Here is a 72,089-nt window from a genome sequence, read left to right on the forward strand (position 1 = left end):
GCGCCAGCGTCTGAGTTCGGCGTAAAGTCATCAAACCACCCAGGGAGGTGACCTGCGAGATCGCCTTAACTCTCATAGAGGGGAACAAGCAGGAGGGGATGACCATGCTCGCTCAAGGGGGGCTCTGTCCGAAGTACGTAACGGAGGGAATGTCCCAAATAACCTATCTCAAGATAGGAGGGGCAATAACCCACCAAATATGTACAATGGGTCCGGAGCTATTGAACAGCCCCGGAATGACCAAGGACATCAGGACCAAACCCTCGAGTGCTTGACTCAGATGGAGGAGCTGATGAGGAAGCTCCTATCAGAAAAAGAAAAAGACGAAAATGATTCAGGGGACGAGATGGAACTCTTTGCCCCCAGTATAGCAGCAACGGCGTACCCATCTAGTTTCCGTATGCCCCACTTGTCAAATTTCAATGGGGACGGAGACCCATCGAACCATCTAGGGATGTTCAACACCCTAATGATGGCCCACAACATTTGCCCCGAGCTGAGATGTTTAATCTTCCCTTCCACACTGACTGGGCCTGCCAGGCAGTGGTTCAAGCAAAGTAAAAGGCAGTCAATCAGTTCCTGGAAGACCTTCTCAGCTGACTTCAAAAGGGCATTCCGAGCCTCTCAGGCCGCCCGTGTTCAGGCCGACTCCCTGGCTAACGTGAGGCAGCAGCCCGGTGAGACTCTGAAGGCCTACCTGAGCAGATTCACGAACGTTGCTGCTCGGGCCAGAGACGCGGATGATAGCTCCAAGCTCATGGCCATGAGAACTGGAATCCTCGTGGGAAGAGACCTCTGGAAGGATATACAAAGGAAGGGAGTTGGCTCGGTTAACGAATTCCTTAACAGAGCCCAAGAATGGATCAACTTGGAAGAAGTCGAAGCTTCAGCTGCGGGAACCAGCCAGGTCCCCAAGCAGCCCGCTGGAGTAGGGACGGAGGTCGTGGCAGCGACCCAAAACGCCACACAGAACAACCAACCCGGTGGAGGCAAAAGAAAGGGAAATGGCGAAAACAGTCTGCACGACCAAAAGAAGAACAAATCCATAGACAAGTTTAAGCCCGTCTTCGCGAATTATACCGAGTTAACCCAGTCTAGCAAGAATATCTTCCTAGCCAACTCTACTCGAGTCCCTTGGAAGAGGCCGGAGCCATTAAAGCACCACAAGGGGAAGAGAGACACTTCTAAGTTTTGTCGTTTTCATAACGACGTCGGCCACAATACCGACGATTACAGACACCTAAAAGACGAGATCGAGACTCTCATCCGAGTCGGCCCCTTGGCTCAATACGCACGGAACAGGGTTCCAGCAAACCGACCTGCTCTAGATGTCCCGGTCAGTCAGCCCGGGTCTCGGTTAGATCAGGATATCCCTCCCCCTGTTGTAGGGGGGGGAGATATCCACCATCTCTGGAGGTCCGCAAATGGCCGACACGAGCAGAGGCGCCCAGAAGAGATACGTGAACGAACTAAAGGCTCATAACGGAGTGGAGTTTGTTCCGGAACAGCGTCAATCAAAGCAACAGCGATTGGAAAGGCAACCAATCATTTTTACGGAGGAAGATGCGGGCCATGTCCAGTTCCCTCACAATGATCTTCTGGTCGTAGCAGTCCAGCTCGCCAACCGGAGGGTGAGGAGGGTACTGATAGACAATGGGAGTTCGGTGAACCTCCTATTCCGATCCACCTTAGAGAAGATGGGTTTGACTGTCGCCGAGCTGAAGGCAACCTCCATGATGTTGTATGGTTTTTCAGGAGAAGGATCAGCAGCGATTGGGACGATCGAGTTAGTGATCACCCTAGGTGAAGGGTCTCGGACAGTCTCCAAACTCCTCGAGTTCATGGTCATTGACTGCTCCGCTGCCTACAACGCCATTTTGGGCCGACCTACGCTCATAGCCTTCGAGGCCGTCACGTCCATTCGCCACCTCGCAATGAAATTCCCTACTTCAATGGGAATCTGCACTGTCCATGGCGATCATCTCGCTGCCAGGGAATGCTACAGCATTTCCATGAAGGGAAAGTCTAAACCCGAGCAGCTGGCAATGGCCATTCAAGGTGAAGAGGAATCTCGGGAACCCTTAGCGGATCCTGAGATTGAAAAACCTCAAAACGCCGAGGGGGAAAATGTCGTCTTAAGTGAGGATATTGACCCCCGAATAGGTGAGGACAAATCCGAGCTCCAGGCAATAGAGGAGCTCGAGGAAGTGAACATTGATCCGCAGAATCTGTCACGAATGGTCAGGCTCGGGAAAAACCTCTGTAGCCAGAGGAAGGCGGAGCTGACTACGTTTCTGCAGGATAACTTGAACGTATTCACATGGTCGCACGAGGACATGGTGGGAATTAGCCCGAGTGTCATCATGCACACACTTCATCTGGATAAAAGTGTTCCTGCCAAGTCCCAGAAGCAAAGGCGTTTAGGAACCACTCGAGCTGAAGCCCTAGAGGAAGAGGTATCCTGGCTCAAGAAATGTGGCTTTATCCGTGAAGCCAAGTTTCCAATATGGGTTGCCAACCCCGTGCTGGTTCCAAAGCCTAACGGGAAATGGCGGACCTGCATCAATTTCTCTGACCTGAATAAAGCCTGCCCCAAGGATTGCTTCCCATTGCCCAGGATCGACCATTTGGTGGATGCCACGGCGGGGCACGAGCTCATGTCCTTTATGGACGCGTACTCGAGCTACAATCAGATCGCGATGAATCCGGCGGACCAGGAGCACACCAGCTTCATGACCCCAACTAACGTCTATTGTTACAAGGTCATGCCGTTCGGTCTGAAGAACGCCGGAGCTACCTACCAAAGGCTAGTAAATAGAATGTTCGCAGACCAGATCGGAAAAAACATGGAAGTGTACGTTGATGACATGCTAGTCAAGTCAAAGATTGCCGATAACCATGTTTCCGACTTGGAAGAATGTTTTAAGATACTACGGGAATATGGCATGAGGCTAAATCCACAGAAATGCACTTTTGGAGTCACGTCAAGGAAATTCCTGGGGTTCATAGTCAATACCCAAGGAATCGAGGCAAACCCTGACAAGATCAGATCCCTGCTCGAACTTCCTTCTCCCAGGTCGTGAAAAGATGTCCAAGGCCTGACAGGAAGAGTGGCGGCCCTCAACCGGTTCATTTCCAAGTCCACCGATAAGTGTTTGCCCTTCTACAACCTGCTCCGAGGTAACAAGAAGTTCGAATGGTCAGTAGAGTGCGAAAGCGCATTCCTCGACCTGAAAGCACATCTGGCTGAGCCGCCCATGCTATCCAAACCCAAGGCAGGAGAGCCTCTTTTTCTCTACCTGGCTGTCACTGAGGACGCAGCTAGTGCCGTACTGGTACGAGAGGAGGACCAAGTTCAGAAACCAGTCTACTACATCAGCAAGAGACTTCTCGGGGCTGAGTCCCGATACCCGCTGATGGAGAAATTGGCGTTCTGCCTTATCACGGCTTCGCAAAATCTCAGGCCGTACTTCCAGTCCCACTCGATTCACGTCATGACCGATCAACCTTTAAGGCAAGTTTTGCAAAACCTGAAGCATCGGGACATTTGTTAAAGTGGGCCATTGAGCTTAGTCAGTTTGAGATTCTGTACACTCCGCGAACTGCTATAAAAAGTCAGGCCCTGGCCGATTTTATGGCAGAATGCACGGGATTCCAAGAGGATCCCGCAGAGAACTCACCCCAAATCAGCTCGCCCCTGGCTTCGTGGAGGATCTTTGTAGATGGTTCATCCAGCGAGAACGGCTTCGGAGCTGGAATCATTCTGATATCCCTTGAGGGACATAGATTCCACTCGGTGCTAAGATTCGGATTCAAAGCCTCCAACAACGAGGCCGAGTACGAAGCTTTGCTGGTGGGACTGAGGATAGCCCAGGAGTTAAAGGCGAGCTCCGTCCAGTGCTTCAGTGACTCCCAGCTCGTGGTCAACCAGGTTCTGGGTGAATATCAAGCACGGGGACCCAAGATGGCCGCCTATCTGGCAAAGGTAAAAGTTGAGCTGTCCGCGTTTGAGCGAGGCTCGATCGAACAGATACCTCGGGAGCAGAACGCTAACGCAGACGCTCTCGCCAAGCTCGCCACCTCTGCAGAAACGGAGACCTTGGGGCTAGTACCAGTCGAATTCTTGGAGAAACCAAGCGTAGAAGATATCAGGATAGAGGTCGAGATGATCGATGCCAGGCCGACCTGGATGACCCCCATCCTTGAGTATCTTGCCGAAGGCAAGCTGCCTGAAGGGCGTAACAATGCACGGCGAGTCATGTACCAAGCTCCGAGGTACACGATAATCGATGGGGTGTTATACCGACGTGGGCACTCCTTACCTCTCCTCCGGTGTGTTCTTCCAGGCGAAGCAAAGACCATCATGCAGGAGGTGCACGAAGGATTTTGCGGAGACCACACTGGGGGGAAAAGCTTGGCCTTAAAGGTCCTGAGGCAAGGATATTACTGGCCAACTCTGTCCAAAGACTCGGTCTCGTACGTAAAGAAGTGCGACAGGTGCCAGCGATTCACCGCAGTTGCCCGAGCTCCTCCAGTTGAGCTGAAGATGATCTCGTCCCCATGGTCGTTTGCCGTTTGGGGGATAGACTTGGTTGGCGGCCTCCCCACTGGAAAAGGCGGGGTCCGTTACGCCGTGGTAGCCATCGACTACTTCACTAAGTGGGCTGAGGCAGAACCTTTGGCAACGATAACGTCCAAAAAGGTGCTGGATTTCGTGGTTAAAAGCATCATCTATCGATTTGGCCTGCCCAAGAAGATCGTTTCCGACAATGGCACCCAGTTCGACAGCGACCTGTTCACCGAGTTTTGCGAAAGGCACGGAATTGTGAAAAGTTTCTCCTCCGTGGCCTATCCTCAGGCAAATGGCCAGGTCGAAGCTGTCAACAAGACCCTAAAGGCGAGCCTCAAGAAGATATTAGACGAAGCAAAGGGGGTCTAGCCAGAACAGCTCCCCCAGGTCCTATGGGCGTACCGGACCTCACATCGGACTCCTACGGATCATACTCCCTTTTCCCTAACCTTTGGGAGTGAGGCAGTCCTCCCCGTGGAAATTAAGGTGCTTTCGCATAGAGTCCAATCTTACGACCAAGATCAAAACCACGAGCTCCTTTTCCATTCCCTCGATCTAGTTGATGAAAGGCGAGAGGATTCGCAACTCCAGCTCGCCCATTATCAGCAGAAAATCACTCGCTACTTCAACGCCAAGGTCAAAAAGCGCGCCTTTAGCGTTGGCAACCTGGTCCTAAGGAGAGTTTTCCTGGCCGGGAAAGATCCCAAAGATGGAGTTTTGGGACCAAACTGGGAAGGACCATACCAGGTCATCGAAATCATTGAGGGAACTTATAAGTTAGCCTAGCTTAATGGAGGGGCGGTCCCGCGCACTTGGAACGCCATCCACTTAAAGAAATATTATCAGTAATTCACTTGTAAGGCTTGGAAGGCCACTTTTTATGTATTAATGAGAATCAGTTTTTATGTATGTTTGCAAGTGTAATCTAAAGTAACCACGAAAGACCCTTTCCTAGTTACTTGGGGGGCATATGGTACCTGGATATAACCAGGTCTCCTTAATGACTTAGAAGTTGATTCATATCGATTGACCGTTGTTTTTCTTAAAAAAACACGAGATATTGATAAGGATTAACGCTAACTAAGTCCTATCCTGGTCTTAACCGGGTCATAAAACTTAGAAGTTGATTTAAATCTATTGATCGTTGTTCTTCTTAAAGAGCTCGAGATATGGATAAAAGTTAACGCGAACTAAGTTTTCAAATTAAGTTCCTGGTCCTAACCGGGTCATAAAACTTAGAAGTTGGTTTAAGTCTATGGATCGTTGTTCTCCCTAAAGAGCTCGAGATATGGAAAAAGATCAACATAAACTAAGTTTTTCAAGAAATTGTAGCCGAAGTGCGTAAAGGCAAAAAAGAGATGATCAATTAAAAGCGTTAAAGAAAATTGTCTCGAGGTGAAAGCACCTCATGCAAAGGTTACGTAAAAATTATTTAAAAAATATTGGAGGGCACAAGAAAAGAAACGCCCTAAGCTCCGCCAGGTGGGCCCTTGGAGGTCGCCGTCTCGCCTCGCTCAGCTGTGCCAGAACCATCCCCGGTCTCCGAGGGCGCCTCTTTATCAAGGCGAGCTTGGAACTTCACCAGCAGGCGCTCCCAGAGGCTCGCTGACATGAAGGAGAAGTCCGTGTCTGGATTGTAGGCCCAACAGTGGTAGAACAGATCTTCCATGGACTTTTCCGAAGTTGTCCGCTCGGCCTCTAGGTCAGCCTGGGCGGCCTGGACCTCAGTCTTCGCGGCGTCTAGGTCCGTCCTCGAGGTGGCAAGGGAGGTCTCGAGCTCTTGGACCTTCAAATGAGTTTTCTTCAGCTCGACCTGCGAGGCCGCCAGGGCATCCTTGGCCGCCTGTAGGGTAGTCTGATGCTCGTCCCTCATGTCCCCGAGCTGAGTTTTGGTTCTGATGATGCTCTGGTGTAGGGCGACAACGCTCTGCGAAGACGGAAAGACGATTGCCTTAGAAAAAAAAATAAAAACAGGGCAAAATATAACAATGTAAAAAACCACAAAAAGGTTAAGGTTAGCTTACCGTCATGGCCATGCCTAGTGAAGACTCCAGCATGCCCACCGGGCTCATTGTCTCGATGGCTCGGAGCTCCTTCTCGGTGAACTTGTATATGTGGCTGACGGCGTAGTTCGCCGACTCATACACCGTTCCCCGAAAGGCTTCGGGGATCTTCTCCAGGTCCTGGGGATTGACTGGGATGCGTACATCGGAAGGTACGATGGCCGATGTCCCAACCTCCGTTCCCGCATCCCGGGCAGCGAGTGGAGCTCACGGAGCTGGTGGAGGCATATTGCTTCCCCCTGCAGCAGGAAGGACCGCTCTCGCGACCTGTGCAGCTGGGGTTTGATCCTTCTCCTTCGCAGGAGACTTGGTGGAGGCCCCGGCGGCGTTCTTGGACGTCCGGAGCCTCTTCGCTCTTGGCCCCGCGGTGGAGTTCCCTCCGAAAACCGCACCTCGCAGGCTCTCCTCAGGCTGAGACATATCTTCTGCCAAGGCAAAAACATGGTTAGTACGAGAATTAGCGATCATGCAAAAACAAAAGCGAAGGGATAAAGAAAAATTCAAGTATGTGTACTAAGGGAATCCTACCCCCCGGGCTAGAAGAAGAATCTAAGTCGATTACTTCCCTAGCTGGCGCAAGTTCTGGGTCCGGGTCTGACTTAGGGCTAGATTCCTCTACATATTACCTAATCCCCAGAGCTGCGACACCCCTCTGGAGTGAGGGCCATGTACGAAGGTTGGTCCCATACTCCTCGAATAGGATCGACCTAAAGGCTAGGGTGTTATCTACTACTATGGTACCCCTAGGCCGGCTATCTTGATAGTCCAACACAAGCCGATCAACACAATGGAGCAGGGTGGTGTTCAGGTCCGGATCGCTTCGATGACGATGGACGAGCTGCCTAGGATTGAACCTAGCCAGCTAGGGGTCTGCTGTGGCCCTATCTAGACTCCTAAACATGTAAGGGTTACCTTGGCCAGAAGGACCCGCGGCTGCTCCGGATTGGATCCTCCCCTCGCCCGTCCCCGGGACGATCTCCAAGGTCCGCTTCTTATTCCTCATGAGGGGAACTTCGTCGCCCGCGTCCTCCTCATCCTCGTCTTCCGCGACCTCCTCCACGATGATGGGTCTGGTGTCGCGAGCTGGGGGAAGCCCCCGGGGCCTCCTGAGGTTCAAAGTCTGATTTGGGAAAATTAGCTTGCAGGCCACCATCGTCTCGTCCATTACGAGCGCGCGGTAATCTTTCTCACTGGGGGGCAAGCCCGCCAGTGTCTCATATTGGGCCCCGAGGGTCACAGATTTCTCTGTCCTCGCGAAGATGGCTGCATGATTGGTCTAAGTCAGAAAAGGATATGGGAGGAGCAAAAGCGACACTTAACTTCCGAGCTAAGGATAAAAAAAAACAAACACTTACGAGGGCGATTGAAGTAGTGGAGCTCGCAGTTTCTGAACCCCGTCGACATGAAGAACTGGTCCTTGAAGTTGTTGGGGTGGCTGGGCAACTCGATGACCGCAGCCGTATTGGGAAATCGGGTTAAGAAGTAAAACCCGTCGCCTCGCCCCCGCTGGTCCGGGCTGGCCTTGAGGCAGAAAAAGTATAAGATGTCCGCAGGAGTGGGGACCTCCCACTCATGCTTCTGAAACAAGTATTTCAACCCCTCCATCAAGCGATAGGAGTTGGGGGGCAGCTGAAATGGGGCCAACCCCACATAATTAAGGAAATCAGCAAAATACTGATCCAGCAGGAGGAAGGCCCCCGCCTTAAAATGTTCGCCGCTCCAGGCCGCGAACGACTCGTCGAGCGGCGTACAGCTCCGCTCGCCCTCTGCGGCAGGTCGAGCCACCACGGATGCTCTCCCCAGGGCGATGTTGTGGGAGAGAAATATTTTGTTGATCTTCGTCTGGTCGGTGACCTTTGAGACAATTCTCTCCGCCTCAAAGAAGGCGTCGGGGGCGACCTCGACCTCCTGCTCCACCGCCGGCCCAAAGTTGGGGATTGGGGAGTCCGGCATCACCGCCTTTCCTTTGTCCTGCTGTGAGGACGAGCAGCCGACAGTCTTCTTGGGAGCGTTCCTTTTCGGTGCCATCTGGTCGCCTAACGAACAAAAGAAAACATTTCAGAAAAGGCGACCCAAGCGTGAGGAAAAATCAAATGTTATTTGCACGATTACTCGGAATTCGTGTGTCAGGAGGGTCAGGATAGAATTTGCCTTGGGGGGAAAGTTTCAGTAGGCAAAAAATGCAAAACCGTCTGTGAAGCGTGTTCCCTAAGCTACCCGATTTTGCACCCAAAAGTTCCAAAACTCCTACCCATAAATTTTCCCCAGAAAAGCATCCTGTAAACCATACTCTTAAACGATTCCCTACAGCAAAGATACCCTAGCCTAAAAAGGGGCTTTCACCCTTCATATCGAAAAAACCCAGTAAAACCATGCATGCGGCTACAGTAAAATATTTACCTAAGCTACAGTGAAATATATTTCCAAAACACACATGGTCAGGGAACTTACAGTGTTTGACTGAGAGGTGAATGAAGGTATTGCCTGGGTGAAAGCTTCGTCGGAGTACCGGCTTCCAAAGCTTTGAAGAAATCCTGACGTCTGAGCCTCTTGAACGCTGAGTATAGCAGTCACAGAGAAGAGGGTTTTTTTCGTCTAAGATGAAGAGAGAAGAAGAAGAGATTCGGAAAATTTTCAAATGAAAGGGTGGCCCGTGCGTAGGGTGGCCACCCCTTTTTATATACGTGAAGGGTCACGTGTAGAGGGCCGTTGGATGGCCCCGATGAGGGATCCGAGGCCCTCCACTCGAAATACGAAACGACGGCTGACCAACCACGATGTTCCACGTATCAGGCGCCTGCGTAAAAGGTGGAATATGAAGAGTTCATGGGGAAGCCTAAAAGCCCCTACTGCGGTCTTACTCGACGTTGAATACCACGAGCATGGGCTTGGGGGACAGATGTACGCCCTATTTTTCCCACGGGCTGATTAGCGAGCCGACCTGCGGCCTAATCATAGTTATCTCGTGGATGTCCCGCAGACCGGAGCTTCTGTCATTACGTCGTACCTACTTAGCTTGAGGAAACTCAAGGGTTCACCAAGATTGCACAAGACTTGACCCCGGATTCTGAAGGCCTATGGTCGAGTTAAGTATCCAGCTCGCGGTACGAACTGGGTATGAAGGCTATGACCCTTTGTAAAGTCAACACATGCAAGGTAAACGTGCATATATCAGACACCACGTGTCTGATATGCCCCTGACTTCTCGGACACGCAGCAGGAACATGCGTATTCAGACACCCACGACTGGGTTGGGCCGTGCGGCCCATTATCTCCTTACCTATCGATTTGACCATACTAATGTGTCAGGTTTAGGAATTAATCATGAATGTCACAGAGTTGATGTGATGGATAAGAGGGTCACGGGATGACCTTCTTACCAACTCCCAGGTGCCTTCTCCTATAAATATGGAGACCCTGGGACTTAATAAGGGTTGGATTCTCTATTGTAAAAAAAGGCCCTGTAATCAAATATCCAGTATAGAGCAATAATACTGACTAGTGGAATAGAAGGATTTTAACCTTTGAACCACTCAAAAACGTGTCTTGTGTCACCTCTTTCCTTTTCTAAGATCTTATATCTGTTTCGGTTCACATTTAGCATTAATCCCTTTCTCTTCATTTCTTAATTACCTGTTGGCGAAGAACCGCGTCAACAGAGCTAAAATCACAAACATACCCCTAATATCCAAGCGGGGCCCACATGCATATTTAATTCAACTAAACATGCATCTCTATCACATATTCACATAAATTCACATATTAACATATTAAATCATTTATTGCCCTCCAGGCACGCTAATCAAGGCCCTAAGCCTTATTAGCAAATTTTGGGTCGTTGCAACCGAAGTGGTAGATCTGGTGGAGACTTGAGAAATCATCTAAGTTTGGCACAAAACCCTCGAGCCGCCCCGCGGACCGACCTTCAAGATCGCCTCAACTCGCAGAGGGGAGATCCGACCAGAAATGAAAGTCATGCTCGCCAAGAGGATGGTCCTTCCGAAATATGTGACAACGGGAATGTCCCACCAAACCAAGCTCAAGCTCGGAGGGACAATAACCCGCCTAACGCGTACAATGGGACGGGAGCTGTTGAATAGCCCTAGAACAACCATGGGATCAAAGACCAGACCCTCGAAAGGTTAGCGTAGATGGAGGAGCTAATGAAGAGACTCCTATAGAAAAGGGAAAAGACAAATATGACTCAGGGGACGAGCTCGAGCTTTTTGCCCCCAATATCGCAGCAATGGCGTACCTGCCGAGTTTCAAGATGCCCCATCTATCCAAATTCGATGGGGACGGAGATCCGTCGGATCACTTGAGGATGTTCAACACCGTGATGATGGCCCATAATATCAAGCCCGAGCTGTGATGCTTGATATTCCCTTCGACTCTGATCGAGCCAGCTAGGCAATGGTTTAAGCAATATAAGAAACATTCTATCAGCTCGTGGAAAAGTTTCTCTATCGATTTCAAGAGGGCATTTCGAGCCTCTCAAGAAGTTCGCATCAAGGCGGACTCCCTTGCAAACATAAAGCAGCAGCCCGGAGAACCCTTAAAAGCTTATCTGAGTAGGTTTGCCAACGTCACAGCCCGAGCTAGAGATGCAGACGAAAGTTCCAGACTCATGGCTATGAGAACTGGGATCCTTGTTGGGGGCGATCTATGGAAAGAAATCCAGAGGAAGGGTGTCAGCACCGTGGATGAATTCCTGAACAAGGCCCAGAGATGGATAAGCTTGGAAGAAGCACGAGCGTCGGTCGCAGGAACTGGCCAAGTCCCTGACCAGCCCGTTGGAGCAGAAACGGACGTCGTAACTACGACTCAAACCGTTCCCCAGAATAACCAAGGGGGAGGAAGCAAGAGAAAGGGAAATGGTGAGGGCGGCCAGAATGATCCTAAGAAAAACAAGCCCGTGGAGAAGTTCAAACCAGTCTATGCTACTTACGCCGACCTCACAGATACTAGAGAGCGTATTTTTCTAGCAAATTATTCTCGCCTTCCTTGGAAAAAGCCGGAGCCCTTAAAAAATCAAAGGGCAAAAAGGGACCCTTCAAAATTTTGTCGATTCCACAACGACATTGGTCACAACACAGACGATTGCAGGCATTTGAAGGATGAGATCGAGACGCTCATCAGGGCCAGACCCTTGGCCCAGTATGCGCGGAATCGAGTCCCTTCCAGTCAGCTCTCTAGGCAAACCACTCAACAAGCTCCAAAGGCTCCTATGAACCAACCCGGAGCCCGAGTAGATCAGGATACCCCTCCTCCCATAGTAGGGGGAGAGATAACCACCATCTCCGGAGGCTCTCATCTGGCAGGTACAAGCAGAGGTGCCCAAAAGAGATATCAATGAACTGAGGTCTCATAACGGAGTTGAGTTTATCCCGGAGCAGCATCTGCCTAAATAGCAGCGATTGGAGAGACATCCAATCAATTTTATCGAAGAAAATGCTGGTCATGTCCAGTTCCCACACAACGATCCTCTAGTCATAACTGCCCTGCTCGCCAATTGAAGAGTTAGAAGGATACTAGTTGATAATGGAAGTTCGATGAACCTGATGTTTCGATCCACGCTAGAAAAAATGGGGTTGTCTGTAACCGAGCTGAAGGCCACCTCCATGATGTTGTACGGGTTTTTTGGCGAAGGGTCGGCAGCGATAGGAACAATCGAGTTAGTAATAACCTTGGGTGAGGGACCCCAAACTGTTTCCAAGCTCCTCGAGTTTGTGGTCATCGATTGTCCCACTGCGTACAATGCAATTTTGGGTCGGCCTACGTTGATGGCATTCAAGGCCATAACTTCTATCCACCACCTCGTATTCAAATTCCCCTCTTCTACGGGGATATGTACGGTCCGAGGCGATCAGCTCGCTACCAGGGAATGCTATAGCATTTCCATGAAGGGAGAGTCACAACCCGGGCAGCGGACGATGGCCATCCAAGACGAAAGCGAGGAATCCCAGGAAGTGAGGGGTAGCCCTGGGATAGAAGAACCTCAGCAAGCTGATGGCATAGGTACCACCCTGATTGATATCGACCCAAGAATAGGCAAAGACAGATCCAAGCTCTAGGCTATCGAAGACATCGATCCTAGAGACCCTTTGAGGGTGGTTAGGCTCGGGAAAAACCTTGGCGGCAAGAGAAAGGTGGAGCTTCTGAAATTTCTGCAAGGAAATCTAGATGTTTTCGCCTAGGCCCATAAAGACATGGTAGGGATCAGCCCGAGCGTCATCATGCATACCCTTAACTTGGACAAAAGCATGCCTGCGAAGTCCCAGAAACAGAGGCGTCTGGGCACGACCCAAGCTGCGGCCCTGGAAGAGGAAGTAGCTCGACTTTTAAAATGCGGCTTTATTCGTGAAGCAAAATACCCGATCTGGGTCGCCAATCCTGTTCTGGTTCCAAAACCTAATGGAAAGTGGCGAACCTGCATCGACTTCTCTGACCTGAATAAAGCATGTCCCAATGATTGCTTCCCCTTGCCAAGAATTGACTAATTGGTGGATGCCACGGCGGGACATGAGCTCATGTCCTTCATGGATGCATACTCTGGTTATAACCAGATCACTATGAATCCCGCGGACCAGGAACATACAAGCTTCATGACTCCAACCAACGTCTATTGTTATAAAGTCATGCCCTTCGGGCTGAAGAACGCAGGAGCTACATATCAGAGATTGGTTAACATAATGTTCACTAATCAGATTGGGAAAAACATGGAAGTGTATGTTGACGACATGTTGGTCAAGTCAAAAACTGCCGATAACCATGTTCCCGATCTAAGGGAGTGTTTTGAGATCCTAAGGAAGTATGGTATGAGGTTGAATCCCCAAAAATGTACCTTCGGGGTGGCATCGGGAAAATTTCTGGGGTTCATAGTCAACACTAGAGGGATAGAGGCGAACCCTGACAAAATCAAATTGCTGCTCGAAATGCCATCACCCAGGTTGTGAAAAGACGTCCAGAGTCTAACAGGAAGAGTGGCAGCCCTTAATCAGTTTATTTCCAAGTCTACTGACAAGTGTTTGCCATTCTATAACCTGCTCAGGGGGAAGAAGAAGTTTGAATGGACCGAAGAGTGCGAGCAGGCCTTCCTCGATCTAAAAACGCATTTAGCCAAGCCGCCAGCGTTGTCAAAACCAACGGCAGGAGAGCCTCTTTTTCTTTACTTAGCTTTTACGGAAGATGCGGCTTGTGCCATGCTGGTCCGGGAAGAGGATTGATTTCAAAAATCAGTCTATTACATTAGCAAAAGACTTCTCGGAGCTGAATCGCGGTATCCTTTAATGGAAAAGATGGTTTTCTGCCTTATCACGACCTCCAAAAAGCTTAGGCCGCACTTCCAATCCCATTCAATCCACGTCATGACCGGTCAACCTTTAAGGCAGGTACTCCAGAAACCTGAGGCCTCGGGACATCTTTTGAAATGGGCTATCGAGCTCAGCCAGTTCGAAGTATTGTACGTACCACGGACAGCAATCAAAAGCCAAGCTCTAGCTGATTTCATGGCTGAATGCACTGGATTCCAAGAGGAACCTGTGGGAGAACCGGTGCAGGCCTTGTGGAGAGTCTTTGTGGATGGTTCATCTAACGAAAACAGGTCCGGAGCTGGAATCATTTTGATATCCCCAGAGGGGCATCGTTTCCACTCCGCGTTACGATTCAGATTCGAGGCATCCAACAACGAGGCTGAGTACGAAGCTCTATTGGCTGGGCTTAGAGTGGCAAAGGAGTTGAAGGCCAGGGCCGTCCAATGCTACAGTGATTCCCAGCTCGTGGTAAACCAAGTATTAGGGGAATACCAAGCGGGGGGAACCAAGATGGCAGCCTATCTGGCCAAGGTGAAGACAGAGCTGTTTGAATTTGAATACAGCCTAGTCGAGCAAATCCCTCGGGAATAGAACGCCAATGCTGATGCTCTGGCAAGGCTCGCCACCTCCAAGGAGGCCGAAACCTTGAGCCTGATACCAGTGGAATTCTTGGAAAGACCAAGCGTGGTGGATAACACAAGGGAGGTCGAGATGATCGACACTAGGCCAACCTGGATGACTCCCATAGTTGAATACCTTACAACAGGGAAGTTCCCCGACGAGCGAAATGACCCAAGGAAGATACTCTATCAAGCTCTGAGGTATACGATCATAGACGGAACATTGTACCAGCGTGGCCTTTCCCTGCCTCTTCTGCGATGTGTTCTGCCAGAGGAGGCTAAAACTATTTTGCAGGAGGCTTTTGTGGAGATCACGCTGGGGGGAAAAACCTGGCCTTAAAAATATTGAGGCAAGGATATTATTAGCCCACTCTATCAAAGGACTCAATTTCCTACGTCCGAAAGTGTGACAAATGCCAACGGTTTGCTATGATCGCCCGAGCTCCACCAGTTGAGCTGAAGATGATCTCGTCCCCATGGCCGTTTGCGATCTGGGGAATTGATTTAATTGGAGCCCTGCCCACGGGAAAAGGAGGAGTTCACTATGCAGTCGTGGCTATTGACTATTTCACAAAGTGGGCAGAAGTAGAGCCCCTGGCAATAATAACGTCAAAGAGAGTCCTCGATTTTGTGGTTAAGAATATTGTTTGCCGGTTTGAACTGCCAAGGAAGATCGTATCGGACAATGGAACCCAATTCGATAGCGACCACTTCACCAAATTTTGTGGAAGACACGGCATAATTAAGAGTTTCTCCTCAGTGGCCTACCCCCAGGCTAATGGGCAGGTCGAAGTTGTGAACAAAACACTCAAGGCAAGCCTTAAAAAGAGGCTAAACGAGGCCAAGGGAGTTTGGCCCGAGCAGCTCCCACAGGTAATGTGGGCATACCGGACCTCACACCGAACTTCGACGGGGCACACCCCTTTTTCTCTGACTTTCGGAAGTGAGGTCGTCCTTCCTGTCAAAACAAAGATAGCTACGCACAGGATCCAGACCTTCAACCAGCTGCAGAATGATAAATTGCTCAGCGCGTCTCTCGACCTGATTGATGAAAAGCGAGAAGACTCACAGCTATGGATCGCGCATTATCAACAAAAAATCACTCGTTACTTTAATACAAAGGTCAAGAAGCGTGTCTATGGATTAGGAGACCTGGTACTCTGAAGGGTGTTTTTAGCAGGCAAGGACCCCAAAGATGGTGCCTTAGGCCCGAGCTGGGAAGGGCCCTATCAAATCATCGAAATCATACAGGAAGGTACTTTCAAATTGGCCCGACTCAATGGAGAAGTGGTACCACGGACCTGGAACGCTATACATTTGAAAAAGTACTATTAGTAATCAAACTACCTGTCTATGTAAGGCTTGGATATAAAAGCTAGTTAATTTTAAAAGTATATATATATAAAAAATGCTTATGGAACATTTGTATCTTTGTACGGTTTCATTTCTATGTTAGTTCAAAGTAAACCAGAAAGTCCACTTCCTGATTACTTGGGGGGGCAGATAACTCGAGGACCAGGTTCCGAAACTTAGAAGTTGGTTAAATTGATTAATAATGTTTTTTCTAAGGAAAAAGCGGAGTATTCAATAAAACTAACACGAACTAAGTTTTTAAATTAAATATCCTGGACACGACCAGGTTCCAAAACTTAGAAGTTGGCAAAATTGATTAACAATGTTTTTTCTAAGGAAAAAGCGGAGCATTCAATAAAACTAACACGAACTAAGTTTTTAAATTAAAAACCTTGGACATGACCAGGTTCCGAAACTTAGAAGTTGGGTAAATTAATTAACAATGTTTATTCTAAGGAAAAGGCGGAATATTCAATAAAAATAACACGAACTAAGTTTTTAAATTAAATATTCTGGACACAACCAGGTTCTAAAACTTAGAAATTGGTTAAATTGATTGACAAGTGTTTTTCTAAAAAAATGCGAGGCGTCAATAAAACTAACGCGAACTAAGTTTATACCGAACACATCATAAAATATAAGAAAAAGATTGAAGAACAAGTAAAACTTGGATAACTAAAATTAATATATATAAATTGTCTCGAGGTGAATAACATCGTGCTTAGCATTTACAAATGAAAAATACAAAATAAACTAGGACTCTCCAGGACGCCTCGAATAGGTCACCTCCTTGGCTTCTTGCTCACCGGCGGTAGAGGTCTCCCTATTCTCAGAAGGCGGCTCTTGTTGAAGTCGAGCCTTAAACTTCTCGAGATATGGCTCCCACACCTCAGGGGACAGGAAAGAGAAGTTGCCATCTTGATTGAAGGCCCAGCAATGGTAAAGCATAGCCTCCATGGAGGAGCTGGAAGACACCCTCTCTGCTTTGGTGGCAGCCTCGACCTCCAGCTGTTTAGCCCTGGCCTCCACGAGTTCAGCCTTCACAGCAACCAAGGAGGCCTGCGCAGCCTACTCGCCTTCTTGGGCAGTCATCAAGGCAGCCTTGGCACTTTGCTCTTGTTGTTGGGCGGCAGCGAGGGTGGCCTGAGCGGTCTGGAGCTCGGCCATGAACTCTTCATTCTTGGCCCTGGACCGAGCTAGGCTGCGATGTAGGGCCAAAGTCGCCTGCAAAAAAGTAATGAAAGTTAAGCACGTGCTAGGAAGAAAATCAAAGAGTAAATTTAACCAAGTGTGCTTACCGTGAGGTTCATCCCCAGCGCGGACTCTATGACATTCTCGGGACTCCTCGCCTTGATCTCCCTTAAGTCCTTCAGATTGGCTTTGTAAAAATGCTCCACCGTGTAGTTTTCAGTCTCATAGACCGTTCCCCGAAAGGTGTCTGGAATTTTCTCCATATCTTGGGCATTGACCGGGATACGGAAGATGGGAGTGGGGACCGGCGGAGCTCCGGCTGGTGCCACCTGGTCCCGAACAGGGGCTAGGGATCGTGGGGGAGGAGGCAGCATCTTCTCCGTGGCTGCGGGAGTCTGACCTTTCCCCTTGGCAGGGACTTAGAAGTTGTCCCTACGGCAGGAGGAGTCTTCTTGGGAAACCGAGGCCTCTTTACAAGTGGCCCAGAGGAGGGATTCCCCTCTTGAAAGATGGAGCGTAGGTTGCTGTCCCCGGGCTGTGCCATCTCCTCGCCTTAAACAAGAAGAAAAGGACGTTATTACACATGTAAATTTATTATATCGCAGAGGAAATCTAAAGGTGTATTGAAAAAGTCCCACCCTCCGAGCTAGAGGAGGAGTCTATTGCCACAACCTCCTTCCTCGAAACTTCTATAGGGGGGAGGGAGTCTAAGTCTACTACTTCATGAATCAAAGGGGGTTCTGGGTCAGGATCTGCCTCAAGACTGGACTCCTCTATGTATTGTCTGAGTCCTGGAGCAACTATACCCTCGAGAAGGGAGGGCCACGACCTAAGGTTGGTCCATACTCCTCAAAAAAGGCTGACCTAAAAGACAAGGTGTTGTCTACTACTACGGTACCCCTAGGACGGCCCATGTCATGACGCAGTACTAACTGATCTACGCATTGGAGCAAGGTTATGTTATGGTCTGGGTCATTTTGGTGGCGGTGTACGAGCTAGCTTGGGTTAAACCTAGCTAGCCTAAGGTCTGTGGCAGCCCTATTTAGGTCCCTAAAAAGGTATGGGTTACCTTGGCCGGAGGGACCGGGTGCTGCCCCCGATTGAGCTCGGTCCAAATCGGGGTCCCGAGCAGCCTCCAGAGCTCGCCTCTTCCGCACGAGCGGCACCTCGGCCTCCTCTTCCTGCTCGTCACCACCGTCAACCGCGGCGTCTCCCTCGGGAATAGGCGCCAGCACACGGGCTACTGGATAATTTGCCTGCGTCCTCCTCAAGGCCAGAGTTTGGCCTATGGAGATTAACTTACACGTCAACATCGTGTCATCAGACACCAACTAGCGGCAGTCCTTCTCACTGGGCGGAAGCCCCGCCAGGGTATCATATTGACCCCCAAGGGTCACGGATTTGGCCGTCCTCGCGAAAATGGCTGCATGACGATGCTCCAGTCAGTATACACGCGAAAAGACATAATTTTTTTTAAAAAAAGTAATAATAATTTCGCGAGCTGAGAATAGAAAGGAAGCTTACGAGGACAGTTGAAGTAATGGTACTCGCACTTGCGAAACCCATTCGACATAAATAACTGATCTTTGAAGTCGTTGGGATGGCTGGGCAGTTCGATGACCGCAGATGAGTTCGGGAAGCGGGTCAGGTAGTAGAACCCATCGCCTCGTCCCCTTTGATTCGGGTTGGCCTTGAAGCAGAAGAAGTAGAGAATGTCTGCTGGAGTGGGGACCTCCCACTCATGCTTCAGAAATAGATATTTCAACCCCACCAACAGACGATAGGAATTCAGAGGAAGTTAAAATGGTGCCAACTTCACGTAATTGAGAAAGTCGGCAAAGTACTGATCAAGGGGAAGGAAGGCCCCGCCCCTGAGATGTTCATCGCTCCAGGCCGCAAAGTCTTCATTGAGGGGTGCGCAGCTCCTCTCCCCCTCGAAGGGAGGTCGGGCAATAAGAACGCCATTCCCAATCTCGATGTTATGGGACAACATTATCTTGTTGACCCTCCCTTGGGTCATGAACTTCGAGAATATCCTCTCCGCCTCAAAGTAAGCATCAGGTCCCACCTCGATCTCCTTCTCCATCGTGGAACCGAACTAGGGGATGAGGCACTCCACCGCGACCTCCTTCCCCCTGCTGGATTGCTGGGACGACGAGCCAGTCGCGCTTTTCTTAGACACTTTCCTTTTGAGCGCCATCTAATCGCCTAGCGAACAAGAATGATGAAATACTTAGTAGGCGACCTAAAAGTTATGAAAGGACAAACAACGCGGGAAGAACAAGGGTTTTTCATACGCGAGCTGAGGTAATCTCAGCCCGCAGTGTGATGCCACGCGCTGCCGTGAACACGCGTCTAAGTTTCTAGCAGATCCCTGATATTCAGGGATCCTTGTGTCAAGAGGGTCAAGCCGTTACTTGCCTTGGGGAGAGGTTTTGAGAGAAAAACCACCTAGGAAGCGTGACCCCTACGCTACCTAGTTTTATACTCTAAAAATCTCTTATCTTCCATATCTCGAATGGGTATTTCCTAAATTCACCCAGAAACTTACCAAGAAATTTACCCAGAAATTACCTAGTTATGAACATCACAATCCTAAACATGTTTTAGGGTCTACTCAATACGCTTAAAATCGGAACCTATGTTCCAAAAACTATTCAGAAATAACCTACTGTTTAAGACTACGAGACGTAGATTTGCATGACAAAGAAAAAAGGAAATCAAAACATACGAAAAGCAGGAAACTTACAATATATTTTCCAAACGAAGGTTGCAGGCAGCGTAGAAGTAGGAGTCTTGGAGGAATCCTTAAGACTGGACTTCTGAAGGGTTTTTGTGGCGAGAGTATGGGGATTTCTGGGATTTTAATCAGAAGAAGAAGAAGAGCTTTTGAAATTCGGAAGAGAGAAAATAAAGAATTTTTTTGAATGAAAGGTGATGAGTACTAAAAACTGCCAACCCTATTTATACGTAAGAGGCATGAGGAAACGAGGACCGTCCGATCAAATTAATGCGAGATACGAGGGTCATAACTCGAAAGACGAAACGGCGACAAAAAGGTGGCCAGGCCATTTAATACAATCCTCGAAACCCGAACAGATGCCAATCACAGCGTTCCACTTGTCCGATACTTAGGTGATGGACAGGGTCTAGATGATCGCAATAGGAGTTTAAAAGTCCCTACCGTGTAAGTCAGAAGTGACGTCGTGGATCACGAGCAGGGACTTGGGGGGCAAATGTACGCCCTGAAAATCAGCACGTACCTTGTTGAGACAGCTCGGGTACAGCGAGCTAATAAAAGGCCGTAATAGATGCACCACATGTCCACCTCTCATAAGAGAACATTCGGTGCCATCCCCCATACAAATAGCTCGAGATGTTTAGACATTTAGCAACCTATCACCTGGAACCATTTTGTGTAATATGGCATCAAAAGGCACGAGCTAACATTACGTTAAGCTCATGATACGCCAAAGGTCTGACGTAACTCAGGGCCTTTTATGAAGTTGACCACGCAATATAAATGTGCATAAAACATACATCACGTGTCTGTTTTATTCCCGAATTCCCGGATACGCAATATAAACGTGCGTGATCAGGCACCACACGCATGATTTAGGCCATGCGACCCATTACCTTTTTTTATCTATTGATTAGACCACACTTCAATGTAAAATTTAGATATTAATCATCAATGTCGTAGAGATGATGTGAAGGATCAAGAGATCATGGGATGACCTCAATACCTACCCAGAGATCATTCTCCGATAAATACCAGGATCATGGGTAGTGCAAGGGGTTGGATTCTTTCTGTAATGCAAATACTCTGTAAAAATAGAGAGAAGTTTACAACAATAATATTGACTCGTGGACTCGTGGGTTGGATTCTTTCTGTAATGCAAATACTCTGTAAAAGGAGTGATCATTTTCTTTGCAGCTAATTTCCAACATCTTGGAGCATTATTACTTTCTTAGTACGATTTATCATTAAGCAGTAATTCATCCTAGTTACTCATATAATTCACTGTTGGTGAAAAACTGCGTCAACACTCTGCTTGTAGCGCTGTAACGCTACCCTGCCTTCAGAACTGTATTTTTGCCCGGGGGCTCGGGGTTTGATTCCACCACCCCGTTTGGTGGAATTAGGGATTCCCAAGGGCTCGGGATTGGTCCTGGGGTTAGGTTACGAAATTAAAGCTTAGTGATGGTTCTAATTTATGGTTGTGACTAGGTGTACGCTAGGGCTTGGACGGGATCGTGCTTGAAGGTTGATTTCACTAATCAAAGCTATCAGAATCTAAGGTAAGAAAACTGCATCTGGTTATGTGGTTATGTTGGGACTAAGAGTTCCCTATACTTGTGTGTGATATCCTATGATGGTATTATGCCATGGGGATATGAGATAAACGGCCTAAGAGTGCCAGAATCAATATTTGCGCACAGGATGCAGCTCGGCCACTGGTAGCTGAGGTTAATAAAATAATCACTGAGCTTGGCCTAAGCGAGCCAGAGTCAGTGGGTTGAACATTGGGCTCGACCTAAGTGAGCCGAAGACAGTGACTTATTTAGAGGGTGCGGCCTAAGGGCGTCGACCCTAGATATTGTGTGTTATGTTAATTGATGTTAATCTGATGATATGACATGTTTATTACCTGGATGGTTAATTGTTGGTTTGTTGATTGATATCACTGTTTATGTGAACGATGTGATCATTGGGTGTTTGATTAATGATCTGTGAATTACCTGATTACTATTGTTGATTATGCTATGCATTATAGTTTTCTTGCTGGGCCTTGGCTCACGGGTGCTTCGTGGTACAGGTAAAGACAAAGGTTTGGTGGTTTAGCCATGAGTTGGAGAGCTCTGGGGGCGAGGTGTATATTGTCAGCTGCTCGGCCACCACGGTCAAGGGTTTGTACATGGATGGAAACCTAAAATGTATATTTTCCCATTAGAGTGGCCATGGTTATTTATAACTTTTGGAATTTTTGTAAACATGTCTTTTAAACCCTGTTTTGGGATCCCATGTACTAACACAATCATTTTATATGAAAATTATCTGTTTATGACTAAAACATTTTAATCTTTACCTAATTACGATTTTAGGACCACGTTTTCAAATGACTTGATTACCAAGTCTTGCACCTTTATAACCACACAGTATAACGGTCTTGGCTACCCAAAGCGTTACAGAATAAGATGGTAAAAATTTGTTTTTCTAGTAAAGATAGTTCAATGTACTTGTAAATAAAAGTTTATACATTATTTTTGTAAATAAAATTCAAATGACATTGACACTATGTTTGGCAGAAAGAATTTTTGGGTGAATGGAAGAAGAGCACAAATTCATGTAAGAAGGAGGGAGGGAAGGAGAGTAAAGATGGAGGGAGTCATTCTCTCCAAATTTACAAAATTCAATCCTTCTAATTTTGTAAGTAAGAAAAAATAAAACAAAATAAAGTAGATTAAATATCTTAATTATCTTTTAAAAAATTAAAAAAACATATATTTAAAAATGACAATATAATAATTAACTTTCTCTCTATTCTTCTAATTTTATTTTGAATACCAAACATAGCCGAAGTATGTAATTATTCTCATAAAAGTAGCATAAATTATAACTTTGATAAAGAAGAAATTACATGTTTTATGATTTTTTTTAACAAGTTTACAAAAATATGACTTTAAAAAAAAAAAAACTTATTTTATGGCTTCTTTTAAGAATTTTTAATTTTATAGAGTTAGTTTCCTATATTTTTGTATAAAAATTAATTTATGTCATAGTTTTACTCTTAATTAAGTTTATTTAAATTAGGAGATTATTTTAGTCATTTAAGTATTTTTCATTTGATTATTTTTATATTAGTTTTATTATACAATCTTGGCTTCGTATTTTAAAAATGAAATTTATTCTATTTTCTTATTTTTATATTGTTTAATATTTAATTTTCATAATTTAATGTTACAAATTTAAAATCACAAATACATTTTCACTTTACATTTTTTAGTTTTCATCTCTTCAACTTCTATTCTATGTGACGTCTTATTTCTCCTTCTTCTTTGTCAAATTTTTTTTGAGAAAGCTTCTTATTCAGTCATCTTCTCTTCAACTCAAAATATTTTGTTATTTATTATCATTTTTATTACTATACTTATTGTTTTTACTAAACATAAAAAAAATCAAATCAAATCAAATTTTTTGTTTTAGCTTTTTTTTTCAAGATCACGGCTATTTTTTGTTCTTGTTTGGGTTAAATAAATCACGTTTTCATATATATATATATATATATATATATATTTAGATTTAGATGTTGCTACTAGGGTAGCCGGGTACCCATTCACATTTTCATATCAGATTTTTATTTATTTATTCATTTTTTTTTGTAGATTTAAATGTTCCCATCAGGAAAACTGGTTACTCATATACGTTTTTTATATCTATTTTTTGTCTTTCTAAATTTGGATGTTCCTATCAGGGTTACTTGTTACCTATTCAAGTTTTCATATCTAATTTTTTTATTTCTAAATTTGGATGTTCCCACTAGGGTAACTGGTTACTCATTCACAATTTCATCAGTTTTTTTTTTTTTTTTTTTTTTTTTTTTTCAGATTTGAATGTTCCCAATAGGCTACCTAGTTACCCATTCACGTTTTCATATCTTTTTTTTTTCTTTCCGAATTTGGATGTTTCTATCAGGGTTACTAGCTACCCATTCAAGTTTGCATATCTATTTTTTTTAGATTTGGATGTTCCTACTAGGATAATTGGTTATCCATTCATGTTTTCATATAATTATTTTCTAGATTTGAATGTTCCCATCAGGGTAACTGGTTACCCATTTGCATTTTCATTTTTTTATTGTTTTTCTTTCCAAATTTAGATGTTCTCATCAGGGTTACGGTAAAAAGAAAATGGTGAAAAAATTGATTTGAATGTTTTTACATATAGTGAAAAAACTGTAAAAATCAATTACAATAATAAATGATAATAAATAATAAAATAGTAAAATAATTATGTAATATTAAAATATATGTGAAAAAAGAAAAAAATAAAGGAAAAAAAGAAAATGCAAGGAGAAAAGAATAAGTACAAAAAAGAAGAAGAAATGGAAGGAAAAAATGAAAAAAAAAAGGAAAGAAAATTGAAAAATATGAAGAAAAAAAACAAATGATGAAGGAAAAAAAAATAAAGAAAAAAAACACACGAAGGAATAAAAATGAAAAGAAGAAGAAGAATAGCAATGGAAAGAAAAAATAAGATGAATGAAAAAATTGGTAGAAAAAATGAAAAATAAAAGGGAAAAAAGTAAGGAAAAAAATTGGAAAAATAATAAAAATAATAAATACTATTTTGGATCCTGTATTTTGCAAAAGTTATCGTTCGGACCATGTGTTTTGTTAAATGAAAATTTGGACCATGCGTTTTGCAAAATGAAACAAATTAATACCATGAGCTTGATTTTGGTCAAACTATTTTTCAATAGGACTGAAATGCCCTCATATTTTATTAATTAGTTAATTTAATTATATATAAAAAAACAAATCAAATGAAATAAAATAAAAATTTATTAACAATATTTTTAATTATTAAATACATTTAAATGTGTTAAAATGTAAAAATAATTTTAATGAATAAAATTCAAAATTAAACATAATTTGAACTTAAACACTTAAATGTAAATCAAATAAACAAAACACATCAAAAATAAAAACTAATCTAACATAATAAAAAAATTTAGATTTCGTTTCTCCTTTCTTATTCTTCTTCTTCCTACCTCATCGTTCAACCTCATTCTTCTTCTTCTTCTTCCCTTGTATTGCAGTTAAATCGGCGGACGACAACCGCGAGCTAGCTGGTAGTGGAGGAATCGATTGGGCAACGACGGAGGGAGTCAAATTTCTGGACAATCGCAGGGCTTTAGATCTAGTGTGGGCGACTGATGGAACAACGAGGCTTCAAATCTAACGTGGGGAGATGAACGAGGCTTCAAATCTCTAGATCTGGGCTAAAGGAGGCAAGGTGGGTCATGGAAGACGCCATTGGCGAAGGGCAGAGAATTTCGTCTGCAACCTACAGTTTTTAGTGTCTTGAGTTTTTTTTTTTGCTACTCAGAAAAAATTTGATGTTTATGGGAGGAAGATGCCATTACCGGTGGTAGAGTATTTTCATGCTTACCGCGTTTTGATGTTCATCGTCCAAGTATTTGTGTCTTTGGATTTGTTTATAAATTTTTATTTGTAAATATAAAATGAAGAAGATGAGCATTACATGAATTTTGGGAATTTTTTCATAATGAATATCAAAAGTATAATATGGACTAATGGTTTATGGGTTTGAATTTTTTTATTGAAGTTGTTGCATTACTGAAGTTAAATATGAATTGGAAAGATGAACTCAAGAATATGTTAGGATGAGTTTCTAGGTTTCAAGGATGAAAATCGTGTTCTATTTTAATTATTTAGTTTGATTTTGATTGATGTTATAAGTGGATGATTAAATTAGATTTTAGTTTTAAAATTTAATTATTCTTTGATATAATTATTTTAAGGTTTTAATTAATTAAAATATATTTATTTTTATAGTTTTATATTAATTTTTTAATTTATTAAATTAACTTATTTATAAATCTAGGGATATTTTGGTCATATTAAATTTTTTTTTTATCAAAATTAGGCTCTGGGTATTAATTTGTTTAATTTTACAAAACACATAATCTAAATTGTCATTTAATAAAATATAAGATATAATCGGTAACTTTTACAAAATACATAATCTAAAATTGTATTTGTTGTCCTCATTTCCTGACGTGGGCCCGGGACGGTGGTCCAGGCCCATGGCCGGCCCAAGCCGCTTGGGCCAGGAATATCCAAGGGGGCGGCCCTAGTGCGATTCTTGTTTTGGAAAGCGTCTGGGATGGTGATCCAGGACAGTTGTTCGAGAGACGTACAGAGCTCGGATCCCCCGCTGAAGTACATGTAAAACGGTCCCGGATCTTGGTAAACGGTTCGGGCCTGTGGTAAACGAAGAAGGACAAAGGTAAATGAACCCGGATCAGGTCCTCCCTGTTTGCAGGGAAAAGCATCCGTGATCCTGAAGCCGCCCCACGACGCGTGGGGATTATCCCCACTTTTCACCTGCGGAAAAGGCCACCTCGGGATTGCACGCCGCTGTTTCAGACCTGCACTGCCAAGTACTCTGACTGGTCTTGTCCCCTGAATCTGCCTCGTAACTCGAAGTGCCCAAACCAAAAACATCATTTTGTCGGGCGAAGTATAGTTCTTAGGCCACCCTATTGGGCCTTAATTAGTCTTGAATTTATGTATGTTTTATCTTTTTCATTGGGCTTCCACCCGAGAAGCCAAGAGTATCCATATCTCTGATGGGCCCGGGTCATACCCGATCCAGACCCAGTGTTCCCATGAGCCTATAAATACAGGCAATAGAACACTGGGAAATGGATCTCTTTTCAACTGATATACAGTTACTCTGTCAAAACATAGAGAGAACTCCATTGTAAAATACTTTCCAAGCTCTAATATAACTGACTCGTGGACTAAGGCTTATTAATGCCCCAACCACGTAAAAACCCTGTGTTAATCTTCTATTCTCCATATCGTTATTCTTAGCTAATATCCATTAGTGTAGTTTCCGAAAATATCAGTAAACAGTATTTATCCTAAAAATGAAGAAAAAAATAAAAAAAAATTATCCTCAAAATAAAAAAAATATAACTATCATTAAAAGTATAGTATAATTATATATTTTTTTAAATTTATAAAAAAAATTTATACAAACTTCTAAATTAAAAAGGCATAAAAGCCATATTTTTCAAATCAAACTAAAATAATGAAAAAATCCTTTCGATAAAAGTGTAAATAACTCGTCTAAAGAAAGCCCATCACATCATGTCAATTAGGTCACAGCTTCAAGTATTGAAACTCGAGCCCAAAATCGGTCGCCAGGGCTCCGTGTCTAGATTATTCATTCCAGGATCTTAACATAACAAATCCTGACCGTTAGTTTCAAAAACCCTAAAATCCCTGAAACCCCTAATCCATCTATAAAGACACCGTCATCGTATCATTCCCTGCCTCCATCATCAGTCATTTGCAATGCGTCCCTTCAATATCTTGTCTTTACTGGAATTTTTTTACCCCAGTGGCTATATTCTATAATGTTAGATATTATTATGATCGGGAAAGGCGGGATAGTTGAATTTCACCGATTCAATTGATGGTAGTTCTTACATATGAAAAGGGTCTTAATTTGTTTATTATTATGACATTTTTCTTGTATTGAATTGTGTCTTGATGATTTTACATTCGATTGGTTCTGTTTGAGTTATGTTTTCTGATTTTAATAAGTTTTCTCACTTAATAACGTTTCTGTGTTTTTGATAAGCTTTGTTTATTATGCTTATGATGTCACTAAGCATTCGCAGTGGCCGCCTAAGAGCTTTCGCATTCGCCGGGCTTTAGAGGTTGGATATCTGAGACCCCAATGTTTAGACTATTTTCAGTGAGAAAGAGTTTGTGCTATATGTCTTTGAAAGTTGTCTTGAAGTTTAATTTTTTTTCTTGTCTATGATGATGATTAGGGTATCAGGGTCAATTTTCTTGTCTATGATGATGGTTAGGGTATCAGGGTCAATTGTTTCTTTAAACATTAGAAGAGCTATCGCCTTCGCCAAGCACGAGGGTTAATGCTGCTCTATCTTATTATAATTTGATTTTTTTTGTTTGTCATGATGTATGCATCTTTTATGATACATCTTAGGAACATTTGCAGTGGCCTTCTAAGAGTTTTCGCTCCTGGGATATCTGATTATTGCTTAGAAATTTGATTAGTTTGTTCTGTTGTGTTCCTTTTGATTTTTTTAAAGTGATTACAGAGTTTCTTGGTTGCTGACGTCAATGATGATAACTGTAAGGCTTGTTTCTCAAAACATTCGCAGTGGCCGCCTAAGAGCTTTCGCCTTCGCCAGGCTTGAGAGTTAATGCTGCTTTATCCTTCCTTGGATGTCTGAGACGTGAATTTGTATATTGTAGTAGCTAAGAAGTTTGATTGGTTGGGTTTTGCTGTGTTGATTTTGGTATTTTACAGTGACATCGTCATTGGTTTGGTTATGTTCATTAGATTTCTTTATTGCTCATGACAATGATGATAACTCTAAGGCTTGTTTCTCAAAACATTCGCAGTGGCCGCCTAAGAGCTTTCGCCTTCGCCAGGCTTGAGAGCTGATGCTGCTTTATCCTTCCTTGGATGTCTGAGACGTGAATTTGTATGTTGTATTTGCTTAGAAGCTTGATTGGTTGTTTTGCTGTGTAGATTTTCGTATTTTACAGTGACAATGTCATTGTTTTGGTTATCTGTATTGGATTTCTTAGCTCATGACAATGATGATAACTCTAAGGCTTGTTTCTCAAAACATTCGCAGTGGCCGCCTAAGAGCTTTCGCCTTCGCCAGGCTTGAGAGTTAATGCTCTGCTTTATCCTTCCTTGGATGTCTGAGACGTGAATTTGTATATTGTAGTAGCTAAGAAGTTTAATTGGTTGGGTTTTGCTGTGTTGATTTTGGTATTTTACAGTGACATCGTCATTGGTTTGGTTATGTTCATTAGTTTTCTTTATTACTCATGACAATGATGATAACTTAAGGCTTGTTTCTCAAAACATTCGCAGTGGCCGCCTAAGAGCTTTCGCCTTCGCCAGGCTTGAGAGCTGATGCTGCTTTATCCTTCCTTGGATGTCTGAGACGTGAATTTGTATATTGTATTTGCTAAGAAGCTTGATTGGTTGTTTTGCTGTGTAGATTTTCGTATTTTACAGTGACAATGTCATTGTTTTGGTTATCTGTATTGGATTTCTTAGCTCATGACAATGATGATAACTCTAAGGCTTGTTTCTCAAAACATTCGCAGTGGCTGCCTAAGAGCTTTCGCCTTCGCCAGGCTTGAGAGTTAATGCTGCTTTATCCTTCCTTGGATGTCAGAGGTGAATTTGTATATTGTATTTGCTTAGAAGCTTGATTGGTTGGGTTTTGCTGTGTTGATTTTGGTATTTTACAGTGACATCGTCATTGGTTTGGTTATGTTCATTAGTTTTCTTTATTGCTCATGACAATGATGATAACTCTTAAGGCTTGTTTCTCAAAACATTCGCAGTGGCCGACTAAGAGCTTTTGCCTTTGCCAGGCTTGAGAGCTGTTGCTGCTTTATCCTTGGATGTCTGAGACCTGAATTTGTATATTCTAATCGCCAAGTAGTTTGATTGGTATGCTTTGTAGTGATGATTTTGGTATTGTGTTGATATCTTAATTGTTTTGACTTTCTGCAGTGGATTGCTTTTGCTGCTTATGTATTATCTGGTTTGGATTTCTTTCTCAAAACTTTTGCAGTGCTGCCTTGAAGCTTTTGCTTTTGCCAGGCTTGAGAACTAATGCTGTTTTATCCTTCCTTGGATGTCTGAGACCTGAACTTCTTCTACATGATTGTTTTGCTTAGTAGCATGATTGGTTTTTTCTCGTGTGTTGATTTTGGTATTTTAAGATGACTATGTCGTATGAATATTCTTAATTGCTGATGCCAATGATGATAGCTCTTAAGGCTTGTTTCTCAAAACATTCGCAGTGGCCGCCTAAGGTTTTCGCCTTCGCCAGGCTTGAGAACCAATGCTGCTTTATCCTTCCTTGGATGTCTGAGGCCTGAACTATAATCGCTTAGAATTTTTTAGCAAGTTTGCTTTGATTTTGTAAATTTGTGTTTTACCGTGACTACAAGTTATTTGGAATTTCTTAGTTGCTGATGTCAATGATGTTAACTCTAAGGCTTGTTTCTCAAAACATTCGCAGTGGCCGTCTGAGAGCTTTCGCCTTTGCCAGGCTTGAGAGCTGATGCTGCTTTATCCTTCCTTGGATGTCTGAGACTTGATTATGGCAAATGTTTACAATTTAAGTTAAGTTTACGTTTATATTAATTGTTATTTTGTACTTTGTATCTGATTTTGTTTGTGCCATTTAGTGTTTTTAATTGTACTTGCTGTTGATGATGACAATCTCAAGGCTTGTTTCTCAAAACATTCGCAGTGGCTGCCTAAGAGCTTTCGCCTTCGCCAGGCTTGAGAGCTAATGCTGCATTATCCTTCCTTGGATGTCTGAAACTCTTTTTTTTTTAATTTTATTTATGTAGCTTTGCACAGTTTAGAGAGCTTATTCTGCTTACACGTATATATATACATAAATAATTAATTGTTGCTGGTGATTGCAAGGTTATGTTAAGTTGAGAACCTTTGGCTTGCTGCTGTTTGTAGTATCTTCTTTTTGCCATTTTTAAACATTGTGTTTTTGTTGGTGCGTGTGTTAGCTTTTTACATGTTTTTAAATATTTATTGATTATTAGTCCTTTTTAAAGTGTTTATTGATTATTTGTCCTCTTTTTGTGCTCTGCTTTTTGGGTACTTTTCGTTTGCCCCTTCAGTAGTTTTTCCGATTGCTGTAGGGAAGACTAGTCCCCCATATTCATGATCATCCTGTTCACTTTGTCAGCCGACATTTATGTCTTGCTGATCATTTATTGATGGGAAATTTCATTTTGAACAAATTTAAATAAATTAATGATAATTTTGTGTTGTTTTCTAGTTTGGTGTACAATCTTTACTGTACAATGATAATTTAAATAAAGTAATGCACGGATTTTAGATCTTTTCTGTACCTTGTAGGATTATTACTATTTCTTATAAAATCTTATATTATGTAGGGACAATTTTGGACGTGGAAATGCTCATCCCAGTTTAGACCAATTTTGTTTATTTGCTAATCCATTTAACCGTGAATTCGATATGCTGTTTCTCAAGCACGTGAACTTCTCGAAGTTAAATGGGTAAACCATTATCTATGCTTACACGACGTTAGATTAATTTTAACGAAGTAGAGGGTTTACAAGAATCTTTGAGGGTTAGATTAATTTTAACCAAATTAGGGATGGGACTAGGATCTGAGTAAAGGTGCGCTACCTCATTTTGAGGGCGGGGCTATTATCAAGAGGCTGAAGAACCATACAAAGCATGGCGTATGGTTGGGATAAAATTTTATTTATAATTTTAATAAAAAATTTGTTATTTTTTTTTAAATATATATAATAGAATAAGTGCACTTTTTTAAGTTTATGTTCATATTATATGTTTAATATAAAATTAATAATATAAGTAGATTTTAAAATTTAATAGGTTGCTATGTTTAATATAATATTAATATGATAAGTAGATTTTAAAATTAAATAGTTTGTTAGATGATAGCAAATTATATTATATATCTTTAATATGATATTACTTAATTTGTGAAGTTTAAATTTAAGATTAATTAAATTTTATTTAAGTTATTAAGAATAATTTTATTATTTTTATTGTAAAATATTTCATTCAATAATATTTTATTTTAAATATTTACTTCATTATATTTAAGTTTAAGTTAATATTTAAAATATATATTTTTTAATTATTTATTTATTAAATTTTATATAAGTTAAGTTATGTTTACAATATAATATTTTATTAAATTTAAGAATATTCTTATAGCATGAATACATTTTTTCATATTTTATGTATATGCATCATTTACCTAATTCTTAAACTTAAAAAATAAAAATGTAATTCAAAATATAGTTGAACTACATTAAAAAAGAGGTAGAAAGGAAAGAAAGTTGAATTCTTCTCCAAAGTACAACTGACTTCATCGCCAAATCTGAAAGTTTATCTCTTGCCCCAAAACTCATTTTTGGCATCAACATCTCCCAAAACCCAAAGGAGGATGAGAAGGTTGAAGGGGTATAAAGATTGGTGCAAAGAGGAGGATGTGAAGGTTGAAGGGGTTGAGACTTGGGTTCGACGGTGCAGGAGGCGTGTACTGTTGGGGAAAAAATTCAAAATCATATTTTGGTGGTAGGATTCGCTGTGATTGTTGGAAAAGCACTCTACGGAGGACTTTACTATTTGATGACAACTCAAAGAGAAGGTTTATAGGTTATTTTTTAGTTAACAAAATATATAAATTAGCTGAGATTTTCTTTTGAAGTCAAGAATAAGAGAGAATTGTTAAAAAAAATCAAAAATGTTTCAAACAATAATTAAACCGTTACATTATTTTAAAAAAAAAGAATGATAAATAAAAATAGTAAAAGTGTAAATTAAATGGATCACTGTGTTTTTGTAAAAGAAAATTTGAGTTTTAATGCAATAAGTGATAACATATTTAAAAAATATTCTATCTCTATATAATTCTTGTTTTGGTACTACTAATAACGTTACCACCTAAAATATTTCTGGCATAATTTTCCCTCTTTTTCTTATAGTCTTCACTTTTTATCTCTTATATTTTTCCTCTCGCTCTCTCAAATTTTCGTACACACAAAAAAAGCCGGCCACCATTAATTTGCATTTCGGATTTAGGGGCAAGTTTTGAGTCATTTCAAGTCAAGAAACTTCATTTTGGATTTCAGATCTATGGGAAAAATATCGTACGAGTAAGTATATATTTGTTATATGTAATGAGGAAACTTGTCTGGTTACATTACTTGTCTTATTTCGAATAGATCTGTGTATGCCTTCATGTTTTATTGCAATTTTTCACTGTCGGAATGAATTTTGGATACTTCGTGCGTTTTTTTCTGGATTTTTTTCCTGCCTTGATGAGTTTCGATGAAACTCGATAGGTCTCGATGTGTTGCATGCATGCTGGCTCGATGGACCTCGACGTGCCTCGATAGTGTTACAATCTTAATACCTCGATGGTCCTTGATTGTACTCGATAAAACTCGATAGGTGTATAAGAGTTTAATTGGATTTAATAACTCGATTGTACTCGATAAAACTCAATAGGTGTATAAGAGTTTAATTGGATTGTTTGCCTCGATAGTACTCGATTGTACTCGATAAAACTCGATAGGTGTATAAGAATTTTATTGGATTGTTTGCCTCGATAGTCCTCGACTGTACTTGATAAACTCGATATTTGTGACATCGATAGGACTCGACATATATCGATAGAAATCGATATTTTCAGTTTTATGCTGTAGTTTAACTTTTTGACTTTTTTTTTGTTGCAGATTCGACTGTTTCCGTATTTGTTGCATTCAATGGTGTTTGGGAACTCGAAAATAGGGATTGGATTTTCAGAAATGCTGAAAATCAAGTTCTGCCCGTGGAGAAGGGTGCGACATATGAGCAACTGCTTGACATTCTGTACGATGAGCTTGAAATGGATAAATGTGTGCATGACTTGAAAATTGAGGTCTCGTACACATGCCTATCACAATCCGTCAAACCTACCGTTATAAAAAATGATAGGCATGTGCGTGAATTCATTGGGTTAGCATTGAAATTTGTAGAGAAGCTCATTCCTCTATGTGTGACATTGATTAAGAAGGGAGGTGTAAGAAATGCATCGGCTTCTGCCAGTGTTAATAAAGAAGTTCAATTTGAAGACAACATTTCTCCTCCATGTCATGGTTTCAAAGGAACTCAAGGTGACGTTGAAACATGTGTTCCCGAGACAAATCCGGATGTCATAGTCCATGATGATATCTCGGTTAGAGATCCGTCATATGTGCATGACACAGCGGAGTACGATCCCTATAGCTACGAACCTTATGTCAACGACGATCTTATTGCTGATGCAACAGATCTTGGTGGGCCAGATGTTAGGGCAGATTTTCCAACACAGAGTTCAGATGTTATGGTAGATGAGGAGCGCAGAATAGAAGATCGGCAAACACCTGAGACCAGTAGTAGTCGTCCAGGTCTAAGTAAAACCGATGATAGTTTTAGATGGAGTGCTCCATTGGACTTAGGTGAAGATCGTAGAACATGGGGTGCTCCCATGTTTACCAAAGAGGATATAGATGCCTCACATCAACATCATTCCTCAACTAGCAAAGCTTCAGGAGAATTGCACCTTGGGAAGTTCTTTCAGAACAAGTTTGAATTGAAAACTAAAGCATCCATATTTGCGATGAAGAATAATTTTGAGTTTATGGTAAATAAATCTGGGACTGATGTGCGGTACATTACCTGCAAGGATCCTGATTGTGGTTGGAGATTGAGGGGTAAGAAAAAAAAGCGATCTGAAATGTTCGAGATCACTGTATTCAATGAAGTACACACTTGCTAACAAGAAATTCAAGATAAGGACCACCGTCAAGCATCACCGTGGGTTGTAGGGCACCTAATCAAGATGAAATTTGCTACCGATGGTACTCAGTACATGACAAACAACATAAAGGAGGACATGAAGCACCCTTTTGGGGTCGAAATGAGCTATGAGAAGGCGTGGAGATGCAGAGAAAATGCTCATATGTATGTCAGAGGGACACCTAAGGAATCATACTCCAAGTTACTTGGATACCTGTGTCAGTTGTAGCATAAGAACCCAAGTACAATTACTGATTTTGTAGCAGAAGATGGTCGTTTCTTGTATTGCTTCTTTTCCCTCGGTGTTTCTAGGCGTGGTTTCCAGTACTGTCGTCCTGTAATTTGTGTGGATGGCACAATCTTGAAGAATAAGTATGGTGGCCATATGCTCTGTGCTGTTGCGTTGGATGCAAACAATCAGTTGTTTCCAATTGCGTTTGCATTGGTGGACAGTGAGAACCATAACTCTTGGACTTATTTCATGAGAAATTTGAAGGAAGCCATAGGGGACGTTGAGAAACTTGCTTTTGTATTGGACAGGCATAAAAGCATTAATCATGCTTTGGAGCTCGTGTTCCCAGATGTGTATCGCGGTGCAGGTTACCATCATATTTGTATGAATGTTGTGGCAAAATTCAAAATTGACCACGTGCAAGACATCATAGGGTGTGCAGCATACGCATTTCGAATAACGAAATTTCATAAGTTCTTTGACAAGATTAAGGTAATTGATCCGCCCATTGCTCAATATCTAGAGGGAATTGGCTTTGAAAGGTGGAGTAGCACTTATTTTCCTGGTAACCGATACAATATCATGACGAGTAACTACGCAGAAAGCTTTAACAATAAGACCAAGGGGCAAGGAGCTTTCCAGTCGCCACTTTTCTTGAATTCATAAGATTCACTCTTCAGTCTTGGTTTGCAGATAGACGTGAAAGAGCTGCAAAAGCAACAACTGTGTTATTACCTAAGATGGAAAGTGATTTGAAGCAAATAGGTGATAAAGTAATTTTTCTAGATGTCCAAGTCCTTGGTCATCACGAATTTCTTGTGGTCGATGGTAATGGTGATGGTGAGGTGAACTTGGCCACAAAATCATGCTCTTGTGGCATGTTCCAAACCATTGGGATACCTTGTGTACATGCTTTTGCTGCAGCCAGAAAAAGAAGCATAAACATTTACTCATTGTGTTCCCTTTACTATAGAATTGAGGCATTGAATGACACTTATAAAGATACTATTTACCTTGATGGGAACAAGGATGAATGGGTAATCCCTGATCACATCAGAGATACGGTTGTTGGCGTCCCCGTTGAGAAAACACCTGTAGGAAGGCCCAGGAAGCAGAAAGTGGGTAGGCGAAAGACAAATCGCTATGTTTCACGCGGGAAAAAGATTGTCAAGCCATGTAAGTGTAGCAGATGTGGTGGTAGTGGGCACAATAGGAAGTCATGTAAGACTAGGATTTAAAATATTGTGTTATGTAATTATTTAATTGATTTTGCTGCATTTATTATATGGAGTACTTCTTCTAATACTTTGTTGGTTTAGATGTCGAGGCAGACACATTATGTGAATTTAATACTTTTTTATTTAATAATTTTTTCAAAAAATATTGTTTGATAAAAAAAAATATACAAAACTAACTATATGCTATATTATACAAGATGTGTAAGACAAAAATATAAAGAGCATCACGGGGACAAATTCTGATTGAATAAGTCCACACATCACTTGGTCCTGAAATGCTGAATGTTCTCATCGATAATGGTATCGAGTGGTAGCCTGGCAACCAGAAGCTTGATATGTTTGATGGCAAACATCAAACATACCACAATTCCCACTGCATATAATCGATTTTGTGTCAATAGAAGATAAAAATAACTTTAATTTTCAGATTTCAAAATACACTAATTAAATAGGGGAATACCTTGTCTTAGTCTAAGGACTTTCCTCCGGAGGAATACGACAATATGAAAAAGGCTTTGCATTCTGCTCAGGATACACCTGGAGGTCCTCATGGTGGTCAAACATGCCAGAACACCATAACAATGAAGGCAACAATAAGCACCAAGGCTTGATCGCTTCCTCCATCAGAGTGGGACTGAGCACGCTATGGTTGGAATCATAAATGTTGATGCACCACGTTGGAATAGAGACTTCAATGGCGATCCAATGTGCGACTTTCTCGACGTGCAAAAAAAAATATACTTCACTCACATTTTGCCATGATACAAGGAATTGATTATCATCGCCCTTCAACATTCTCAGCACATCGTCGTCCCATGTATACTTAGTGCCGGTCTCTCTGAAATGATTCCAACGACCTAGGCACACTTGGGGGAAGGTGGTGTTCATGATCGCAGCATCCTACCGAAATGCAGCATGGTAAAAGTGGCGTCGGCGGCGTAGCATGTGCAAAGCGGCATCAATATGCTAAAAAAACATGAAAATTCGTTAGTACCATCATTATATTTTAAGATTGAATTGAAAACATGAATGTAATTTACATATACCGAATCCCAAAGCCAAGTCTGGACTGTGTGCAACCGCAAGAACCATGCCACACCGTGCGTCCCAGTATAGACGTTCCGGTCTCTCTTGTTGTTGATCTTCCCGATGATTCACTTATGGAAGCTCTTCTCCTGCTGTGGGTCACACTTCCTCAGTGGTTCAACAACTAGCCCTAGTTTATCTAGTCTGATCTTCTATGTTGGGTCAGTGAAGTCATCAAAACGCTTGGGCCTGCGTTTCTTCCTGACAACTTCAAGGCCAGCTGCCTCCACGGGCTGCAGTACTCGTACACTGGGATTGTCAGCATCACTGGCAACTACAGATGTATGGGCCTGTGGAGTGGAGGGTTGATCGCCGCGCTCGTAGTCTGCAGGCAAGATATCAGACTCTGTATTTAATTTTACGTTGGTGGCTGAGACCAGTGAAAGCAGCTGCGCCAACTGAGCCATGATCGTGGTCTGATTCTGTAGTAAGGTTGCCTGGCCCTCCTCAACCCTCTTGAGCTTTTGCATCAATTGCTCATAATCAGGCTGGACAACCTGACTAGATGAAGTTGCACAGGCCTGTGAAGTGTCCTCCTCAACCCTCGGGACATCCTCATAAAAAATGGAGGCTTCCTTTGCAACTTTTGCCAGCTTCTCTACCTCATTCTCAGGTACCACTACTTCCTCCGCTGTAGTCCCAGCCTTCCCCACAGTTGATTCCAACTCAGGGAATAACCTGGAATCAACTTCTGGGAGGCTATTGTAGTAGACTACCTCACCGGGACGTGGCTTTAGCATGGGAAATACCACTAACTGCATGGTTGAATAACACGTGTCAGGAAAACTTTAATAAAATAAATCGTTAATCAATTAATCTGTGACATTTAACAAGATAAAATGGAACTTACTCGACGGTTGGCGAATATAGGAACCAACAGAGCTGTCGAAATAGTAATATTAGTCTTCGTAGCCCAGCTAAGCATCATCGAAATCTGATTCCCACTGTTCTCACCGAACTTACTCCCGAGAGAAGGCATGGCCTCAAAAGCCCAGTAAAGAAGCGTGGGTGCATAGCAATTGAAACTATACTTCGCTTCCTTCTGTTTTTTGCTTGACCCCTCTTTCTTCTTCTTCTCATAGTGTTTCAATTGCTTCTTCATGTCCTTCTGAACTCCTTTGCTAAACTTCTTAAATGACAACTTCCCCCATGGATACTTGAAAAAGTAATCAATATCCTCAACCATTCTCAGGGAATCTCCCCATATCGTCGTTGTCTTCTATGGGGCATTCAGTACCCCCTCTATCAAATAGCACAAACCCAGCTTAAATGCATCTTTTGGGTTTGTGGAGGCCTTCAATGCATCTTCCAACTGACCAAAACTAACCTTCGAATCACCATTAAAATATTCCTGGATGATCCGATCACTTGAAAGATGCTCTTTCAACTCATCTGAGGACGGTGATTTCCCAAAATTTAGCCCGGTAACTAGGGCAAACTCTGCAATACCAAATCTACACAGAGTGTTGTCCAGGTAGAACTGACCCTCTTCAGGCTTCTTGCTTTCTACCTTACGCAACATTAGCTGATGCAGCAGAACCCCAGAAAAACTAAACGGCTTCGCCTTAAAGAACTGTCCCAACAGGCATGCCTGTGCCCTTTCAATAAGACCATGTCTCTGAAACTGCTCTATAAGGGTATCCAAGTAGGCACTACCCCTATAAGTGACACGACCAGGAAAATGCTTCTCCAACAGCACAATAAGGTCAAGCATCTGGAAAAAAAAACAAAAAAAATGTTAAAAATGTAAAACAATCTGGTCACTATCGAGGCAGTTACTATCGAGGCCTATCGAGTCCCATCAAGGCAGAAACTATCGCGTCTTATCGAGTCCTATCGAGGCCTATCGAGGTGGGTTCTAAAAATCACAAAGAATAATATCATCGGGTTACTATCGAGTCCTATCGAGGCCTATCGATTCCCATCGAGGTAGGCCCTAAAAATTCCAAAGCCCCGTATCATCGAGTCCTATCGAGATAGGCCCTAAAAATCCCAAAGCCCCGTATCATCGAGTCCTATCGATTCCTATCAAGGTAGGCTCTAAAAATCCCAAACCCCATATCATCGAGTCCTATCGATTCCTATTGAGGTAGGCCCTAAAAATCCCAAAGCCTAAAATTTCATCGAGTCCTATCGAGTCCCATCGAGGCCTATCGAGGCAAAATCAAATCCAGTCCCTATCATGTACTATCGAGTTGCATGAAAAATATCGAAAAAAACCTAGATTTCTTCATTCCCCAGCCCCGATCTATTCTATGAACAAAAATCAACAAACAAAAACCAGGCACATACACATATTGCAGATTAAAAACGAAATCCCTCACCTTCGATTTCTTTGGGGTTGTTTCCTAAAAGTTTGGTCGGCTTGCTCGATGTTTTCTCCTTCCCCTTCTCTGATCGTCAACTTCGACCCTTTGGGAGCCATTGTTCGTGGTTGTGGAAGACAATGAAGGTTGGGTTCTACGGATTCAATCGAGGCCTATCGATTTCAAAGTTTGCTTGGTTCATGAATTTGGGAGAGAATACGGAGAGTTTGAGAAAATTATGCTAGGGGTATTTTGGGTAGTAACGTCATTAGTAGCACCAAAACGAGAGTCATATAGGGATAGTGTATTTTTTAAATATAGTGTCACTTATTGCATTAAAACTCAAATTTCCCTTTGTAAATAAGATGCAAAAAATACGTATAAATTTTCATTTTTCTTTTTCATTGAAGAGTAGTCATGGTCTATGTGTACACCATTTTCAAGTGCTTGACTTTGGTTTTAATTGAAGCACACGATGTTTACAAATACATTTATATTGTATATATCTATAAATATTGGACATTTTTTTTATATGGGCTTCACTTTAAGCCCTATTAGTGGAGCTCTCAGTGTTTCTCGACTCGTGAATAGTTTTCGGCGTGATTTTTTTTATGACCGTGTATATTGTAGCTATTTAGAACTTTCTGCAAATTTTCAGAAAATCCTAAATAGTTTATAATACTGAAAACTAAGTTCAAACATGTTGCAAAAAATTGTAGGATACTCTAAATAACTATAATATACACGGTCATAAAAAAAATCGCACTGAAAACTATTAACGGGTCAAGAACACTGAGAGCTCCACCGGTAGGGTTTAAAGTGAAGTCCCTATAGGAGAATTTTCATATATATATATATATAATGTTTACTTGAAAGAAAGTAAGCAAAGATGTAAAGTGAAATCTCGATAAAATTAGTGAAATAATGCAAGTGAAAGTCAAGGTGATACTAATGTGCATAATCCAATTTACAATCACACTCAAAGGAACCTTATATAGATGTATCCTAACATACGATAACCAGAAGTTGCACATTTCAAGCTTCAATTTTGATTAAGTCTTTAAGAAGCATCAAGATGGATTTGATAAAAATACCATATAAATGGAAGCTGTACATTTCACAAGTATACATGTTTTAATTCATTTGTGGCTGGCACTAGAAAAGAGATATTTCAGAACTATACAAAAGATATGTTCTGCCCTATACAAAATAGATAGTAGCCTAAACAAAAGATGTTTCTAGCCTATACAAAAGAAACATGCAAGGATATACCAATTGGCCACTAACTCTTGCTTTCTGCCTATGGCTTTGGATTTTTCTTTTTTGGACGCCCATGTTTCTTGTATGTCTTGTGCTGAAATTATAGAATACTGAATTAATCATAACAATGCAACAAATGAAATCAACTTCTAATAAAAAACTCAATACAAAAAAATGTTACCTTTACAACCATTGCGTTTTGACAAGTTGATATTGTATGCCCAAGCTGTTTGCAATTGTTGGTAACTAGTTTACCTTGTGCATAGCGGAAAGCACAGGGTGATAGGCCCAGATATTTTAAACAAATTATTTAAATAATGGATCCATTAATATGCAAATATTAATCAGAGAGAAAGAAAAATATTAGGATTTATCAGTTGTAGAACAATCAAGAATCCTTGCTATCTTTTTAGTAACTCTAACGAATATCCAATCCAAAATAACCTTTTGAATACTCATACTAAGAACTTCCAAGATGTATCTCTATACCTTAAAATGTGTGTGGGCATGTAGAGTAATAATGGGAAAATTTCTGATTCACAAGATGTACTCAACTCATGAGATCTTGGAATGTTATGTCTAAGATAGTTTTCATGGATAGAGAAAAATTACGTTATATTTTTCTCTCTGTAAAAAAAAAAACTTAGAATTTTCTCTCAAGAATATTCTCTCAATTAAGGGTATCTTTTGAAACAATTTCTATCTGATAGATTTATAAAAATATTATTTAAATTCAAAATTCAAATTATAAACCAATTATTAAATAAATAATTAATTAAATAAAAGAAATATCCAAGACTCATTCTTAGACCTTGTTACAAGCACTGTAGTTGGCGTGTAACACATCCTTAATTCAGGGATGTGTTCCAACCATTTTTATTTATTTATTTAATAATTATTTATTCAAAATATCTAAACAAGATAACTTATTTATCAAATTAATTAAAGAATAAATATCCTTTCAAATTCAAACCCAACTTGAATTATTAGAAATATATTTTCACATTTTTTTTAAATAAATAAAGCTAATTAATTCAAAATTAATTATCTTAATTATTTAAATGCTATTTTCGAAAATGCCAAAATAATTTTCGAAAAATATAATTGATTAATTAATTAATTAATTTGTCTCAATTACATATTTAACATTGAAGAAGAAATTTATACCAAATATGCTATTTTCCTTATTTTACCAAATTTCAACTCTTACCTTGAATAATGTTGATAGAGTCATCTCGGAGACCTATGGACCTATAGTTTCAAGCTCAAATAAATGAAGCTTATTAATTAAAAATCTTTCATATAATAACCTTAATTTATTAATCTCAATATTTTTCCACTAAAAATATGAGACTGCACTCTTGTAATTATAGACATTTATTTATTGAGTACTTTTAAACATATAAAAAGTGTCCATCGATTTAATCACTACATATAATTCAATAATTTGTTAATGGTTCATAATTAAAGTAGGAATTAATTACCGTTTAACATCTTTAATTATATCTTGTTCCTTAAGTATCATTAACTTTACTAGTGAATGTTAATTCATAAATTGATTTATGAATTTGAGCTCAATAACTTTTCAGTTCCAAAAGCCAACCCTTAAGAGAACCACTATTCAATTCATCCCGTAAAGGTATAGATTCTATATCTGTATATTAAGTCCCCAACCATTTAAATCAATAAGTTCAAAAAAAAAAAAGTTTTTTGTAACGTTCGAATTCGCTAATAGGGCCTAGTGCCTCGATTAGCGTGCCAGGAGGGGCATAAATGGATATATATGTGGATTTAATTGTAATAATGTGTGATTATGGGAAATATATGAGTTGTATTAAGATATAACTATTTATGCATGCTTATGTGTATTAAATGTAATTGTAGGCCCGTTTTTGTGAAAAAGGGCATTTTCATAATTTTTGACCCATTAAGGGTATAAAATGTAATTATGTGTTATATGATTGGAACTACCACATTATTATGTGAATATATTTGCGATGACAAGCTTAAGTCGATCCTTTAGAGCAATTTGGCGAAAAAGTCACAACGAGGATTTATACCCGACTCGCGGTGAGCCAAGGGGTATTTTGGTAATTTTTCTTAAGTCAGGAGTTTAGTAGAACATTTTTGGAAGAAATAATTGTATTTGGAATTGAAAATTAGGAGTGTAATTTGAGGTTTAGTGGCATTTAGGCTAAATGACCATATCACCCTTAAAGGGATTTGGTGGAAATTTGGAAGAAAGGGGTAACATGGTAATTTTGACCCAATGGATAGACCAAGGCAGCATCAATAGCCTAGCACCCACGTTTGGGCACCCTTCATTCCCCTTAGCTTTCTCAAAAAATTTGGAGTTAAAGTCTCAAACTCAAGATAGGCAAAGTTGAGGGAATTTGGTGAAAATCAAAGGAATTCAAGGTCAAAAGGAAGGGATTGAGCTACCAAAATCTTCATTTAGCTGCTGGGAAATTTGAAATCAAGGAGGTAAGGATTTTTAACTCTGTTTTTCATTTTTGGACTTTGATGTTCTTGGTTGAAATGAGGTTAAGGAAAGTTCTGATGAAATTGAGGTTTCTAGGAAGTGTTAGTATATATTTTGCTGGAAGAATCGTGTTGGGAGTCTCTAAGAGACTTGGAATTCAGTCTCAATTCGCAATTCAGACCTGAGATTTTCGGATTTGGGTAAGTTCTAAACCCTTGGCTCAATTTGTTCAATCTTTGGTGCTTTGTTGTTTTTGATGAGTTTGAATGAGTTTTTGTGGTATATTAACTTTGGTATTGGGTTGTATGGGGCGTTTTGTGGTTGTAAACTGGTTGGAGAATCAGTTTGGGGTCGAATTTCTGGGTTGGATATGTAGAGAAGTCGTAAGTTTGAATTGGGGAAGAAATTCAAGATTTTGGGCTCGTTTTCGAGTTTCTGGTGATCTAGTGCAACCGCGCTAAGTTAGGGCGCGATCGCGCTAGTGTCTCAGGGAGTGGTGATTTTGATTTTTGATTTTTGGGTTTCGGAGTTAGGGGCGCGATCGCGCTAGTAACCCAGAAAGCCTAAACTTTCTGCAAGCGCGATCGCGCTAGGTTCCCCGAAACACAATTTTTCTGGTTTTAGAATTAGGGCTTGGGGAGTCTGGGAATTCATTTGGTGGGCCACTTGGGGGCTCGAGGGACGTTTCTAACGTCTCAACAACTGAGAATAGAAATCTAAGGATAGGCTTTAGAGTGAGGCTCGACATTTGAATTCAATCCCTAATAAGAATATGTTTATGTTGTGACTAGATTATCACTAGGCTTGAGATCAGGATCGTACTTGAGGCCGTCTCGTTTATCACACTGAACTCGAGGTAAGAAAACTGCACCCTGGTTGTGGTCGGGGCTTGGACCCCTGTAAATGGATTTGACTGTGATTATAATTGTGATTACTCAATTAGGCATGCTTGCATATGTTGTATCTAGTTGCGTGCTTATGAAATATATGTATGTGATTGTATCTATGTTGGAAGTCCGACCTAAGGGAGCTGGGGCTGACATTAAGCGTGCGGAATGCAACCGGCCTAAGCGAGCCAGGGTCGGCCATAAGACCAGAGGACTCGACCTAAGGGTGCCGGATCTGAACATCACTTAAATAAATAGAAGTGCCGATTTCACTTAACTAATTGTATCGATTGTTTGTGTATTTGATTGTGCAGATTATCACTGCAAAGCTTGTTGCTCATATCCCGTTATTTATTGCATTGTTGATTCAAGTTTACTGCTTATATGTTGCTGCTCATTGTATTTGTTGATTTAAGTTTTCTTGTTGAGCCTTGGCTCACGAGTGCTATGTGGTGCAGGTAAGGTAAATGGAAAGCTGAACTAGCCGTGAGTTGGAGAGCTTTAGCGGCGGTGTGTACATCAGTAGCTGCTCGACTGCCACGACCGAGGGATTGACAGGGACTAAAGCCAAATTTTATTTTTCCACTTAGGCTGGCTTTAGTTGTAGTTGTTTTGAGGGTTGTAATTGCCTTGTAAACACCTATTTTTTGGGATCCCATGTTCAAACTCACACTTTTTATTGAAAAATAACTATTCCTATGATCAAAATCTTTTATCTCTATTCCACTAATTATACTTAATAACACGTTTATATCCAAATGACTTGATTAACAAGTCCAACACTATTTAAAATACACAGTGTAATGGTCTTGGCTATCTAAGGCGTTACATTTTCAACCTGATCATTTTGACAAACCATAACGAGTGAATCAAAGAACTCATATGACACAAACAGGAGTTCATAATAACTTCAGGATTAAGATCAATTTGTATATGATCATCTTACTGATATGTTTAATTAATACTTATAAAGTAAACAATATTAAAAAGTATTAATAACATATCAGGTCTCATTCATGTATAACCATTTTATACAAAGTATCTCGACTAAGATGTCCTACTACCTCAATAATCCAGATCTAGATTACATGTATTCATAATACTAGCGAATTGTACTTACAATATTTAATCCAAAGATTCCACATAATTTTGTTTTACTGCAAACTATTTAAATTCGTTCCCTACAATCTTAATCCTCTCATACCAATACAGGATTGTAGTCATAATAACGAATTTGAGATTTTTCTGATATTTATATAAGATTATGCTAATAATAATAATAATAATAATAATAATAAACAATAAATATACCCTAAATTTTATTCCACAAAACATTGTTAAAAACATATGCTTTAAATGGCACTAATCCCAACAGTAGGAAAATTGACAAAAGTAGAGAATTGGCTAGTCGAGCAATTCCAAAAGAAATATTTGGGAGATGCAAAATATGTTCTGGGTATCTAGATCCTTAGGGTTCCACTATATAAAGTTTTGGCTCTGTCTCAAGCTACTTATATAGATAAGGTACTAGAGAGATTCGATATGCAAAATTTCAAGAAGGGTGATATGCCAACCCGTCATGGAATTGTCATTTCTAAAGAGAAGTATCCTAAGACACCTCAAAAAGAAGAGGATATGAGACAGTATCCTTACGCCTCTGCGTTAGGCAATCTAATGTATTTCATGCTGTGTACAAGACCTGACATTTGTTATGCAGTAAGAATAGTCAGTTGTTATCAATCCAATCTTGCATTGGGTCATTGGGTTGCAGTAAAGAATATTCTTAAGTATCTTAGGAAAACTAGAGAATATATGCTTGTATATTCAGGTGGTGACCTTAACCCCACTGGATACATTGATTCTGATTTTCAATCAGACAGAGATAGTCGGAAATCAACTTCTAGATCAGTGTTCACACTTGGTGGAGGAGTTGTGGTCTAGCGTAGTATTAAACAAACCAGTATCGTGGATTCTACCATGGAAGACGAATTTATAGCGGCTTGTAAAGCAACTAAAGAGGTTATGTGGCTCAAAAAGTTCTATTCTAATCTGGAAGTGGTTCTAGACATGGATAAGCCACTAGTCCTATACTGTGATAACAGTGGGTCGGTAGCTAACTCGAAGGAATCAAGGAGTCACAAGAGGGGAAAGCATATCGTGAGGAAATACCACTTGATCAAAGGATATTGTTCATAGAGGAGATGTAGCAGTTATGAAGATAGCTTCGAAACATAACCTTGTCGAATTTGCTTTAGGGCAAGTGGGAGGTTGTTGGGATTAGTATCCTTTAAAGCATATGTATTAAACAATGTTTTATGTAGTAAATAATTGAAATGAAATTTAGTGTACATTTATTGTTTATTATTAATATTAGAATAATATTATATGAATATCAGAAAATTCCTAAATTCGTTATTGTGACTACAATCTTGTATTGATACTAGAGGATTAAGATTGTAGGGAACGAATTTAAACAGTTTGCAGTAAAACAAAGTTATGTGGAATCTTTGAATTAAATACTGTAAGTACGATTCACTAGTATATGCATACATGTCATCTAGATCCGGATTATTGATGTAGCAGGACATCTTAGTGGATGTACTTTGTATAACGTGGTTATACATGACCAGGACTGGATATGTTATTAATACATTTTACTTTATAAGTATTAATTAAACATACCAATAAGATGATCATATAAAAATTGATTTTAATCCTGAAGTTATTATGAACTCATGTTTATGTCATATGAGTTCTTCGATTCACTCGTTATGGTTTGTCAGAATGATCACGCTGAAAAATTTTGTTTTGGGAACTCATTGATGTAAATGGTTGGGGACTTAATATAAAAATATGAAATCTATAACTTTCTGAGAGGAATTGAATAATGGTTCTTTTAAGAGTTGGATTTTGGTTATTGTGCTCAAATTCATAAATCAGTTTATGAAATAACCTTCACTAGTAAAGTTAATGGTACTTAATGAAACAAGATTTAATTAAAGAGGTTAAATAGTAATTAATTCCTACTTTAATTATGAGCCATTAATAGAGGATTGAATTATATGTAGTGACTAAATCGATGAACACTTTTTATATGTTTAAAAGTACTCAATAAAAAATGTCTATAATTACAGGAGTGCAATCTCATATTTTTAGTGGAATAATATTGAGATTAATAAATTAAGGATATTATATTAAAGATTTTTAATTAATAATCTAGATTTATTGGAGCTTGGAATTATAGGTCCATAGGTCCTTGAGATGGGATCTATCAACACTATTCAAGGTAAGAGTTGAAATTGGGAAAAATCAGGTTAATGACATATTTGGAAGAAATTTGTTCTTCAGGGTGAAATATGTAATTGAGACAAATTAATTAATTAATAAATAAATTAATTATATTTTTTAAAAATAATTTTGGTATTTTCAAAAATAGAATTTAAATAATTAAGATAATTAATTTTGAAGTAATTAGCTTTATTTATTTAAAAAACACGAAAAATATATTTGTGATAATTCAAATTGGATTTGAATTTGAAATGATATTTATTCTTTAATCAATCTAATAAATAAGTTATCATGTTTAGATATTTTTGAATGAATAATTATTAAGTAATAATTAAAAGAAAATAGTTGGAACATATCTTTGAAATCAGGGATGTGTTACACGCAACTACAGTGCATGCTTGTAGTTGGCATGTAACAAGGTCCAAAAATGGGTCTTGAATATTTCTTATATCTATTTAATTATTTAATAATTAATTTATAATTATAATTTTGAATTTTTGAATTTTTAATATGAAATCAGGGATGTGTTACACACAACTAATGTGCATGCCTGTAGTTGGCATGTAACAAGGTCCAAGAATGGGTCTTGAATATTTCTTATATTTATTTGATTATTTAATAATTATACTTTTGAATTTTTGAATTTTGAATTTAAAAAATTTAATTAATTCTTTTATAAATCTATAAGATGATAATAGTTTCATAATAATTCATAATAAGCTTTTCATAGAGAGAAAAATAGATCGTATTATTTTTCTCTATCCCTGAAACTGTCTCAAACCTAATAATCCAAGATCTCATGTGTTGAGAATATCTTGTGAATCAGAAAATTTTCCCTACCATTACTCTAAGTGTCCACACATGTCTTGAGGTGTAGAGATACATCTTGGAAGATCTTGGTCTGAATATTTGAAGAACTGCTTTGGATTGGATGTTCATTAGAGATACAAAAAGATAGCGGGGATTCTTGATAATTCTTAAACTAGTAAATCATCATCTTTTATTTCTCTATGATTAATGTATTGCATGTTAATGGATCCAATTATTTAAAGTTTGTTTGCATAATTTTTTTTTTGAAATCTCTGGGCCCTACACCTCGTGCTTTCCGCTGCGCACACGGTAAACTAATTACCAACACCTACGTCATTTCCAAATATCATCAACGTAAAGAATCAGGAATACCATAATGCCATCTTTGATTTGTTTATAAACACAAGGCTCGTCAACGTTTTGTTCAAAACCATACGTTTTGATTGTGTCATCAAATCTCATATTCCAAGATCTGGAAGATTGTTTGAGTCCATAAATGGAACTAAGAAGCTTGTAGACCTTTTTCTCTTAATCTTTTATTTCAAACCCTCCTGGTTAAGACATATAAATGGTCTCTGTCAAGATAGCCATTCAGAAATGATGTCTTAACGCCCATTTTCCATATCTCATAATCCATGCAAGCAGTTATGGACAAGAGTATGCGAATGGATTTAAGCATGGCTACAGGAGAAAATGTTTCTTCATAATCAACCCATTCTCTCTGAGTGTAACCCTTGGCTACAAGCCTAGCTTTGAAAGTATCCACTTTCCCACCCGATCCTCTTTTCTTCTTGAATATCCATTTACAACCAATAGGTTTATGATTTTCAGGAAGATCTTCAAGAGTCTGGACGAAATTGGAATACATCGATTCCATTTCCAGGTTCATGGCATCTTGCCATTTTTATTTGTCAGAATCTTCCATTGCATCTCTATATGTCAATGGATCATCTTTGTTTGTGTCAGACACAAGCATATGAACTTCGTGTTCATAGTGACTTGGCTGCCTGACAACCTTCCCACTACGACAAAGCTATCTGCTGTTTTGACTAAAACTTGTGGCTTTCTTTTGTCGTTGTTCATTGTGAACCATTGGTGATCTGTTTACTTGACCATCTCCTCTAGTACAACCTTACTGCGAGACTTGTTGTTGTTAATATAGTTATATTCAAGAAAAGTAGTATTTGTCGATACAAATGTTTTATTTTCTGTAGGACTATAGAATATACCACCTCTGGTCTTTTTGGAATATCCCATAAACATGCACAATTTAGTGCGAGATTCCATCTTTTCAGTCTTTCCTTTCAGCACGTGTACCATTCCATAATTCTAATGGTGCCTTCTTGATAGACTTGGATGGAACAACATTCAATATGTACATTGCACATTTAATTGCATAACCCCAGAATGACAGTGGCAATGATGAATAACTCATCATTGATCTAACCATGTCTAATAACGTCCTGTTCCTTCTTTTTGAAACACCATTTTGCTATGGCTATCTAGGTGCAGTGAGTTGGGATTGAATTCCATGCTCATGCAAGTGAACCTCAAATTCATAATCCAAGTACTCTCCTCCTCAATCAGATCGAAGAACTTTCATAGATTTACCTAATTGCTTTTCAGCTTCAGCTTGGAATTCTTTAAATTTTCAAAAGTTTTAGATTTTTTTTGCATCAAATATCGGCAACCATATATTGAATAATCGTCAATGAAGGTGAAGGAATATTCAAACCCTCCTCTTGCTTTCACATTAAGTGGTCCACACACATCAGTGTGTGCGAGTTGTGTAATATCTGCTTTCTTAAAGAAATTGGGCTTACCATTGGTATATTGGTCATTTTGTGAATTATGTGATTTCATATGTGAATGTTTATATGAATTATATATATGTTAAGACTCGTTAGTTGTGAGTATGGTCATTTATTTGATTTATATAATTATTGCATTTTATTGATTTTCGACAATAGTGGATTATTTCAAGCGTTAATAGCGGAATGCCACAATGGATAATATTCGACTTGGGTCAGGAATGAATTATTATTTGAGGTAACTAGTAATAGTGTTATGATTACCAAATTACCCTTGAGGATGGCTAAGTGGGTAAGTAGGTGGGAAGGGTATTTTAGTCATTTGGTGGTAAGAATAGAAAAGATGATAATAGCTCATCTTTTCTCATTTCCCTTCATTTTTCAACATACTCTTCCTTTCCTCTTCTTTTTCTCTGTAAACACTCTCTATATGGTTTCGTATTTTGACAATAACTTTTGACCCCCGATGTCGGATTTGGACATTCTTTATATGGTTAGAAAGCTTGTGAAATAATATACAAACCTAGAACCTAAGATAAGTTTAGATGTGATTATTTTGGAGTCACAGTTATGAACTAAGCTTGGTGTTAATCGATTTCGATCGATTTTGTTTAGGTTTGGCTAGAGACACTTGAACAGAATCACACTTAGGTCGTTTTATCAAATAAATTGCTAGAATTCAGGTAAGAAGAGTGGACAGCTGCATGCAAAGAGTATGTTTGGTATTTGTTCTTGCTTATTGAATTATGCTTGACATTATTCATACTATGATAGTATGGTTCACAATATGCTTTGGTTTTGGTCATGATACATGTTTGGATATATGCATGTATGGACTGTTATGAGCATGAGTGTTATTATGTCTTTATATTATGATGATTTATGAATGTACAGATTATATAGACATGCTTGTATATGCATGTTGATTTATCTTGAGTGTATGGACTCAAGAGGCTGTTGCAAGGGCAGTGGGCCATTGCAAGAGTGGTATTGTTGGATTATAATGAGATGCATATGTTGTATTGTATTACATTGAAATATGCAGTATGATTATGTTGATATGTATTATTATTGTGGTTGACTTTCATGTTTTTATGAATTGAATATGTTTTGGGCATGAGGGATGTGTCCTATATAACTCTTCTTGCTGGGCCTTGGCTCACAGGTACTCTGTATGCATGTAAAGATAAAAGCAAGAAATGAGTTGGAGAGATGCGGTGGCGTGAGTACATGTTAGGGACAATGTGACTATGGGTCAAACCACTGGATGTCTTATGTTATGTTTTTATCAAGTATTTTGTTGTAAAATAACTATGAGATTCTAGAGTCTCCATTTTCTTTTGAATAACATTGTTTGAATGCTATTTTACTTTCTTTTAATTTAAATAAAGTAAACTTATGGTCTTTTTAATTAAAGTAAGTATTTTATGTCACATAAGAAACCCTTGGTAAGTTGGGGCATTACAAGTTGGAATGGTTCTATGGCTCTTGAACCTTTTGCAGAGATAGGTCTTTCGAACATCTTGCCTTCCAGACAGGATTCACAGACTGGAAGAGAACCAAAAATTTATTCTCTTAAAGGTCCCTCCTTTGCTAGTCTGTTAATTTTATTCAAACTAATATGCCTCAATCTCAAATGCCAGAGATATGTTTCACTGTCAGAATCAATCTTTTGACGTTTAATAGACCTTGGGTTTGCAACTTTAAACATTTTAGAGTTGTATGCAAATCACTCTTTTGCCTTAAGTTTATACATCCCATCATTGAATTTTGCATGACATATTTCAATACCAGATCTTGAGATAAAAATCGAATTATTATTGAAGAAAATATTGAAACCTTGTTCATGCAACACAGAAATTGAAATTAAGTTTCTAGTAAATCCAGGAATAAAATAAACATTTTCCAAAATAAGAAATTTATTTTTATCAAATTCTAAACGGGTTGTTCCAACTGCTTTGATAGAGATGACCTGACCATTGCCAACCCTCATAGTCACCTCCTCATTAGCAAGCTCCCTCGAAGAACTAAGAATCTGTAAGGAAAAGCAAACATGGTTAGTGGCACCATAATCAACAATCCAGGATGATGTATCATTTTCCACTAAACATGCTTCTAAAACAAGTAAATCATATTTACCTTTCTTCTTCTCCTTTAGGTTTGAGAGATGCCTAGGATAATTTCTCTTCCAATGACCCTCAACTCCACAATGAAAGCATGTCCCTTTGGGTTGTTTTTTCTTGGAAGTTTTGTTATCCTTATTCTCTTTGTTCTCCTTGCCTTTGGATGTCTTTTTAGGCTTCTTTTCGTGTTTGTCATTATCCTTTTCATTGGATTTCTTTCTCTTCTTATTTTTCCATTTTGAAGAGGAAGGTTTAGAATCAACAACATTTTCTTCTTCTACTTTTGATTTACACTTATTGATTGATTAGAAAGTTTGGAATTCATTCAACAACTGAGTCATATTATACCCCAACTTGTTTATAACATAGTTGGTAATAAATGTGGAAAAAGCTGGTGTGAGTGATTCACGTATCAGACTAACTTGAGTCCTCTCATCAATGGTTTCTCCATGAATTTCCACATCATGCATTGTGTTGATCATGTTTAGAACATGTTCTCTGACAAAAACTCCTATCTTCATTCTCATGTTCATATAGGCTCTAGTAGCCTCATATCTGCATTGATCAGACATCTGTCTAAACATGGCTTGAAGAAACTCCCATATTTCATATGCAATCTCCATGGCTTCATGCTTCTTTTGAGTACATCACTCATACTAGCAAGCATGTAGCATTTAGCCTTGTTGTTGGATAAAATCCAAGCATCATACTTCTCCCTTGTAGTTTGGGAGCAGTGGCAGTAGGGACCTCATGACATTCCTTAGAAAAGACAAGCTCGTGGTTCACACAAATCAATACAATGTTCATGTTTGATTTACATTTTATAAAATTATCACAAGTGACTTTTTCATTTGCAAGTAAAGCAGTATGAGAGTTTGAAATATTCATGATTGCTGAAATAAATAAATAAAACAGGAAATAAATTAAGCATATAATATAAACACCAATAAGTTTTTGGAATAGTAATTATGATGCATGCATGCATGCAACAAATTTAAATAACAAATAAAAATAATTATTACTAATTTCGCAATAAATTAATTTGAAAATTAATGGACCAGCCTTAGAGTAGGTCAGACTAATCTCAAAGTAATTTTGAGACAATTCTCAAATCCATAAGTGAAATTAAAATCAACTATTTTGTCTTTACACTTACGAACAACCGCTAGTTTGGTCAAGAAGAACTAGTCCACTTGAACGCCTCTGTGTTCATGCGGGCGGCGGCGCTCCAAGAACAGTGCTGCAACGCAACCCTGCGATCCTAGAAATTTCAGCGATTCTGGAAATCGCAACCTCTCCCAAAATCCATCCAAACCCACTATTAACCCAATTTTGACCATCAAAACAACACCAACAACGCAGAAACACAACAATTAACAATCAAAAGCCTCTAAAACACACCCAAACTCAAAATCCAACAATTTTCCAAGAGCACCAAAAGGAAAAACAAAATTAAAAAGCTCAAGAACTTGAAATACCTCCTAGGATTCGAGCTCTCCACTAGATTTCCCAAGCTTAGCAGCTCCTGATTCTTCAAGAACTAGCTTCAATTCCACTAAGGGTTTCCTCTAAGATCAATACTTCAAGAGTTTTCTTCTTAGAGCAAAGTAGAGTGAGAGAAAGAGAGCAAGAGGGAGAGAACATGAGTGAGAGACTTGCCTCAGAATTTGGATAAGTCTGAATTATTCCCTTGGCAAAAGACCATAATTCCCTTACCTTAAAAATCTTTCCTTTAGGCCTCTAAGGGCAAAAAGGTCATTTGACACCACTTTCCCGCTAAACCTAAAATTTCACTTAAGATTCCCAATTAATCCCACTAATCTTCCAAAAACCAATATTTTTCCTCAGTTATAAATCATATTTCAATACCCACGGTAATTCACCAAATTACAAAAATACCCCTAGGCTCACCCCGAGCCGGGTATTAATCCCCGACGTGACTTTTCTGCTAAATTGCTCACTAGGATCGCCTCTTGCCACACATCTCAATTATATCCACATAATAATGTGGCCCTACTCACAAAGCACATATAATTATAGATATACCCTCAACTAGTCAAAATTACGAAAATGTCATTTTTAAAAAAAACGGGCCTATAAGCACATTTAATACACTTAAAGATGCACGGGCAGTCATATCATAATATAACTCATAAAATTCACATATATAATTACAATTAAATCATACTAACACATAAACATCCAATTATGCCCTACCGGCACAGTAATCAAGCCACTAACCCTTAATAGCGAATTTGAGACGTTACAACTATCCCCTCCTTATAGAAATTTCTTCCTCGAAATTTACATGAACAACTTGGGATACTGATCCCACATATCTGATTTTAGTTCCCAGGTCTCCTCCTCGACCTTGCTGTTCCTCCATAACACTTTAACAAAGGGTATAGTCTTGTTCCTCAAGAATTTATCCTTTCTATCTAAGATCTGTACTGGACGCTCCTAATGGGATAATTCTGTCCGTAGCTCTAGATCCTCATAACTAAATACATGAGTTGCATCTGATACATACTTCCGGAGCATCGATATATGAAACACATTGTGAACTCCTGACAAAACCTGTATACTACCTGACCAATCCTCTCCAGGATCTCAAATGGTCCTACAAATCTAGGGCTCAACTTTCCCTTCTTCCCAAACCTTTTCACCCCTTTCAGCAGAAAAAAATCTAAGGAAGACATAGTCCCCATTTAAAACTCCCGTCTCTGTGGTTCAAATCTGAATAACTTTTCTGTCTACTTTGTGATGCGAGCATCTGAGCTCTAATCTTTTCTATGGCCTCATTGGTCCTCTGAACTGTTTCAGGACCCAAGTATTTCCTTTCACCCATCTTGTCCCAGTGAATGGGCGATATACACTTCCTACCATACAACATCTCGTAAAGAGCCACTCCAATGGTTGACTGATAGTTGTTATTGTAGGAAAATTCTATCAAAGGAAAATACTTACTCCAGGACCCTGTAAAGTCCAAAACGCATGCTCGAAGCATGTCTTCTAGTATCTGAATCGTTCTTCAGACTAACCATTTGTTTGAGGATGGTAAGATGTATTGAATTTCAATTGGGTCCTAATAGGATTTTGCAGACTTGCCTAAAACTTGGAAGTAAAGATGGGGTCCAGATCTGACACGATAGACCTAAGAGCCCCATGGAGGCATAATATATCCTTCACATAAAGATCAACATACTGATCCACTGTAATGTTTGTCCTTATTGGCAAGAAGTGGACTGATTTGGTATACCAATCCACAATCACTCACACTGAATCATGCTAACCCACTGTCTTGGGCAACCCAACTACAAAGTCCATAGTGACGTCCTCCCATTTCCAATCAGGAATACCCAAAGGCTGTAGTAACCCTGCCTATCTCTGGTGTTCAACCTTGACTTGTTGACATGTTAGACACTTAGCCACATATTCAGTCCACCAATATAAGGTTTTCAGATCCTGGTACATCTTCGTGGTTCTCGGATGCAAAGAATATAGTGTAGTGTGAGATTCATCTAGAATCTCTCATCTGATTGCAAGGTCCATCGAAACACAAATCTGCTCCTTGTACCTCATCAAACCCATCTCTGAAATAGTATAGTCCTTAGCCACTTAGGCTAGGATGTCCCCTCTGTGCCTAATTAACTGAGAATCACTTAACTGACCCTCCTTTATCCTCTCCAAAAGAGTAGACTGCAAGGTGATATTGGCTAATTGACCCACCACCAAATCTATCCCTACTCTAGTCCATATCTTTTGCCAACTCCTTCAATATCTGCTTCAAGCTGAATAATTGTTCTGGACCTCTTCGACTCAAGGCATCTGCCACCACATTGGCTTTCCATGGGTGGTGAAGAATCTCACGATCATAATCTTTCAACAGCTCTAGCCAACGCCTCTGTGTCATGTTTAGATCCTTTTGGGTAAAGAAATACTGTAAGCTCTTGTGGTCAGTGTATATCTCACACTTCTCTCCATAAAGGTAGTGCCGCCATACCTTCAATGCGAAGACCACTGCTACTAACTCCAAATCACGCGCAGGGTACCGCTGTTCATATTCTTTCAATTGCCGTGATGCATAAGCGACCACCTTCCCTACAATCATAAGAACACAACCTAACCCCTACCTTGAAGAATCACAGTAAACCACAAACTTCTCTTGATCTGACAGAAGACTCAATACTAGAGATGTAATCAATCGTCGCTTTAACTCTTGGAAGATGTTCTCACATCTGTCTGACTATACAAACTTTTGATTCTTGCGTGTCAATTCTGTTAGTGGTGTAGGAATCCTTGAGAACCTTTCTACAAAGCGTCAGTAGTATCTCGCCAATCCAAGGAAACTCCTAATCTCTGGGGAACTTCTAGGCCTTGGTCAATCTCTCACTGCTTCAATCTTGGCCGAATCAACCTTAATTTAATCCTTGCTAACAATGTCACTAAGGAAGGTCACCTGAGGTAACCATAACTCACACTTCTTAAACTTGGCATACAACCTGTGCTCCCTTAACCTCTGAAGTACCAATCAAAGATGTTGCTCGTGTTCTGCCTCTGTCTGAGAGCAGACCAGGATGTCATCGATGAAGACAATCACAAACTTGTCGAGGTAGTCCTTGAACACCCTATTCATCACATCCATAAAAGCTGCCAGGGCATTGGTCAGTCCAAACGACATGACCAAAAACTCATAATGTCCATATCTTGTGCGAAAGGCCGTCTTCGGAATATCCTCATCTTTGATCTTCAGCTAGTGATAACCAGATTGAAGATCGATCTTTGAGAATACTGTCCTATCTTGCAACTGGTCAAACAAGTCATTAATCCTTGGCAGTGAGTACTTTTTCTTGATAGTTATCTTGTTCAACTCACTGTAATCAATACACATCCACAATGTCCCATCTTTCTTCTTAACAAACAACACTGGTGCACCCAACAGTGAGAAGCTGGGTTAAATGAATCCCAAATCCAGCAACTTTTGTAACTGTACCTTCAACTCCTTCAACTCTGTCGGAGCCATTCTGTATGGTGCTTTGGATACTGGTTTTTTCCTTGGTGCCACCTCTGTAACAAACTCAATCTCTCGCTGCGATAGTAACCTCGGTAGGTCCTCTTGGAATACATCCAAAAACTCACAGACCAATCTGGTATCTGCCGGCTCAACTGGCACATCCCTAGTGGTATCCACTACGCTCGCTAGGAATACTATGCAACCTCCTTGCAATAGGTCTCCAGCCTTCAGTGCTGAGATCATAGGAATACGAGGTTCGTTCACAGCTCCCACAAACACAAACAGGTCCTCTCCCTCAGGCTCAAAGGTCACCATCCTCCTTTTACAATCTATGGTTGCCTCATACTTGGCTAACAAATCCATGCCCAGAATCATGTCAAAATCCTCCATAGCTAGCTCAATCGGGTCTACAGACAACTCTCTACCATCCACCTCTACTGGCAAGGATCTAATCCACCTCCTAGACACTACTAGTTCCCTAGTAGGCAATAAGGTCCCGAACCCCACAACATAGAAATCACAGGGCCTACATAGTCTATCAACCACTTTACTAGAAACAAACAAATGTGTAGCACTGGAATCAATCAATACAATGTAAGTAGAGCCAGCGCTAGAAATCTGACCTGTCACTACCGAGGGACTTGCCTCAACCTCTGACTGGGTTAGTGTAAACACTCAGGCTGGCGTCAAACTATCGCCTTTCTTCTATTCCTCTCTCTTTAGTTACGGGAAATCCCTCTCTCTTCAGTTGACGACAATTTAGGTATTAAAAGTTGTTGGCCGGTAAGTTGAACTTTTCGCTAAAAAGGGTTCAATAGTTACAAGGGATCCCAAAATTTTCTAAATAAAATACAAATTTATCAAAATTATAGACTTAGCCGACCTAAGCGGCAAATTTCAACTTATGACTCCTGTTCCTCAAAGTATCTCGACCGTGGCGGCCGAGCAGGATAAGTATGTACACGCCACCCCTATAGCTCTCCAACTCATGGTTGGTCCAACTTTCCTTTGCCCTTACCTACACCACGAAACACCTGTGAGCCAAGGCTCAACAAGAATACCCAAACAAATCATACAGATAAACATTAGCATGTATTGGATATTCTATAACCACAACTGGTTCACATAGATTTTTTCCAAACAATATATTTTTGAAACAATATATCACTCATGCCGAGTAGATGGATGTCACATCTTCACAATGGCCCTGCCACTACGACATACATTACAAATGTAATGCCGATAACGGCCTCCCAACTGAGCATTTAGTACAAACATTTATAACATCATAGATTTGAACAAAGAAGACATTTAACCATACACGGATTCAAGAAACGATCATTCCCGTGCCCTATAATTGGGGCGCATGCCCTACACTTGGTGAAAGTGTCGGTTTTCCTACCTCAAGTCCTACGTGATAGGGTAAAGCGATAAAGAGCATGACCCTTTCCTCTTGAGCCTTGCCATACCCCTAGTCACAACATATTAATGGATATCCATCAATAACTAAACCAATTAAGACCTTCAAGATTGAGTCCTAGCCTCCGATACCTAGAATTCTACTAAACCGAGTAGTGGAATCCTTCTCGACCCCTTTAGTTTGGGTCCCTATAACTCAAAACCCAATTTGGACAATTTCCCCAATTTGAGCCGCAGTCCGCATCTGAAGGGCCGCGACGTGCTTCTATTTAGAGAGCCCTAAACCACAAAGGCACATGATACATGCCGTGGTGCCAAGGCAATTCAGAGGAACCCCACAATGCCTCTGAGTTCATGCGGGCAACAACGTTCGAAGAACAGCTCCACGACACAACCCCACGAACCTAGAAATTTCATCGATTCTAGAAAGCGCAACCTCTCCCAAAATCCATCCAAACCCACTCTCAACCCAATTTTGACCATAAAAAAAAACACCAACATCGCAGAAACTCAAAATCCAACAATTTTCCAAGAACACCAAAAAGAAAAAAAAAACTCGGAAGCTCAAGAACTTGAAATACCTCCTAGGATTCGAGCTCTCCACTGGGTTTCCCAAGTTTAGCAGCCCCTAATTCTTCAAGAACTAGCTTCAATTCCACTAAGGGTGTAACACCTTACTTCCTTAGAGCCATTACTAAGTGAGTTAAAAATGTGCCATTAGCTCGATAATCGAGGTTTTAAATTAAAAATGTGACTAAATTGTAACAAAACACGTTTAAATAAATTAAGTATAAAAAATTTGGTTATTAATTGAAATCATAGAAAGTTTTACAGTTAGGATCCCAAAATACTGTTTAGAAAAAACATTACAGATCAAAATGTACATATGGTCGACTTAGGGGACAAAACAACTATTACAGTACATTTTCCAAAAAATAAGCCTAGCCGTGGCGGCCAGGCAGACCGAACATGTACCTGTCGCTCCACGCTCTCCATACTCATGGTTGGTGACCTTTCCTTTGCCCGTACCTGCACCATAGAGCACCCATGAGCCGAAGCCCAGCAAGAAAACTCAACACAAAACATATAACATATGCATAACAATCAACAATATATAACAAAACAGCCAGCAGGATAAACACATAGCGGCCAACGCCGTCCCAAGTGCTTTACCAGGCCTTGGGTTCGCGGTCTTAACCAAGAACGTGGCTCCAGCATCCCAGGATGGTCTCGCTCTAATAGCCTGCACTAAACGTGGTCAATGCCGATCTCGACCCCTTGCCGTATTTGGCTTCCTGCTATTCTTGGCCTTCGCCGATCCTGGCCTTTGTCGTTCATGGCCTTCGCCGTTCCCGGCCTTTGCCGTTCACTCACAAATATGCATCACATAGCACAATATCAACATATATTTAAACACATACTGAATATAAACATTAGGGTCATGCCCTGCAATACAAACAATAGGGCTACGCCTTGCAACACAATCAATAGGGCCACACCCTGCTCTACGGGTACAACCGTTTTCTTACCTGTGTCCCGAGCTATCTAAGCACTGCGATCACGAGCATAGTCCTGTAACCCGAGCCTCGTTGAAAACCTAGTCACAACGTATTCATAATAACCATCCATCAAGTTATAAACCAATAAATAATTTCAGAATATAAATCTAGCCTTCGGGACCTTGGGTTCTACCAACTCGGGTAGTAAAATCCTTCCCAAGCCTTAGCATTTGAGTTCCCGAGCTAAAAATCTTCAAACAGTCTTGCATTTGAGTCATGACCCAGCCCTTTAAGGGTCACAGTGCGCTCAATTCAAAGGAAAAATGCCTCTATGCTGAGGGACACGGGCCGCGGCGTGTGACGTGCTGCGTCATGACACACCTCCAGGGGGCCATTTTGTAGATATGAGCATGCCTTGGTGCTTGATCATTAGTCAAGTCTTGCACCAAGTAACCTCATGGGTAGGGGATGGCACTTTTGTAATTATGCATATGTCTCCCAGACAAAAATCATATATGTTCCTGGGAAGACTTCATTTCCTTAGAAAGCTCCTTAAGGGGAGTTGACTTGGTGACTTAAGGAAGCACCATGGCCACCAGCAGATAGGGGCTTAAACTGTGTACTCCCTTGCCCTATCAAGGCCTTATATGAATAAAATGATGCTTTGCCATGTCCCTTTGTGTATGCTTTCTTTACGGTCTATGTGTTGCTTGTTTGTTACCTTCGTTGGGCCATTGCGTGCCACTTGACTGTGTTGTATGCTCTGATTGTTGTGTGAGACTTGTAACGTGGCTAACCATTGAGTTTGCTTGCCGCAGGTGTGAATTCTAGGCTGACTTACTAGCTAAGAGTGCTAACAAGTGCCGCACGTTCCGTCCATTCGAGTATTGAAGTTGGCGGCCCATGACAGTTGGTATCAGAGCTAAGTTTGAGAAAGCTTGGTGAACCTGCAGGATGGTGAGCAACACTCAAAGGATTGAAGCGCTGGAGAGGCGCGTTGGAGAGCTAGATGGCCTGGACGAAAGAGTCAGGGATCTTGGCTCTGTCAGGCTAAAACCAGAGATGACTAACGCACTAAACCGCGTGGCTGTGTTGGAGCGGGATACGACCAATCTACTAGCCCGCATAACGACAATCGAGCGAAGGGAAAACCTTTCAAGCATGACCAATAGTCCTCAGAGGGAGGAACGTATTGAGGCAGTGGAACGAGCGGTGAAGGACCTACAAGAAGCATTAAATGACCTCGTAGAGAATTGTAGGGGGTCAGTTGAGGATGAAGGATGAAATTTTGGAGATGAACACCAAGTTGAACCTCACCATGAGGGCAGTTGGGAATCGGCCTGCAACTGGACCCATTGGCATGGAATATGGGAGAGTAAAAGTCCCTGAGCTGAGGCCCTATGGGGGGGCTAGAGACGCGAAGGACTTAGAGAACTTCCTCTTTGATATGGAGCATTACTTTAGAGCCGCGAGAGCTGAATCAGAGGATGGCAAGGTCGCCATGGCAACGATGTAATTGTCTGTAGATGCCAAAGTATGGTGGAGGACAAAGTACGACGATATTCAGAATGGCAGATGCACATAACAACACGGGAAGATCTGAAGAGAGAGTTGAAGACACAGTTTCTCCCTGAAAATGTTGCCTACATAGCTTGACGCCAATTGAGAGAGCTGAAGCAAACGGGAACAATCCGAGAATACGTGAAAAAATTCTCTGGGTTGATGCTAGACATCAAAGACATGTACAAAGTGGACAAACTCTTCGCGTTTTTAGAAGGTCTGAAACCTTGGGCAAAGCAAGAGCTTAAGAGACAACGAGTGGTTGACCTAGCCACTACTCAAGCTGCTGCCGAACGACTGACTGATTACTCATAAGAGAACATTCAATCCAAGAAGACCAATCCGTCGACTAGTGGAAGTAAAGTTGGGAGTAAAAAGTTTGGGAAGTCTTGGCAGAGCAAGGGTGGGGGAGGAGAGAAAAGGAGTGTGGAATCTAACTCTCCTAACAAAGGTAGTAACCCCCCGTTCAAGAAGCCTCTTACATGTTGGATCTGTACTGGACCTCATAAGTCGACAGAGTGTCCTCACAGATCCAAGATGAGTGCCCTCCAGGCGACATTTGCTCAAGGAGAGCAAACCAACGAAGAGGAGGATGAGGAGTATACGCACATGGGTGCCCTCCGGATTCTGAATGCTCTCAAGAAACACGGTGCGAAAGTGAAGAAGACCCCCGGAAAGGGACTAATGTATGTGGACGCCACTCTAAATGGTAAGAAGGCCAGAAGTGTGATGATCGACACGGGTGCCACTCACAACTTCATTTTGGAGATCGAAGCTAAACGTTTGGGACTGAAATGGGAGAAGGACCATGGCCGTATAAAAGTGGTTAACTCAGAAGCCTTGGCCACAACCGGCGTGGCTAAAAAGGTGAACATGAAGATCGACTCATGGGAGGGGCAGACTGACTTGGTGGTCGTGCGAATGGACGACTTTGATGTGATATTGGGTATGGACTTCCTTACAGAAAAGGGAGCCATTCCCATCCCAGCTACAGGAAGCTTACTCATAATGGGGGAGACACCTGCAGTGGTGCCTGCTAAAGTAGAGCAGCCCCCAGAAACCAAGTTGCTGTCAGCCTTACAATTGAAGAAGGGCGTGAGAAGACAAGAGCCCACATATATTATCCTACCCACAGTATACGAGGATATGGTGGATGAAGTCATCCCACCAGAAATTCAAATGGTCTTGAAGAAGTATGGGGATGTTATGCCAAATCAACTCTGCAGAGCCTTACCACCTAGAAGAGGGATTGATCACCAGATTGAGCTGGTGCCGGGAGCCAAACCACCTGCAAAGGCGCCCTATAGGATGGCACCCCCTGAACTAGCAGAACTGAGGAAGCAGTTGAAGGATTTACTAGAGGCAAGCTTCATCAGACCATCAAAGGCACCATATGGTGCACCCGTGCTATTTCAGAAAAAGCACGATGGGAGCTTGAGACTATGTATTGACTATCGGGCTCTCAATAAGGTGATAGTGCGTAATACGTACCCCATCCCCTTGATCGCTAACTTATTTGACTAGTTGAGTGGAGTGAAATTCTTTACGAAACTGGACTTGAGATCAGGCTACTATCAAGTGCGGATAGCAGAAGGGGATGAGCCGAAGACAACGTGTGTGACTCGATATGGAGCATACGAGTTCCGAGTCATGCCGTTTGGGTTGACAAGCGCACCAGCCACATTCTGTATGTTGATGAACCAAGTTTTCCAAGAATACCTAGACAAGTTCGTGGTAGTCTACTTGGATGACATTGTGGTCTATAGCTCCACAATAGAAGAACATCAACGACACTTATCTCAAGTGTTTTAGAAATTGAGAGAGAACCAACTCTATGTGAAGCGAGAGAAGTGCTCCTTCGCACAAGAGAGAATCAAGTTCCTAGGCAACATAGTAGAACGTGGTCAGATCCGCATGGATCTAGATAAGGTGCGGGCCATTCAAGAATGGAAGGCCCCCACCAATTTGAAGGAATTACGCTCTTTCCTTGGTTACCGAAGATTTGTGGAAGGCTATTCAAGAAGGGCGGCACCCTTGACCGAGTTGTTGAAGAAAGGTGTAACTTGGACGTGGACCGATAGGTGTGTCGAAGCGTTTAAGAGTCTGAAGGAAGCCATGATGCGAGATCCTGTCCTCGCCTTACCAAATGTTGGTAGGCCTTTCGAAGTACAGACAGACACATCTGATTATGCTTTGGGAGGGGTGCTTGTACAAGAGGGCCACCCCGTAGCTTATGAAAGCCGCAAACTCACGGAGGTAGAGAGGCAGTACACTACACAAGAGAAGGAGCTTCTCGCAGTAATTCATTGTCTACGAGTATAGAGGCACTACTTGTTGGGGTCGAAGTTTGTGATGAAAACAGATAATGCCGCGGTGAGTCATTTCCTCACCCAGCCAAAGCTTACCCCTAAACAAGCACGATGGCAGGAGTTCATAGCAGAATTCGACTTTCATTTCGAACACAAGGCGGGTCGTCTAAACCAGGCAGCTGATGCCCTGAGTTGCAAAGCTGAGTTAGCGGCTCTAAAATTGCTAGCAAATATGTCAGCTAGCATGGTGACCACTCCACTCCGAGAGCACATTAAGGAGAACCTGGTGAAAGACCCAGTGGTGAAGACCATCATGAATCTCGCAAAAGAGGGGAAGACTCGCCAATTTTGGGTAGAAGACGATCTTTTTTGGGCCAAGGGTGGCCGCTTATATGTTCCAAAGACGGGAGATTTGCGGAGGACACTAATGAGTGAGTGTCACAACACCTTGTGGGCGGGTCATCCAGGGTGGCAGAGAACTCATGCCCTATTGAAGCAGGGGTGCTACTGGCCACAAATGCGCGACGATATTGTGGAGTACACCAAGACCTGTCTCACCTACCAGCAAGACAAAGTAGAGAGACACAAGACGCCAGGGTTGTTGGAACCTTTGTTAGTCCCAAGCCGACCATGGGAGAGTGTGTCGCTTGACTTCATTACTAGTTTACCAAAGATGGGATACTTGAGTGTGATCTTGGTGATCTTGGATAGATTTTCAAAGTATGCAACCTTCATACCGGTGTCGAAATATTGCTCGGCAGAAGAGACAGCGAGACTTTTCTTCAAGTATGTAGGTAAGTATTGAGGAGTACCCCAAAACATAGTTAGTGACCGTGATGGAAGATTCACAGGGACCTTTTGGTCTGAATTATTCAACCTTTTGGGGTCACAACTAAATATTTCCTCGAGCTACCATCCTTAGACAGACGGACAGACTGAAAGATTCAATGGGATGCTGGAAGAGTATTTGCGGCATTTCGTCAGTGCCAACCAAAAGAATTGGTTGCAACTTCTAGACATAGCTCAATTTTGTTTCAACTCTCAGAAGAGTTCTTTGTCAAACAAGAGCGCTTTTGAAGTTGTTAACGGTCAACAACCACTGTTACCCCACACAGTGGATGAGTATCAGGGAAGAAATCCGAGAGCCTTTAATTTCACGAAAGACTGGAAGAAAACCACCGAGATTGCCCGAGCCTATCTGGAGAAGGCATCAAAGAGAATGAAGAAGTGGGCAGATCAGAAGAGGCGACCGCTGGAATTCAAAGCAGGCGACTTAGTGATGATCAAGCTGAGGCCCGAACAACTGAGATTCTGAGGGAATAAGGACATCAGACTCGTCCAAAAATACGAGGGTCCTGTTCCAGTCATCTTGAAAGTGGGCCTGACCTCCTACAAAGTCAGCTTACCAAAATGGATGAAGATACACCAGGTCTTGCACGTCAGCAACCTCAAGCTGTATCACGAAGATCCAGAAGATCCAGCGTGCAACCAGTCTACCAGAGAAGGAGTCAGCATCAAGCCACGAAGCAGCAGACAACCTGAAGAAATCCTAGCAGAGAGGACTATGGTCATGGACAGAAAGAAGAAGAAAGAGTTTTTGGTGAAGTGGAAAGGGCTCGAAGATGAAGAAATTTGCTGGGAAAGGGCGGAGGACTTGCACAAGCATACGCAGAGGATTGAAGATCAGCAAGGGGCAGGTTCGTCGAGGACTTCGAAGGTTTAAGTGGGGGAGAGTGTGATGTGCTGCGTCATGACACACCTCCAGGGGGCCATTTTGTAGATATGAGTATGCCTTGGTGCTTGATCATTAGTCAAGTCTTGCACCAAGTAACCTCATGGGTAGGGGATGGCACTTTGGTAATTATGCATATGTCTCCCAGAAAAAAATCATATATGTTCCTGGGAAGACTTCATTTCCTTAGAAAGCTCCTTAGGGGGAGGTGACCTGGTGACTTAAGGAAGCACCATGGCCACCAGCAGATAGGGGCTTAAGTTGTGTACTCCCTTGCCCTATCATGGCCTTATATGAATAAAACGATGCTTTTCCATGTCCCTTTGTGTATGCTTTCTTTACAGTCTATGTGTTGCCTATTTGTTACCTTCGTTGGGCCATTGCGTGCCACTTGACTGTGTTGTATGCTCTGATTATTGTGTGGGATGTTGTCTCTGGATAGCTTTCTTCGTGCTTGCTCCCGCTTCATAATTGCCCTTACTTGTGTGAGACTTGTAACGTGGCTAACCATTGAGTTTGCTTGCCGCAGGTGTGAATTCTAGGCTGACTTGCTAGCTAAGAGCGCTAACAAGTGCCGCACATTCCGTCCATTCGAGTATTGAAGTTGGCAGCCCGTGACACGGCGCACTACACCTTGCGTCATAGCGCGCCTAGGCAAACATGGGCTTTCCAGCCTCTTCGACACACGGGCCGCAGTGCCTGAAGAACAGGGTCATGACCCGAGCCCCCAGCCCAGAAAATCAAACTATTTCCCGTGTTTTCCTCGAGCCTAAACCCCAATCATCAATTAAACTCATAATCAGGCCTAGACTTCCCTTTCACACAACTTAGACATCATAACAATCTCATAAACAAATCATATACTCATCACAACTTAAAACCAAGCTGAAATCTACTTTCCATGCATACTTACAGTTATAGCAAGAATTCTAACAAAAATAGCCAGCATCAATTCTTACCTCAGTGATATCTTAAACCCTGAGCTGATTTCCCAAATCTCCAAGCTTCTAGCCTCCCAAATTCCAGCCTTGAATCCTTAATCTCTGGACAATTTTCTTCTAAAACCTTTAAGCTTCAATGAGAGGAGTGAGCCGAGAGAGAGAAAGGCTGAAAGTTGTTTGTCCTACTCCTTAGTTCCAGTGGTTTCTCAAGCCATCAGGTGCCTAAGTGTATATCTAACCTTAGTCAAATAGTCCAAACCGCCCTTAAGCTTATCTAAACCCTTAAGTGCCACTAGGGGCAATTTTGTCATCTACCACGTCCCGCTAATTCCTCGAGTGTTCCTATAAATCCCCTATTATCCCCATTTCCTGCCTTGGGCCCGGGACGGTGGTCCAGGCCCATAGTATGTGCAATTGGATTTGGGCCCAGCCCAGGCCCGCTTAGCAGGGGAGTGATCGGGAGCGACGACCCAAGTGTGGGTCTAGGCCCGGACGGTGTCCAGGAAAGATGATCCAGGATGATCGTCCGGGAGACGTATAGCCAGTTGGGGTTACGGTTGAGGTGTACGCAAACGGTCCCAGAACTTGGTAAACGATCCGGGCCTGTAGTAAACGAAGAGGGACAGAGGTAAACGAACCCGGGTCAAGCCCTCCAGGTTGGTAGGAAAAGGCATCCGTGACCCTGAAGCCACCCCATAACGCGTGGGGGTTGTCCCCACTTTTCACCTACGGAAAAGGCCACCTCGGGATTGCACACCACTGGTTCAGACCTGCGCTGCCAGTACACTGACTAACTTTGTCCCCTGAATCTTCCTTGTAACTCGGAATGTCCAGAGAAAAAGCCCCATTTTGTCGGGCGAAATATAGGTCTTGGGCTGCCCCAGTGGGCCTTGATCATTCTTAGTCTTTTGTATTTTTATCCTTTGTATTGGGCTTCCGACAGAGAAGCCAATGGTATTTATATCCTTGTTGGGCCCAGGTTAGCCCGGCCTAAGCCTAGTGCTCCTGTGAGCCTATAAATACAGGTGACAGAGCACTGGAGAAAGGATCTCTCTTCGACTCGTATACAGTTACCCTGTTAAAGCATAGAGAGAAACTCCATTGTAAAAGACTTTCCAAGCTCTAATACAACTGACTCGTGGACTAAGGCTCATTAAAGCCCCAACCACGTAAAAAATCTTGTTTATATCTTCTAAATCCCGTATCATTAATCTCGCTTACTTTTCATTAATATAGTTTCCAAAAATCTCGGTAAACATCCCCGTTTAATCCCAACATGTCCAAATCATTGCTAAATTACTACTCGTTACCCGGTAATTCCCGAACACATATAACATTCCCAAAATACCCCGAGGCTCCTCCTGAGCCGGGTATTTGGCCCCGTTGTGACTATCTAGCTAAACTACTCCGTAGGATCGTCTCGGAACATGCATCATAAATATATTGTGACAGTCAAAATCCTGTGATCCGTAAGGGGAAAGACCAGGTAAGCTGTGCAATCCCACACCGCCTGGGGAAGGTCAAGTGTGATGATTCTAAGACTGTGTAGGTATGGGACTACACAGTTGAAGAGCGCTTAAATGGATTGATGGGTACTACCTATATCAGGAAGGTGAATCTTCTTTTCGGTAGCCCATCACTTGAAAACTCCATGGTTAAGCGTGCATGGCCTGGAGTAATCTAGGGATGGGTGACCTCCTGGGAAGTTTTCCCAGGAAGTGTGCGAGTGAGGACAAAGCACGCTGGAAAGACTTGTCTTGGTTTGTAGGGCCAGTCGTCATTCCAGAAAGCAGCCATAGTGATGTGGGGCGTCACATATATCACCACTCACTCGTGGTAATAATAAATATTTCATTTATGCCCTCAACGAGCTAAAATTACAAATATGCCCCTAATAGCCAAATGAGGCCCACATGCATTTCTAATAACATAATCATCAAATTCATATATTAACGTAATTAAATTAATTATTTCCCTCCTGGCACGCTAATCAAGGCCCTAAGCCTTATTAGTAAATTTGGGACGCTACAACTATCCCCTCCTTACAGAAATTTCGTCCTTGAAATTACCTGAATAACTCGGGATACTGATCCCGCATATCTGTCTCAAGTTCCTAAGTCGCCTCTTCAACTTTGCTATTCCTCCATAGAACTTTCACTAAAGCAATGGTCTTGCTCCGCAAGAATTTATCCTTTCAGTCTAGAATCTGAACCAGCTTCTCTTCATACGATAAATCGTGATCCAGCTCCAAGTTCTCATAGCTCAGCGCGTGCGTAGAATCTGATACATACTTTCGGAGCATGGATACATGAGACACATTGTGAACCCCTGATAGAGTTGGAGGCATCGTTAATCTGTAAGCTACCTCTCCAACCCGTTCCAGAATCTCAAAGGGGCCAACAAACCTAGGGCTCATCTTGCCCCATATACCAAACCATTTCATCCCTCTCAAGGGAGAAACTCTGAGAAACACATGGTCACCGACTTGAAACTCTACGCTCCTGCATCTCAAGTCTGACTAACTCTTTTGCCGACTCTGGGAGGCGAGCATTCAAGCTCTAATCTTCTCAATTACCTCATTGGTCCTCTGAACAACCTCAGGACCTAGATACCTCCTCTCACCCATTTCATCCCAATGAATGGGTGATCTGCACTTCCTCCAATATAACATCTCATATGGAGGCACTCCGATATTCGCCTGATAGCTGTTATTGTACGAAAACTCAATCAAAGGGAGATACTTACTCCAAGATCCCTCAAAATCTAGCACACAGGCTCGTAACATATCCTCCAGTATCTGAATCGTCGTCTCAGACTGCCCATCCGTCTGAGGATGATAAGCGGTATTAAACCGCAACTATCTACTTATAGTCTTATGTAGGCTCTCCCAAAACTTAGAGGTGAAGGTGGGGTCCCTGTCGGATACTATTGACCTCGAAGCCCCATGAATGTCGTACGATTTCTTTCACATATAATTCAACATACTGCTCCATAGTATAAGTTGTCCTAATAGGTTAGAAGTGGGCGAATTTGGTATACCTCTTCACAATCACCCACACCAAATCATGTTGTCCCACAGTCTTCGGTAATCCAACCACGAAGTCCATGGTGATATCCTCCCATTTCCACTCCGAAATCCCTAGAGGCTGCCACAACCCCGCTGGCTTCTGTTGTTTAGCCTTGCTGACAAGTCAAACACTTGGCCAACATAATCCACCACATCCCTCTTCATCCTCGACCACCAATACAGAGTTCTCAAATCTTGGTACATCTTTGTCGTTCCCGGATGTAAAGAATAGGGAGTGGTATGAGACTTATCCAAGATCTCTCGCCTGATACCAGAATCCATCGAAATGCAAATTTGGCTTTTGTATTTCAGTAATCCCATCTCCGAAATAGAAAAGTCTCTAGCCGCTTCGGCTAAGATGCTCTCTTTGTACTCTCTCAACTAGGGATCCTCCCCCTATGCCTCCTTGATCCTCTCAAGGAGTGTATACTAAAGAGTGATGTTGGCTAATTGACCAACCACCAACTCTATACCTGCTCTAGTCATCTCTTCAGCTAACTCACTTTATATATGCCTCGAACTAAACAACTATCCTGGGCCCTTCTGACTCAGCGCGTCAGCCACCACATTGGCTTTCCCAGGATGGTATAGAATATCACAATCATAATCCTTTACCAATTCCACCCAACATCTCTGGTGCATATTCAAATCCTTCTGAGTAAAGAAGTACTTTAAACTCTTATGGTCGATGTATATTTCGCACTTCTCGCCATATAAATAATGTCTCCGAACCTTAAGTGCAAATACCACCGCCGCCAATTCCAGATCATGTGTGGGATACCTTTGTTCATATTCCTTCAACTATCTCGACGCATGGGCTATTACCTTTCTGGCTTGCATCAATACACACCCCAAACCCTGTCTGGAAGCATCACAATGGACTATAAGCTTCTCATTGTCTAACGACAGACTCAATACTAGAGCAGTGATCAGTCGCCACTTCAACTCTTTGAAACAGTTCTCACACCTGTCTATCCGCACATACTTAGTCTTACACGTTAATTCGGTCAATGATGTGGCTATTCTGGAAAATCCCTCGATGAATCGCCGATAGTACCCTGCCAATCCTAAAAAGCTCCTAACCTCCGGTACACTACTCGGCCTGGGCCAATCTCTCACTACCTCAATCTTACTTGGGTAAACCTCAATCCCCTCCTCACTGATAATATGACCCAGAAATGTTACTTGGGGTAGCCAAAACTCACACTTGCTGAACTTAGCATATGACCTATGCTCTTTCAACCGCTGTAATACTAGGCGTAGATGCTGCTCATGACCTGTCTCTGACTAAGAGTATACCAGTATGTCATCAATGAATACGATCACAAACTTGTCTAGATAATCCTTGAAGACCCTATTCATCAAGTCCATAAAGACTGCTGGGGCGTTGGTTAATCTAAAGGACATAACCAGGAATTCATAGTGTCCATACCTCGTGCGGAAAGCAGTCTTTGGTACGTTCTCGTCTTTAATCGTTAACTAGTGGTAGCCTAATCGAAGATCAATCTTAGAGAACGCTGTCTTCCCCTTTAGTTGGTCAAACAGTCGTCGATCCTAGGTAGTGGGTACTTGTTCTTAACGGTCAACTTGTTCAGCTCTCTGTAGTCAATACACATCCTTAAGGATCCATCCTTCTTCTTGACGAACAACACTGGAGCACCCCATGGCGAATAACTCGGTCTGATGAATCCCAAATCCAGGAACTCTTGCAATTTAATCTTCAGTTCCTTCAACTCTATAGGAGCCATTCTATAAGGTGTCCTACATACTGGTTCCGCCCCTGGCGCTAATTCTATAACAAACTCAATCTCTCAGTGTGGTGGCAACCTTGGCAAGTCCGCAGGGAACAAATAAGGAAACTCACATACTAGTCTAGTCTCCTTTGGTCCAACCGAAACAACACTAGTAGTATCTACAATGTTTGCTAGGAATCCTATGCAACCCTCCTGCATCAGGTCTCTAGCCTTCAGGGCCGAAATCATGGGTACTCGCGGTCCACTCACTGTCCCCATAAACACAAAGGGTACTTCCCCTTCTGGTTTAAAGGTCACCATTATGCGCTTGTAGTCAATCGTCGCCCCATACTTTGATAACCAATCAATCCCTAGGATCATATCAAAGTCATCCATTGCTAGCTTAATCAGATCCACAGACTACTCCCTACTGTCTATCTCTACTGGCAATGCTCTAACCCATCTCCTAGAGTCTACTAGTTCCCTAGTTGGCAACAAAGTCTGAAATGCACCTAGCATACAAATCACTAGGTCTACACAACTGATCTATCACTCTAGCAGAAACAAATTAATGAGTAGCCCCTAAGTCAATCAATGCAGTAAAAGAAGAACCAGCACTAGAAATTTGACCTGTCACGACCGAGGGGCTAGCCTTAGCCTCAGTCTGGGTCAAGGTAAATACTCTGGCAGGAGTGAGACTGTCGCTCTATTTTGGTTCTTTCTTCCTGGCTTGTGGGCAGTCCTTCCTCAAATGATTGATGCTCCCACAAGTAAAGCAGTCCCTGATCCTACACTCTCCCTGATGTCTTCGTTTTCACCAAGGACACACTAGGAAACTCCTCCAGTTGTCTCCCGTGCCCTGATGGCCACTGAAAGCACCTCGTACCCTCCTATCTAAGCCAGGAGGAATGAAAGAGTTTGGGGCCTTTCTCTTCTGCTCACTGGGGCCACTACCCCGGCTAGATCCAGTAAAAGGATGCACCGTTCTTCGAGCATCGCG

The 72,089-nt window shown here is 41.4% G+C and overlaps 1 protein-coding gene and 10 non-coding genes across 18 annotated transcripts; all 11 read left to right on the forward strand.

Annotated features, from left to right (window-relative positions):
• The first annotated feature begins 26,962 nt into the window (after nucleotides 1–26,962).
• Nucleotides 26,963–40,875, forward strand: LOC133803354 (uncharacterized). 8 transcript variants are annotated; one of them, XR_009877921.1, is made up of 3 exons: nucleotides 26,964–27,347; nucleotides 27,513–27,591; nucleotides 27,709–28,869. XR_009877921.1 is itself a non-coding variant. In XM_062241373.1 (3 exons), the coding sequence occupies exon 3, from the start codon at nucleotides 33,361–33,363 to the stop codon at nucleotides 34,270–34,272; it is 912 nt and encodes a 303-aa protein (XP_062097357.1). In that variant the 5' UTR covers nucleotides 26,977–27,347; nucleotides 27,513–27,591; nucleotides 33,209–33,360; the 3' UTR covers nucleotides 34,273–40,875. The 8 variants fall into 8 exon arrangements, 2 of the variants coding, with proteins under 2 accessions (XP_062097357.1, XP_062097350.1); XR_009877923.1 differs by having other exon boundaries at nucleotides 26,971–27,347; nucleotides 28,003–28,869; XM_062241373.1 differs by lacking the exon at nucleotides 27,709–28,869 and adding an exon at nucleotides 33,209–40,875 and having other exon boundaries at nucleotides 26,977–27,347.
• Nucleotides 28,020–28,141, forward strand: LOC133813374 (small nucleolar RNA SNORD14). Its single transcript, XR_009884390.1, has one exon. It is a non-coding gene; the product is annotated as a small nucleolar RNA SNORD14 (small nucleolar RNA).
• On the forward strand, nucleotides 28,264–28,385 carry LOC133813378 (small nucleolar RNA SNORD14). Its single transcript, XR_009884393.1, has one exon. It is a non-coding gene; the product is annotated as a small nucleolar RNA SNORD14 (small nucleolar RNA).
• Nucleotides 28,503–28,626, forward strand: LOC133813381 (small nucleolar RNA SNORD14). Its single transcript, XR_009884396.1, has one exon. It is a non-coding gene; the product is annotated as a small nucleolar RNA SNORD14 (small nucleolar RNA).
• Nucleotides 28,749–28,869, forward strand: LOC133813375 (small nucleolar RNA SNORD14). The gene has a single exon (XR_009884391.1). It is a non-coding gene; the product is annotated as a small nucleolar RNA SNORD14 (small nucleolar RNA).
• LOC133813382 (small nucleolar RNA SNORD14) lies at nucleotides 28,987–29,108 on the forward strand. The gene has a single exon (XR_009884397.1). It is a non-coding gene; the product is annotated as a small nucleolar RNA SNORD14 (small nucleolar RNA).
• On the forward strand, nucleotides 29,229–29,347 carry LOC133813383 (small nucleolar RNA SNORD14). Its single transcript, XR_009884398.1, has one exon. It is a non-coding gene; the product is annotated as a small nucleolar RNA SNORD14 (small nucleolar RNA).
• LOC133813380 (small nucleolar RNA SNORD14) lies at nucleotides 29,694–29,815 on the forward strand. Its single transcript, XR_009884395.1, has one exon. It is a non-coding gene; the product is annotated as a small nucleolar RNA SNORD14 (small nucleolar RNA).
• On the forward strand, nucleotides 29,916–30,037 carry LOC133813379 (small nucleolar RNA SNORD14). Its single transcript, XR_009884394.1, has one exon. It is a non-coding gene; the product is annotated as a small nucleolar RNA SNORD14 (small nucleolar RNA).
• On the forward strand, nucleotides 30,150–30,271 carry LOC133813376 (small nucleolar RNA SNORD14). The gene has a single exon (XR_009884392.1). It is a non-coding gene; the product is annotated as a small nucleolar RNA SNORD14 (small nucleolar RNA).
• LOC133813355 (small nucleolar RNA snoR99) lies at nucleotides 30,599–30,696 on the forward strand. The gene has a single exon (XR_009884376.1). It is a non-coding gene; the product is annotated as a small nucleolar RNA snoR99 (small nucleolar RNA).
• Nucleotides 40,876–72,089: the final 31,214 nt, after the last annotated feature.

Source organism: Humulus lupulus, chromosome 1 (genome assembly GCF_963169125.1).
Source record: "Humulus lupulus chromosome 1, drHumLupu1.1, whole genome shotgun sequence".
Taxonomy (NCBI): Eukaryota; Viridiplantae; Streptophyta; class Magnoliopsida; order Rosales; family Cannabaceae; genus Humulus; species Humulus lupulus.

What these genes read in the sequence shown, in the direction of transcription:
- LOC133803354 (XM_062241373.1), top strand. Translation starts at nt 33,361, where the DNA reads ATGGATAAATGTGTGCATGACTTGAAAATTGAGGTCTCGTACACATGC.